Below are 62940 nucleotides of genomic sequence, written 5' to 3' on the forward strand. Positions count from 1 at the left end.
CTCCCAAAGCTAAAGAAGCTCAGGCTCCCAAAGCCAAAGAAGCTCAGGCTCCCAAAGCTAAAGAAGTTCCAACTCCCAAAGCTAAAGAAGCTCCGGCTCCCAGAGTTAAAGAAACTCAGACTCCCAAAGCCAAAGAAGCTCAGACTACCAAAGCTAAAGAAGCTCAGCCTCCCAAAGCTAAAGAAGCTCCGACTACCAAAGCCAAAGAAGCTCAGGCTCCCAAAGCCAAAGAAGCTCCCACTCCCAAAGCCAAAGCAGCTCAGGCTCCCAAAGCTAAAGAAGCTCCGACTCCCAAAGCTAAAGCAGTTCAGTCTCCCAAAGCTAAAGAAGCTCTGACTCCCAAAGCCAAAGAAGCTCCGGCTCCCAAAGCTGAAGAAGCTCCGACTCCCAAAGCTAAAGAAGCTCAGCCTCCCAAAGCTAAAGAAGCTCAGCCTCCCATAGCTAAAGAAGCTCAGCCTCCCAAAGCTAAAGAAGCTCAGGCTCCCAAAGCTAAAGAAGTTCCGACTCCCAAAGCTAAAGAAGCTCAGGCTCCCAAAGCTAAAGAAGCTCAGGCTCCCAAAGCTAAAGAAGTTCCGACTCCCAAAGCTAAAGAAGCTCAGGCTGCCAAAGCTAAAGCAGCTCTGACTCCCAAAGCTAAAGAAGCTCCAGCTCCCAAAGCTAAAGCTCAGGCTCCCAAAGCTAAAGAAGCTCAAGCTCCCAAAGCTAAAGAAGCTCAAGCTCCCAAAGCTAAAGAAGCTCAGCCTCCCAAAGCTAAAGAAGCTCAAGCTCCCAAAACTAAAGAAGCTCCGACTCCCAAAGCTAAAGAAGCTCAGGCTCCCAAAGCTAAAGAAGTTCCGACTCCCAAAGCTAAAGAAGCTCAGGCTCCCAAAGCTAAAGCAGCTCTGACTCCCAAAGCTAAAGAAGCTCCAGCTCCCAAAGCTAAAGAAGGTCCTACTCCCAAAGCTAAAGCTCAGGCTCCCAAAGCTAAAGAAGCTCAAGCTCCCAAAGCTAAAGAAGCTCAGCCTCCCAAATCTAAAGAAGCTCAAGCTCTCAAAGCTAAAGAAGCTCCGGCTCCCAAAGCCAAAGAAGCTCCGGCTCCCAAAGCTAAAGAAGCTCCGGCTCCCAAAGCCAAAGAAGCTCCGGCTCCCAAAGCTAAAGAAGCTCAGGCTCCCAAAACTAAAGAATCTCTGGCTCCCAAAGCTAAAGAAGCTCAGGCTCCCAAAGCTAAAGCATCTCCGACTCCCAAAGCTAAAGAAGCTCAGCCTCCCAAAGCCAAAGAAGCTCCGGGCCCCAAAGCTAAAAAAGCTCTGACTCCCAAAGCTAAAGCAGCTCCTGCGCCCAGTGTGTGAATCCTGACAAAATATCCCTCTGGCTGTTAACAGGCTTCACCTCAGTGAGACCGTAACTGGCTGGAGCTAAAAAGAGGGCAAAGAAATCAGGGAGAAGGAGACATTCTGGCACTTATTTTGGAACAAGGGAGAGCAGATAGATTTTGTTAGAATTTAATCCTTCTGTTAGCGAAATGGGGATCGACATAGCTGAGTTCAAATGGGGCTGGGAACATAGTGTTAAATTTTAGGATTATATCAAGTTTGTTGAATTTCATTAATTAATTAAACAAATAGTCATTGATAGCCTAGTGTGTGTTAGGAGCTACAATTGTATGTTATTATCTGGTGCACGCATTATAATTCAATTGGGTGAGTTTGGTCAGATGACAAGGCCTAATTTGAAATACAGTGTAGATAAGGGGTGTCTTCTGAGCCTTGCATGTAGTGTGGCCTTTGGATAAACCCAATTGAAATAACATCAAGATCCATTTCTTTGAATCTGGGGACAACATCCAAGAAACGTTCATGAAAGGCCTTGAGTGCCTAAACTACTCATCATTTTAGAGCCAGTGGAGATTAATGGGCAGTGGCAAATATTGGGAAAGTGGCCTCACACAAGTACAGGCAGGGCTTTTCTAATTCTCTGTTGATTTCCTCCTTGAGAGGGACAGCTATTTTTCTGGTTGCCCACCAGCCTGCCTGAAAGACCACTGGGGTGACTTAAGGAAAGACAGTGTTTGGGGGAGTGTTAGCTACATGCTCCAGCCCTCAGCCTTGGGCTACCCCCATTTCGAGTCCCTTTCCGATCAACAGAGGATGAAGAACAAAATGGATTTCAAGAACAGACATGGGGCCACCAAGGTATGGCTGGTGCTTCTCTTGGGAGGACTAATTGGGTTAAAAATAGAACTGGACTGGGGTGAGAACTCTTGAGGATGCCTTGGACCCCTTCTCTTCTTCTTGTGTTCTCTGCAGGCTCTGCTCCCCCAAGGCAAGGAGGGAGCCAGGGTGGAGCCCAGGAGTGGTAGGTTAGATCCACCTCCAGGCTGAGCTAAATTTGTCCCTCAGTTCTCCTGTGAAATCTCACCCACCTCACCAAGATCAACCTTTGCCAGGGGCTTTCTGTTCCTAACTCATAATAAAGAGTGTGCACTTGCCTGCTGTGTCTTTGTGTAGTATGTATCTTGGGCCAGGCTTGCTCAGGATGGCAGCTTAAATCTGCACCTTCCCTCCGTCCCACTGGGGTGAAGGAACATTCAATCTCATTCACTATTGGAAGGCCCCTCCTCCTTTGATGAGTTACCCAAGAATTGGGGGCACCTCTGCGGGGCCTTCAATCCATCGTGCTTGTCCCTGCTACCCTCACCATCTTAAGTCCAAGTGGTCCTTTGAAGGTGAGCATGTCTATTGTTCCAGGGCTGGTGGGGCACGAGGGGTGAGGAGGGGAGGGTGCTTCTGCCTAGGCCGGGAGCCCTAATGCCTGTGGTCCAGCCTCCCTCTGTGTACCAAGAAGCTATTTTCCTGAGACCTTGTCCCCTCAAGTCCCCCGATGTCCCATGAGCAGAAATTTCCCTCCTGCATTTCTCCCTTCCAAGGCACTGTCCCCTTCCTCCTGTGTATAATCCTGTCATTCTCAGGATTCTGGAAAGCAGCCAGGCTGTGGACTGTCTGCTTATAAGACAAATGTTCTACGAGGCGGAGGGGAGTGGAGGCCAGCTACCTGCTTGGTGTAGGGACAGAGAACAAAAGTGACCCTGCCACCAGCATTCTCCCTTCCCTCAGTCATGATTTCTGGGAGAGCCTTGGTTACTTTGGAAGGGAGTCCTGGAGAGGAAGGGGCCCATCAGGGATGTCAAACCCAAAGCTAGGTTTTCTGCATTAGGGGCTGGTCTTGTAATTCTCATGTGTACTGATAGCTCCTTGGAATTTGGGGAAGATGGGACACAGATGAAACTTGGGAGTTACAGTATATTTTAATGTGGTTCTCAATGTGTGGTTTCTGGACCAGCAGCATCAGGATCACAGGGAACTTGTTACAAATGCAAATTCTCAGGCCACACCTCAGACCTGCTGACCCCTTCTAGAAGTGGGGCCTAGCAGGTGATTCTGATGCATGCTAAAGTTTGAGAACCTTTGTTTTAATCCATTGTGCAATGTGAACAAACCACCCTAGATTTCATTATGGTTGGTTCACCTAGGGTTTCATAATATACTCTGATGTCTATTGGAATGTCTGTAAGTCTGTGCATAGTTTTTATATAGCTCAATGTGATTACCCAGTATTTCAGTGCTGGCTTTTTTCACAGCAACCTGCCTGAATCTTTGGTCAGAATCACTGGAGTTGACTGGAAATTCTCTCTTTGTTCTGGGCTGGGCGCACGCAGATAAAAGATAGTGTTTGTGGGAAGAGCCTGAGGTTTGGCACCAGAGGGAACTGGGTTCAAATACCTGCTCTGCTATTCACTAGCTGTGTGACCTTGACCAAGTTTCTGAATATCTCCAAGCCCCCAAAAGTGTTGGCTTCTTTCCCCTACCCTTGGGGTTCTTCTCTGTGATGCTGGGGTAATGAGTATAATGGATTCTGAGGTGCCTACTCATACCACTGAGTGCCTACTTTGTGAGACTTTTTGGCCATTATCCTGTTGATGACCGTCACAGCTCTGTAAGGTATAGGTATAATAGATACCCTTGTTAATAGTTCTTCAAGGAGAATATGCTACTCCATTTTACAGCTGTAGCAACTCAACCACCTACACAAAGTCATTCAGTTGGGAGTTGGTGAAGCCTGGGTTCAAACCCCAATTTGCCTGGCACCAAATTCCGTGTTCTTTCTACTGTAGCACAGTGCCTTGACCTTTTACTCTTACCAATTAATAGCACTTAACAGGGTCTGCCAATACCTTGACCCATAGAGTTAACAATAACAGAGGGATTCTGGGTCTAGAGGCAGTCTGGTGGAGAGGGAAGTAGGTGGAGATGGCAAGAGTTAGGCTTGGTTGCTGTGGATAGTGTTGCTGCCAGAAAATGAGGTGGTGAAGGAGAGGATTGAGGCCATGGCTCCTAGGGGTGTTGGCCTGGTGAAACCTGCAGAGTCAGAGATGCAGGAGACAGAGCAGCATGCAGTGGTCGACATGTCCCCCACCTCTATCCCCACCAAGAGCCTTGCCATCAACACTTCCACTTCCACTTCCATTCATCTCACTCAACTGCAAGCAGTGTCTCCACCCTGAACCTTTCCTGTGAGGTCCTCTGCAGACAGCTCATAGGGATGGGGAGAAGCACCTTTCAGGTGTCACAGGAGGAACTGATGATAAGTGTGCTTTTGTATCCCTATGGGGGCCAGACAGCTGTGCATGATCAAGGCCAGGTGACTGGACTAATGAACAATGTAAAATAAATGAATTTTTGATAAAAGAAAAAAGTTTCAAATGAGGAGAGTGCCCTGATATCTGGTAGAAGTGAAGGCTTTGTCCTCTCATGGGATCAACTCTCACTTATGTGTAGAATGAAAGAAAGAATCAGGCCAACACCCCTAGGAGCCATGTCCCCAATCCTCTCCTTCCGCCACTTTTTTTTTTCTAGCACCAACACTAGAAACCAAGAAACAAAAAAAAGAACCAAGGAGATTCAAAACCCACTCTCTTGGGAAATCATTTTCTTGAGGCCCTTCCGATTATCAAAGTAAACAGCATTCACCAAAACAGAACTATGAAAGGTAATGAAAAACATCCATAACGCCCAAACCTGGAGGTGACGACTGTTTATACTTTGATGTATTTTACTTTACACACACACACACACACACACATATACATATATACCAAGACAGGAACCAGTACATATTCTTTTGTGGGCTACTCAGCTATAGAAGTAGTGGCTCCAATCTGGATCCTCTTGTGATTGACTCTGTACCCAACATGTGGGAGGCTACAGGGATAGGGAGAAGCATTTTCTGGGTGGTAGAGGAGCAGTTATATGGAGAGATAGAGAGAGAGAGGTAGAGAGCGAGATCTACTTACCAAAACAGAATGGTACACATTTCTTTTTAACATTCATTAAGACACTAGTACAGTCTCATATTCTTATTGAGACTGATTTTTAAATAGCTTTGTACATTCTGTCATGTCAATGTTTCACAATAAACTTAACCAGTTCTATCTTATTGGGCTTATTGGGCATTTAACTTGTTTCCAAATTTTTATTTTCATTCTCAAAATTATGTTATCGTGTAGTTTTCTGTACCATGGCCAAGAGTGAATATTATCATTAAAAATATCGTAGCAAGTTTGAAAGGCATCTGGTTTTAATTTATATAAGTTGAGCATCCCTAATTTGAAAATCTGAAATCCAACTAAAATCCTAAACTTTTTGAGTGCTGACATGACACTCAAAGGAAATGCTTTTTGGAGCATTTCAGATTTTCAGATTAGGGATGCTCAATCAGTAAGTATAGTGCAAATATTCCAGAATCTGAAAAAAATCTGAAATCCAATATACTTCTGGTCCCAAGCATTTCAGATAAGGGATACTCAACCTGTATTTCTATGTTTACTAGGGAGATGGAACATTTTTTCAAATTGCTTATCTATATATCTTTCTTTTGTCATGATTTAGCTGTTCATGTCCTTATTCCAGCTTACTCATGGAATATTCATCTTGTTTGCTCTTTATTTGATAGTAAGAATATGAACTTAACCATTTGTCATACTTAAAAGTATTTTCCCTTGTTTGTAGTTTAAATTTTTGCCTGGTGGCATTTTAATGGTCAAAAGCATTAAATTCTTATATATTGAAATGTTTCCCACTGTCATTTCTTCTTTTTATTTTATTCCTAGGAAGGTCTTCTTTATTTTGAGATAAGATAAACAGCCATCTATATTTGATTCAACATCTTTATAGGTTTTTAAAAAACATTTAAATTTTTAAAAATTTAATTCTAATTATCCTTGAATTTATTTTGGTGTTGTGAGGTAGGTATCTATATTTTTCCTCAAGATAATTATCCTAGCATTTTAGTATCTCTGCATCATTTTTCAATGTTCTATTCTTTCCCCATTCATCTGAAAAGAACATCTTTTTCAAATACCAAATATATATATTAATATATACACACACTGTATATACATACATAATACATATGTATATACACATACTAGTATATTATGTGTGTATACTGTCTTGTCCTTTGAAATGTTGGTCTATTCTTACACCCACCTAACACTTGATTCTAGCTTTATAACATATTTTAATAAATTCGGTGCAAATAATCACTCATTATTCATCTTTTTCTAAACTTTCTTGGTAGTCACCACCTGTTGTGTATTTTCTCAGTTGAAGCTTTATAATCAAATTCTATATTCCTTTGAGTCATAGATATACTTCCTTCAATTGGATTCTGTGAGACTTAACCTATAACTTCACAATTCATTCTTTTTCTAACCTAGTTTGAGTAGATTTTGATTCCTGAAGGTTTTATCTCAGCCCTGTTCTCTATCCAATTCCTCTTTCAATGATCTTGTGTAAATATCTGATATCTATCATCTTTAGAAAGTTCAAATTGATATATCATAAAAAGCTAATATTTATTGCTTACTATGTACTTGGTGGCATTATCTTATTTGCTTTAAAACTTTACAAGATAGATAGTAGTATCATCTCCATTTCAGCAATGGAGAAAACCTAGGCTTAGAGAGGTTAAGTAACTTGTCCAAGGTCACAAAGCTACTGTGTGGTAAGAGCCAAGAATCAAATTCTGTTCTGACAAACCTGCCATAGTATGCTATATAGCATTTTAAAGAAGGAAAAGTGAACAATGAATAGTCTATCTGCTTTAAAATTGAAAATTATATAATAACAACCATAGATACAGACTTGTTTGTGGAATTGAAATTGGCACACGTATGTTGTACTGAAGGAAGGTTGTAATGACAGAATGCTTAAAGGCACTGGCTCAGACTGCTTGCATTTGAATCCTAGTTTACTGGCTGTCTGACCTGGCTCAAATCACTGGATGATAATTAGATTATATGTGATAAGTTGTTAATCAGTAACTAGTGATTAATGGTAGATAATATAATCCACATATGGCACTCTCCACAACGCCCTGAACCTATCAATCCAAGATGTACATTTTTTCAAATTTTAACATCTTTGAAATCAGTAGGCCTCTCATGACCGGTTTAATTGGCAGTATTTATCTTACAATTGATGGCATCTTAGATTTGATGAAATAAAGTATTAAATGCTTGATAAATGTTTAGCTATTACACAAGATGGCCATTCATTCATTCAGCAAATGTGTATTCCATGTGAATTATGTGCCAGGCATTCTTCCAGGGACTGGGACAGAGTAGTAAACACAGCAACAATTTCTGCTTTCATGGGAAATATACATGAAACACAGATTAACGAGTGAAATAGATACTATTCAGATGGTGATATGTAATAAGTGAACAGGATCAGTGGGATGGAAAGTGGTGTCAGGTGCTATTTTAAATAGGGTGGTTAGGGAATGCTTCACTGACAAGGTGATTGGGGTGAGAGTACAAGCCATGAACACAGCTGGGGATTGCTCTTTCCAGGTGGAAGGCAGAGCAAATACAAGCGTCTTGTAGTGAGTGCTTTAGGAGTAGCAAGAGAGTTAGTATGGCTGGAGTAGAGTGAGCACAGGAAAGTAACAGATGAGGTGGGGGTGGAAGGTGTTGCAGATTATGACTGGAAACTTTAAATATGTGGGTAAGGATTTCTTGAAACCCTTTCCAAAAGGCTTTAGATTTGGGAGTAGGAACTGTATATTGAGTTTCAAAACCACCTCGCAAGGATTGCTGAGTGTCATGGCTACACTGCACTTAAAGCCAAGTGATGACCGGGGGTGGCGGGGTAGGGATGGCATTAATTTAAGCAAAGTGCGGAGAAAGACAGTTCCATTTAGTCTCTTAAACACACTAACGCACAGTCAAAATGATTCATGGTACAGAAGAGTTTGAGGGCAGAATGATAATGATACGTGATCAGAATAACTAGATGAGGCTACCCCGAAAAAAGTTACATTCAGGGCTTACCATTACTGATGAGGTACAGTGCAAACTGGCCTTGGTTTTGATCTTTCAAAAGTCATGCGGCGAGAGTCCTCTGCATTCTTTTGCAGCTGGCGCACCAAGTTCTGATTGGCAGATTCATAGGGTATTACCTCCTTCCCCAGGTATGGAGAATTAGGGTTGGGCAGGACCAAGATGGAGGCAACAGCACCCACTTTTGTCCCTAGGAGACCCGGAATCCCTCACTATCTACCTCACACCTCTACGTAATTATAGCTAACACTCAACAACTGGCCCTTAAGAAAATTCATGATACAGCTTTCTAAACACAATTTAGAAACTAATTACAATACAAAGCACATCCAAGGTTCCCTTTTAAAAAGCAAACTCCCCTCTGGGAGGCTGAGGCAGGAGGATCACTTGAGCTCAGGAGTTCGAGACCAGCCTGAGCAAGAGTGAGACCCTGTCTCTATTATTAAAAAAAATAAGAATAAAAAAATAAAAAGTAAACTCTCATTGGCCAGGCCTGGTGGCTGACACCTGTAATCCTAGCACTCTGGGAGGCCAAGGCAGGAGGATTGCTTAAGTTCAGGAGTTCAAGATCAGCCTGAGCAAGAGTGAGACCCCCATCTGGGAAAAAAAAAAAAACCTGGCTGGCGTGCCCGTAGTCCCAGCTACCTGGGAGGCTGAGGCAGGAGGATTGCTTGAGCCCAGGAGTTTGAAGTTGCTGTGAACTATGATGATGCCACTGCACTGTAGCCTGGGTGACAGTGAGACTCTGTCTCAAAAACAAAACAAAACAAAACAAAAACAAACAAAGAAAAAAAACCCTGCCATTGAGTATAATTAAAGAATCATAGTCTTTGGGTGGGTCTTTTGTGATCATCTTTGCAAATGAGGACCTGAGACATGAAGTGTCCATTTGAAGTGACCGATAAATAGACTTTGTTATTTTCATCCAATGTTTCATTTAATGGAATCTATGTAGCTGTAATAAAGAATGAAAAAAAAAAGGCATGCTGCCACAACATTCGTCTGCCCCTCAAGTGCACTGGACAAAACTCAAGTGATTTTAAGAATATTGAAGACCATTTATAAGGTGACTACATACGGGACAGAAGAGTACAAAAGTCAGATTTCTGTAACCATTTAATGTAAGGCGTGGTTTTTTTTAATCTATTGTTTCTTAGAAGGGCAGGATGTGTAGTGGTTAAGAACATGGTTTTTGGAGACAGAAAGAACTGTGCTCCAATGTTCGTTTTGACATTTACTCCCATGCGACTTTAGTTAAGTAACCAATTCAAGCCTCACTTACCTCATCTGTAAAGTGGTAATGATACCCTCAACCTCAGAATTATTACATGAAATAATGTGTGTAAAGTGCACAGCACTGGAACTGCTCAATAAAACTATAGCTGCTTTGTTCTACTAAAAATGCATTGTATACTAACATCTCTCCTGTTCATTATGCATGCCTCTTGAAATAAAGGGACCCAAATTTACATTGGCATCGTGATACATACAGACAGTAAAAACCAAGGAAAAGAAAAACATTTCCTTAGAATTCTAAAGGCAGTTCTAGCATTCAGAGTAAACACATTGAACTTAAAAAGACCCTCCAAGTTGACTTTTTAGATACACATGAACCCTCATAGCAACATATATAGAACCACTCTTCTTGCTATCAGTAATCTTAAAGTGCCTTGTGAAGTGCAGAGTTGTGACATGTATACAATGAAGGAGCTGAGACAAGAAAGAGAGGTTCTACTGAGACCCTCTCACCAGTCTTGCAAATGCAAGGTAAGGCCGTTTTTGGACTTAATTAAAAGCTATTAAATGTCTAACAACCAGAAAATGAAACCCTATTATTCAGGAATTATGGAGGGAACCAATGTTCAGTTCCTTCCACCAGAAATTCCCCTTATGTAAAAAGGAGTATGTTTATGTATGTGTTGTCATTTAATCCAATCATACAACAACTGAGCATCTGACTGAGTTGTATGGAATTTAAAGGAATTTTCAGAAAGTGGAGATAGCTCCTTCCCTGGCCTTACATATCCCTGAGGTATATCTTGCTCAGAATGGAATGAACTTCAACAATAAGTATAGTTTGTCAATGCAGACGGACATATGCTGAAAGTATATTTATAATAAGCTGCTTACATTTGTTAGATTTCCATATTTCGTTTTCAATGTTTTCTTGGAATTTTTATAACTATGTAGGTCTCCCTGTTTGAAGTATCTATACTAAAGCTTCTAATGCTTTCCTAATGATGGGACTTAAGTTGCAGACCCATGAGATCATATGGCTTCTGTTGACAATTCAAGAGACTAGAATTTAAGGAACTTAGGTTATACAAATCAATCTAAGCTCTTAAGGCTGACGATATGGAATAAAAATGAAGTTATCAATAGGGGCATGGAATGTATGATCTTTATTATTTTTTAATCCATCAATCTAAAATCACATATATCAGATCAAACAGGAATACCACAGTATGCTTTATTTTGCAGGTATTAATTCGGTCTCTAAATTGATATATCCAAAACTTTAGGTAGCAGCAAGCATCAGTTCTTCCAAAATAGCTTAGGTGAAATGCAATTCTTTATATTCATGAGTTCAAAGTCCTACTGTCTGATCCACTGTTGTACTGACATAAAAATGAACTCAGTAAGCAAAGGTAATTGAGCACTTAGTTCGTAGATTTTGAGTTTCCTGTATTTTATTGGAGTTGAAGCAGCTTTTTCCTCTGTTAATATTTTGTATTTTAATTCTCAAAGAATTAAAGACACGTTTGCTAGTTATCTTAGAGCCATGATATCTAATGAAAAATTAGTGATATTAATCTCCTACCCAAAAGGTAGAAAACTTTTAAATGAACCTATGATTTTGTATGTATCTGAACTTCCAAATTCATATACCTAGCAAGGTCACATGCTGATTTAACTAATCTGGCTCCTAGACAACCATCTCAAAAATATGTATTGGAATGAAGCCACTGTTCTTTATGGTGCCATCATTTTGATCAAATGCCTTTTACTAAATAAAAATAAGCAGTTGTTTTCAAAGGAGAACATTTTAAAAGAAAACATTCTTTACATACTTAGCAAATAGAGGACAGCTTGAATCTGCAATTCAGAGCCACAGAATTCTAAAGGATATGCAATTGAACAATCTGACTTTCTACTCCAGTTTGGAATATATGTTTTGGGGACAGACATATAAAGATAGTAAAGAAAGATGTTGAATTTTCTTTCTTTTTAACAAAATTTTGTAATTCCAGTTATTGGCAAAGAGTTCTGGCATCAGTTAACGGCAGCAATACGATGATGAGCATCTGCATTGTGCTGAGAGGTAGATTGGGACTTAATCCTTGGATTTAATGACAAACTAACTTTATTTAAAGTTCAGGCTTAATTTTTTAATCCAAGGAAAATTTATGAAATAAAGGCAGATCTTTGGGAACTTTTGTTTTTAGTTATATGTGGGTAAAATAGCTTGATAAAGTAAACATCTGCCTTATGCTAATGATAGGTGTGCAAAGCAGCCATTTGGGCCCTAGACAACCACAACACTGTGTTTCCGAATAGAAGGGCAATTCAACCAATCAAGCAGACACAGGGATGAGTGGTCTCTAGTACCTTACACCAGAAGCCAGAGCCATTAGAGGTCCTTACAGGAATATAAGTCTATATCAAGATCAACAAATTTACAGAATAATCTCGGTCCAGCTAGGCAGCCATCTGACTGATGACACATCAGGGCCCACTAGCCATTAGAGTTAGCACTTGCTGCTGCGAGAAAAAAGAAATCAATACATTAAAAATATCAACTAGAACTTACTCATATAGGGAATGGGAAAGTGCAGGAGGCACACGTACTATACAGAAGCTTTTTTTTTAGTGCAGGATGAATTAACTTTCTGAACAAGTTAAGGCTCTGAGAGAAAAAACACTCTAAATCATAACCTTAAAAAACCATAACCCATTCTAAATCAACACCTTAAAAAAAACACATACTTCATCCTTCAGCATAAATGTCAAGTCTGAGATAGATAATCAATATATTCCAAATTCCAGAAAGAAAAAAAAAGACATCTTGTTAAAATATAGTAGCCACTAACAGTATGGGAGAAAACATTCAAACTTTTGCTATTAAATACAATATCATGAAGCCACTTCTTTCTTTTTTTAACTAACAGAAAAACAAATTTAAATAATGCTGATCAGGAGGTGGGTAAAGGAAGTCTTATTATGAATCAAATTTTATGTTTTCCACCAATGAAAATGAATTCATTATGTTCTTGAATTTATTTCCTGAAGCAAGGTACATTATCTAACAGCTTTGATTTTGCAAATAACATCGAAGTAGTAAAATACAAGTAACTGCAACATATAAAATTATACTTCAGTAGAAATGCTCTCATAATTGGATCCAGAGGCTTAAAATCATTATTTACTTAAATTCTAAGCCAAATTTTTCTTTCAATTACACTTTGACAAAGGAGGAAAAAATAGAAAAAAAGTAATTGGTTCTAATACATTTTTTCTTACATAAGTGCTACTCATGCCCAAGTTAGCTAGCAACTCACTGAGGTTAGTCTGCATATCTTAAACAATCTATTGCACAGCATTTCCTGGCTTTTAGCCAATGGAAACATAACTTCTGATAGCAAAAAAAACAAAAATCACTAGATTTAATTGATTACACAGACTGATAACCAGTACGACTTTTCCTTCTTCCAATCATATAAGAGATAAAGACAACAATTATAAGGAAGCCCAAGGCCACACCCACTGCAACAGGAATAAGAAAGTTGAGGTCAGAGTCAGCAGAACATTCTTCAGCTGTTAGAAAAGAACAGACAGAGAGCAAGGAAATTAGTAAATGCAATTAAGTAGAAACAAGCAAATAAGAAACAAGCATTTTGAAAGTATATATAGGTTAGTCTTTTGTAGCATTACTTCTATTTTCTTATTTTCTCAATATCCACCCAAATATTCCTAAACAACTGATCATCCTCCATCTCTCATTACCACTTCATCTAAAATCACACTGAATTTCTCAATACGAAAAGTTAAGGAAAAAATGGGGAAGGCCCAAAATACAGAATGGGAAGATTTTAGGTTTGATTTTCTAATGGCATGGGGAAAGGAGCTATCTATCATCTACACTTAAAACCACTGCCTGTGTATTTCCCCACTCCCTTTGTCCTTTGCCATATCTATCATTAAAGTATAGATAACAATTCTATATAAGTAATAAAATTTAAGTTAAAAAAGACTTAGGGGGCTGGGCACAGTGGCTCGCGCCTGTAATCCTAGCACTCTGGGAGGCTGAGGAGGGAGGATTGCTTGAGCTCAGGAGTTTGAGACCAGCCTGAGCAAGAGCAAGACCCCATCTCTACTAAAAATAGGAAAATTAGCCAGGCGTGGTGGCGTGTGCCTGTAGTCCCAGCTACTGGGGAGGCTGAGGCAGGAGGATCACTTGATCCCAGGAGTTCGAGGTTCCAGGGAGTTATGAGGCTAGGATGACACCACTGCACTCTACCCAGGGTGACAGAGCAAGACTCTGTCTCACAAAAAAACCAACCAAACAAAAAGACTTAGGATCAAGAAAATGCAGTTTAATTTTTTTCACACAGGCATTAGGTAGCTATCAGGTTATAATTATTTTTAGCTGAGCGGTGACCTGAATGAATAATAACAAAATCTAATACACTGCAGTCCATTCCACTGGACCACCAGGAAGGCAATGTGTGCAATGTTGATTTTGAGCTCTTGATTTGGACAGAACTGAGTTTGAATTTTTACTCCTTCAAGTACTAGCTAAAGGAACTTGGTCAAGTTATTTAAACTGGGCCTCATTTTCCTCATCTGTAGAAGGCAGACAATAATACCTATAATACTTGAAGATTAAACACAATTATATTTCTAAAGCATCTGACACATGTCAAATGGTCAACAACTGTTCATTCCCTTTTCCTTTCCTCCCATGTTTGTGATCCCATCTGAGAAGGTTTAGGTTTTGAAGCAGCAGAGATCAAAATAGGAGTGTTTCAGTATATTATTATTAAAAAAGCCAATATTTAGTACTTTAAGAATATTTAAGCATCATATTGGATTAGAGCCTGCCATAAAAATGTACTTAATCATGCCTGTAATCCCAGCACTTCGGGAGGCCAAGCTGGGAGGATCACTTCAGGCCAGAAGTTCAAGAACAGCCTGGGCAATATAGTGAGACCCTGTTGCTAAAAAAATAATAATACTTAAGCAAAACATAATATAGAAGTTCAAAGTGTCCAATTCTGATCTCAATTTCAAGTTTAAACCACCAATTGTTTTACTATTGGGTGACTAGATTTTATTGGGGCAGTTCTTATCAAAATGCTCATAATGGTTTTGTTGCCCACTAGATATGTAACCTCAGTGAAGTCACTCCTCTTTCTATAAAATTATGAGGTTAGAGTAAATAATCTTTAAGGTCCTTTCCAGTATAAATCTAATGCAACTAACAAAATGTGATATTTGGTGTGATTTTTTTATTGAACAATAACTTGCATTTTTCCTCTAATTTTAACTTTTCCTCCTCTTGCACTTTTGTCATTCATAAAAAAGTTGCTACAATTCTGAGTATGTAACATGAATTTCAGTAACCACATTAGCCTATGTTGAAAGGATCGATTATATTTTACTGAAAACCCTCAAACAGAGACCAAGAGTTGGGTAACAAGATACACTGTACTATTAATCAGTAAGTTACAGACACTCTGAACATGCCAGTATATACACAAAATGACTTAATAAAATAATACTTCAATGGGAAAGTCTTCTCATCTATTAAGCTTCCATCTTATTTATCTATATGTTTGATATCTGTGTTGTACTTATACCATGGAATATGCTTCAACAAGGGCTGATTATCTAGCTCATTTTAATGCCAACAGCTTCTCTCTACACCCCATCTATGCACTGCCCCACAGGGGCTGTCTTAAAGAAGGAAGAGCCTAGTTGCTATGCTTCACTGCCTCCCTTCTGAGATTGCTGTTAGCTTACATTTCATAAGTACCAGTCTGATGACAACACTAAATAGATTTTAATGCTCCAGAGATCAACAAGCTGAGGTAGAGAAACACAACACAATCTGTCCTAATTAGTTCATAGAATATTTCTATCTTTCAATGCTAATCAGGCATCCAAAGAAGAGCAAAACAAGGGAAAAAAAGGCAAGTGGTTAAATATGCTTGAGTCTTTTCAGTCTACAGTGCTGAAAAATAAACAATTCTCTTAAAAACACTAATTCTGAAGCCAGTTTAAGTTCTGTTGTAGCCTCTTGGGTTTGTTTTGTACCTAGGGAAAAATCACAAGCCTGAGATACTGATTTCATCCTTAACTTGAACTCAAAGAAATCAGCAAAATTCACATAACCTTAAAAATGCAGATGGTCCTGAGGACATTCTCTACTTCAATCAACTAAAAAACAAGTTTGAAACATATCTGATGGGCATTTATGCCACATCAATATTTATTTAATGAACTTCATGCAAAGGCACGGTGATGAGTTTAAATCAAGATAGTTCTTATACATTGAAACAGAACACCGGTAGTGAAACAATATTTATTAATTTCATTAAGACACAACTATATATTTTATCCTTACAATGGCCACGTTAATAAGTTTAAGGCATCTTAGTTTAGGATCAAAATTTGGCCAAGGCTTCTTAAGGTAGACCTTAAAACACTGCACACCGATGTTCTTCTTAACAAGTTTGTCTCCAGGACCAGTAAATACATTTTTGATTTTAAGCTGATCAAAGAGAACAGTTTTTATTAATAAAGACTGATCTCAAAATGCTAGGGCTGATAAAAGAATTAAAGTTTCAACATATCAATTTTAAGAAGCAAAGTGTTTCAAAAACTGAAAGGCAAGAAAATCTTGTTATTTGCATGTATTTCTATATAATTAATCAGGTTACAGATGCTAAAATTGCTCATATCCAGCATGATGGTGCTTGAGACCAATAAAATAAGCCAGCAACACTAGAATAAGTACTCCTGCCAAGGCTGCTCCCACCGCTATGGGCACAAGGAAGTTGTCGTCATCTGCACTGCAGTCTTGAGCTAGATGTAGAGAAAGGACAATTGAGAACAGAAACAGTGATAAAATTTCAAATCTGTCAATTTTAAGTTAAAATGACAGCACTTCCCAACATGCATGATTTGTTTTTTACACCAAGGTAATAAGTCATTGGCATTCATTATCAGCAAATGAGATGTTCCACAAAAGTGATTTTCCAAATAACCAAATCCTACACTTTTAAGTACCAAATAAAAAATGCAGTCATTTTGGATGAAAGATATATAAAATGATCGATCACATACTTCCCAGATTTCTTAAACAAAAGATAATGAATAAATATAATTAACCTTTCCTTGATGATCAGGCTGTGAGTTTTCAGAGGCAAACTGTTATGATGCTGAAGAACAGTGCCTGAAATACTGCAGATTGTGAAGTAGTAACTCACCAAATGAACAACTATACAAAGCAGATATAAGAACTCAATGCATAACAATGAGGGGCAGGCAACACGAAGTGTCATGGAAGCATTGCAGAGGCATACTCAAACTCAGCCTTATTACTCAAGATACACTCTAAAAGGTGACACTTGAGCTGAGTTTTTAAGGATGAGTAGGAATTAACCATGCAGGTAACGAGGGAAGGGTGTTCCAGGTATAAGAAATAACCACACACACAGATGAAAATATGAGGGGTAAAAAGACATGGCACTTCAAGGGAAATACAAGCAGATTGGCATAGCTAGAACAGATCAAGAGGTACTCCTGGCTGGACAGGAGGCAGAAAAAGTGTACAAGGACACAAGCTCACAAAGGCACTGTATGCTCTTAGGTAGTTTGGCCTTATCCTGATTAAAAAAACAATTTCAGCAGCAGGATTTTATGCAGGATATTTATTTCAGAAGTTATGGCAGATGGAAGACTGGGGGTAGTAAGTTAGGAGGTGCCTCTATCACCAGTCCAAGACTAGGTTAATGAAGTGCAGAAGAGATGCAGAAGAGACAGACTGGAGATCAAATTAGAAGGCGAAATTGACCAAATGGATGTAGGGGGTATTGCGGAGGAGATAATAGAATGGTTGCCAATTCCACACTTGAGTGATTATGTAGATGCTAGTGCCATTCATCATGATAGGGAATACAAGAGGAAGAATATATGCATTTGTTTTGTTTTATTTGTAGTTATTTGGGGGGCATATGAAAAAGGATATGTAGAAGAGAGACATGCTCAGTTTTTGGATATGTTGAGTTTAAGATGCCTGTGTCCCAATGAAATGGTTATATGAACCTAAGCGGGGATTAAAACCATGGACAAGATAGTTGTCAGTAAGGGAAAGTAGAATAAAAAAGAGGACCAGAGACAAAACTCTTGGGAACACCAATATTTGGGGGATAGACAAAGGAGCAGGAAAAGAAGCAGAAAAGGCAGGTAGAAAATGGTACCACAGAAGCCAAGGAAGGAGAGTGTCAATTGGGATGGAAGAATAGTGTAAAATATTAGAAAAGCTTGAAACATGTCCATTGGATTTAGCAACATTTAGGGTGGGGGGTATGAGTCAAATTGCTGTAGGTTTAGGGGTCAATGGGAAGTGATTGGTTAGGACATCAACAACTTGGAATGGAGGGGGAAGAATCGCTTGAGATCAGGAGTTCAAGATCAACCTGAGCAACATAGTGAAACTCCATCTCCACAACAAAATAAGAAAAATTAGCCAGGCGTGGTGGCGCATGCCTGTAGTCCCAGCTATTAACACTTGGGAGGCTGAGGCAAGAGGATCACTTGAGCCCAGGTGTCTGAGGATGCAGTGAGCTATGATCGCACAACTGCCTGGGTGACAGAGCAAGACCCTGTCTCAGAAAAAACAAACAAACAAAAAACACAAAGAACTTGGAATGGGGAACATACAATCCTCATTTTGTTAAGATGAGAATGATTAAGAAAAGAGAGGACAATAAGGAGGTAATTAGAAGGGGACATAGATACAAGAAAGGACAGCTTCAGGGTGGAAGAGACTTAAATGTTTATAGGATAAGGGAAAGAGCCATTATCAATTGACAGGTTGAAGATGTTGAATGGTACAAGGTGTCCTAGGAGGTGGGAGGAATGGGATTCCAGAAGTACTAAGTAGTAAAAGAAAACCTACCCTGAGACTAGAAAGGAGGAAGGAATGGTACAAATGGATATACTTGCAGGAAAGGAAAAAGAGGGCTACGATGTTAACCGCTACTTCTCACTATTTCCCATTTCCTTGCCTCTTATTGTCCTAGTTCTCTAGTTAGCTTGCAATCTACCAGGGATTGATAAATCAGATAATTAGGCTTATTAGAATTGTGTCAAAGATAAGAATGAATAGGCTGCAAGACAATTCTGAGTGTGCTTGCATTCAAGAAATGTATCAGGCTTTTTTTTTTTTTTTGCTAGCCTCTGGGGCAATAACTGGGAACAAGATGCAACCCTGGTATTTATGGACTTTCTGACATCGACTTTGGCTGTCAGCTCAATGATCTTTTTTTACTTGCTTCTTGATTCTGTTAAGGATCCAGATAGATGAGGTTGCCAGATGTGACTTGTGAATAGATGGTGTTAAGAGTCCCCAGCTAGCTCCTCCCCTTCAATTTTCCAAATTACCACCCATCCTATAAACGATTAGGTGACACGTACCATAAAGTCTTATGCCTTGGATTTAATATAACTTGGTCTTTAAAAAATTCATTAGCAGATTCATTTCTTATTCTGGCAATGGACTCATAGTCTTCTTTTTCCCAAATTGGGTATTTGACCCAGTACTGAAATGACTTTCATAAATACTGCCAATAAGGCTTTCATGTAAGACAAATATTCCCAGAGTAGATCAAAAAGGCAATTCCACTAATACAAAGATCTTTCTAGATGCTGTCACTTACTTAAAATGCTCTCAATTAGTATGTGAATATTAATTTATAATAACTATTGATTTTATGAATTCAACCTTTAAAAATTCTTTAGGTAATGGAAAGAAATTTTGGTAAAACAGTAACTTTAATGGATCGCATCCTGAAGCAAAGAAAATCTCATTCTTTAAGTCATTCTGACCTGATCTATTTGCCTAATGTACACTTTATACCATACTTAAAATATTTCTGGGGAAAAGTGTATTTGTGGAAGAGTTTAATAGCCACAGAAACAATACAGATTTTTAAAGATTAAAAAGTTCCATGGCCACTGAAATTTCAATGAAAATTTTCATGTACATTAAAAAATACTATTAATCTTTAATTTTGTTCAGAAATTTTTCAAATATAATTTGCAGCATAAGAATTGGAAAGGTGACATAGATTTACAACAGAATCTAAAAGTTCTCTTAAAAACCAATTGACAGAGCATGAGCAATTTAGTAAAAAACAAACCAATTGAGTCAAAATGTCTTTGGAAGAATCAGCATTAAGAATCACATTCTTATGTGACATCTTATTTATTATACGCCTTTTCAATCTATATTCAAACTGCTCGAAGTTTATCATATGAATTTGAGAAGATACTTGAAGCTACTCAGTATCACTCACGAATGTCTACAGCAGTTTCAAAGACAAGAAATGATAAATATTAATGCAGAAAGTTAGCTACTAGGGTAAAAGAAGATGGGTGGAAGAGAAATGAGCCCAAGACAATTTAACATTATCTACCTAAATAAACAGATGAAATGCTATAATCTTAAAAACATCTGAGTCTTATAAGAATTCCTCCTGAAAAAATACAGGAAACTTAAGATGGTACATCTTACACTGAATGTAAAGTATGTTCTTGATACATAACAAGTAGCTTCTTATCAGATTCCTTCTAAAATACTCAGATGTATACTTATATTCTCTGAAATGGAAACTGTCACTCAAAGAAGTAAGAGTAGCAGGATTTTAAAGCCCCCACCCCCTATATAAAGAAACTGAGACCCTAGAAGATAAGCAACTTGGACAAAGTCAGATGGTACCTAATAGCAGAGTTGGAAGCTGTGATGACTGGCATTCACATGGCTTAACTAGGTAATCCAAAAGAAAGTTACCAGCTATGTTGCTAAGTTTTCTTGTGCGATAAGGTAAAGTGGGTAGGAAACTCTGGAAATTGAAGGTTCAAGAATTTTAGGGTGATCTAAGAGCTAGATTGCACACAATCCTACTTTGGTTCACATCAATAGCTCAATTTGTATGGCTGCAATGTAAAGCCACTATGCACAGATATTAAATATAAGCCTCAACTTAGGAGTTGAGGGAAGTATACAAAGAGATACTCTAAAGCTTTTACTATGAAATAAATATTCTAGACCACTGGTTCCCTAACTGGCTACACATCAGATTCAGCAGGGGAGCTTACACACATACATGCACACACGCACGCATGCGTGCGCGCACACACACACACACACACACTCACACCTCTCATCCCAGACTCACTAAGTTAAATCCTCTAAGGATGGAGCCTGGAATCTGTATTTTTTTCTTTTTTGAGACAGAGTCTCACTGTGTTGCCCGGGCTAGAGTGTCATGGCGTCATCCTAGCTCACAGCAACCTCAAACTCCTGGGCTCAAGCGATCCTCCTGCCTCAGCCTCCCGAGTAGCTGGGACTACAGGCATGCGCCACCATGCCCGGCTAATTTTTTTATGTATATATTTTTAGTTGTCCAATTAATTTCTTTCTAATTTTAGTAGAGACGGGGTCTCGCTCTTGCTCAGGCTGGTCTCGAACTCCTGAGCTCAAACAATCCACCCGCCTCGGCCTCCCAGAGAGCTAGGATTACAGGCGTGAGCCACCGCGCCCGGCCTGGAATCTGTATTTTTATAACACGCTTCCCAGGTGATTCTTATTCTGTAGCCAGCCTAGCATCAGTTGAGGCCTATGTATGGGACTATTCTTCCAGATTGTAATACACAGACAAAACATTTTAGAAATAATTTAGTTGTATTTCTAAGTATTTCTATTAACCAACGGGAAAAAATGTGAGCAAATTTCCTTAAGAAATAAAAGAATCTTTATTGTTTTAGAAGCAATGTTGAGTAAACAGACAGGCAAATATCTAAAGAGAGATACCATACATCAACTAGTGGTTTAAACATTTGAGGAAGAAACATGGAAAGTATTTACATGGACCAGTTTCTTTATACAAATGCTAAAACATAAACAACATCCCAAACCAAATAGAGTGCTACCATCAAGGTGTAAACCCAGTAAAACAAATAAAACTACAAAAGGTATAAAGAACATGCGGCTACAGGAAATAATGGTGTAAATAGCAGTATACAAACTGGCCCATGTAAAATACAAAAATATTCACCGAAGTCAGATTTTCTATAAAACAGTGCTTATTAGAGGTATTTTAATATGAATCAGGCATATAATCTAAACGTAGAAACTTTTAGAAACATTAACAGCATTAAGCCAGTGATGCCCACTTGTGCTTCCAATTTTTATTTTTTTTAAAAAGCTGCTTTTTTTTGACTCATGAGGAGTATCTAAGGCCCAAGGTCTCATAATTCATTCTCATAAGGTTAACAGTTTTACCCTAAAACACAGTTTAAATAAAAAATAATTAAAATCAGATTTATATTTAGTATTTAATAAGTGCTTTCAAGCTGGCAATCCAGCTCAATGTAGCTCTAAGAGAGGAGTTAGTCAGGAATCTGATTCTGAGCCAGTAAGATTTTCAGGCTAACAGCAAATTTAAGTGAGAGAAAATATTTATCACTCTAATATAACTAGAAAGATAGTTATACACATGCTAGCATGCAATTGCCTATATATGTGCGTGTATATGCATGCACGTGTGTATGTGTGTGTGTGTATTGATGTAGTCAACATCGGTATTTTGAAACCCAGATATTTTCTCAATTTCTACTGAATGGGAGGTACATAATCACCCCCCAAAAAACCCCACAGGAATCTTCCATATAGGGCCGCATATTAATAATTTCTTGAAATTTGCTCAGCCATTTCAATACCGAAAAAAAAAGTTCTCCTACAAGCAGAAATACTTGATGTGTTAACTATCAAGCTGAAATGTTTTGCTTTCTCCTATAAACATCAGGTGGCACACAGCAAATGGACAATTGGTGCGTCTCTCAGAGCACAAAACTGAATACGAAGTACATGAATTAACAATGATTTCATTATAATGAACAATAACAATATAAGTTTTGATTAGCACAGAACCATTTAAATGTGAAAGCCAAATTAGTAAATGCTGTGACAATCAATGTATGCTGGAAACAAAAAACAACTTTTTAATGGACTAAGAGAAGACCAAGACTTCTGGGTTAGGTGCAAGTTATTTTATAAGTGTAAGTGCACTTCTTTATCGAGGTTCTAGGACATACTGCCATTTCTTCCTTAAGAAAAAGAAAAGAATAAAACATATACTACCAACAAAGAATACTGGAAGGCTAAAGAGAAATCTGTATTCATTTTAGTCCTGCATGTAGAGGCCAATTTATGGGTACAAAGGACTAATGCCCTCAATTGGCACTGCCTAGCAATTATCTCTAAAGCACCTAAAAAATGGATTGAAATGCCCAGTTGGAATAGGTGTGTATCTTGCAATTTAAAAGATTGAAATACCCAGTTTTTTAAAGTATTAAACAATATGATTAACACTTATTCTGAAATTTAAAAAGCTTTTGTATCTTTTGTCATTACAGTCACATTAAATACAAATGTATTCAAAAAGCATTAGAAAAGCATTCATTGCTAAGAACATCATAATACGAGACCCTGTTCAAATCTACTAGCATCTCTCTCACAGGTCAAATACGCAGCAATGCTGAAGTAGCTACTACCCTGCAAACAAAAATCCCCCCCAAAATATGCAAAAGGAGCAAGTACAAATCCACTGTAGAATGTGTTGTCCGAACTCAACTACATGCAGGAGGAAAAAATCTCTTTTTAAAAATCATTTTTCCTAAACTGTATATTTCTAGGCAGAGTATCTAAAGTGAAAACATTGAAATAATAATTCAAAACAAGAAAATAGAACCTATTATCTGGTGATTTTGTACTTGTCTTTTGCTGTAGAAATAAAAGCTTTATATTCCTTGGTTGGGGAAACCAAAAATCACATGACTAATTTGTAGCTTATAGTTTTGCAGGGTTTTTTAAAGTTCAAAATCCCCCATACCACCCATTCTAAGAGCAGGACTGCAACTAAATATACCTTAAATTGAACAGTATTGCATGTTGGAACTTGTACTTGCTTTATTATTTTGTAACAGAGATCACATATGGATTAGTGTTACAGAGTCTGATATCCAGCATAACTTTTTCTTCTGCCAATTAGGTAAGCAATCACTATAACGATAATCAAGCCTGAAAGACCAGCACCAACTATAATTGGTATTAGAATGGTGTCATCATCCAGCGAACACTCCTGGGCTGTAGATGAGAAAAAGTGTGTAACAAATAATGAGTATAATCAAAAAAGAATGTCCAAAACTAAAAGATGTTGATTCAAAAGTCAGAAACACTCTTACAAGATCAACTTCAAGTAACTAAAACAGGTATAGTTTTATGATAAAGCTACAGAAAATTATGGATGGTTCTAGAATTAAAATCCTAAAACATATTTGTCTTTTCATTTGTGTTTGTGTGTGTATATACAGATATTCATATATATGAATACATATATATCATTTATATCTATGAATAAATACAGTTTGTATTATATGATATATATACATATACACATGTATATATGTTTATATTCCAAGTCCTTTCCAAAACAGGAGTATTGCTTTATCAGAAATGAATAGAGTTAATCTAGCCCATTTCTACATAGACAGATTAGCACCTCAGTGGTAGAGTGAATGTCTTTTGGGAAACGGGGAACAGATCAGGAAAGCATCATGGGATTAGAACAGCCAGGCTGGCTCTGGCGTTCCTTCAGAGTAAGGGGTCAGCAAACTATAGCCCATGGGCCAAACATGGCCCAAGAACTAAAAATGGCTTTTACATTTTTAAGGGGTTGAACAAAAAAAGAATATTTTGTGACACATGAAAGGCACATGAAATTCAAATTTCAGTACCCATAAATAAAATTTTATTGGAACACAGCCACACACATCTGTTTATGTATTGCCTATGGCTGTTTTGTGCTACAATGGCAGAGTTGAATAGTTGTGACAGAGACCATATGGCCCCAAAGCCTAAAACACTTATTGTCTGGACATTTACAAAAAAAGTCTGCAGATCCCTAACTTAGAATATATGATTTTAGTGGCTGCAAAAGTCAAGAGACTGGGACCTCTGACTAATTTGAGTGTGTTTACTACATTTCTTGTCAATCTGGTCAGGACTGGCAGCCCATGGGAGCTATTTTTCCTATTTCTAGAAAGTCACCTCATCCAGTAATATCTAATCAACACTCTCCTACTTTACTGCAATTCTATTTCCTCCCCCTATACAGTCAAATATTACCTATGTGTTGCATTTATAGGTACCCATAGCCAAGAACCTAGTTCCATAAATAGATTACACATTCAATATCAGTATTAAATGTTGCATATCCCTTTGGGTGACATTTTAAATTCAGCGTATGTAAAAATCAAAGTTTCAAATTAGAGAAAGAGCATAGCTCATCTGTATTACAGCTGACTAGATAAACAGACTTGAACTAATATTAACACTGCAAATTATTTTAAACTCTAAACTCAAATTTGGACCTGAAATTAGGGTAATAATGCAGGGAAGCCAGATAAAAAAATCTAAAAATAAACCTATTAAAGGATCAAAATAACTGAAGTACATAAACAAAACAGACAAAAGGAAAAATGAATTCTTGAACATATTTTTAAAGTGTGATTAACCTCTCTAGTCACAAGAATGGTAGGGTGAAGAGCCCAATTTATTGTGGCCTAACCAAGTCAGACTAGGTATTTGGCACCACTGCAAAAGCCGTTGAATGGTTCACAATATATTCAAACACAGCTTCCACATTTTCTTCTAAACCAAAGAATTAATTGTTAAAAAGGACATGGATTACTGGAACAGCTCCACTTAGCACCCAGTTGTGATATACAAACCCCCAATTTTTAGTAATGGGCTTAAAGGACAAATCAATTAAGGAATTTTGTGTTCCTTTTTCTCTTCATGCAAATTTTTATCCTGTAATGCCAAATATATCTTTCATATTCATATGAACACATCATAATGGGCCCTTCACAAGGGTTTCATTAAAAATCTAATAAATACCACAATTAGCCCTGAGTAGAACTTCAAAGAGCTTCATTCATACTAGCACATGCTTTGAAAACTCTCCAGATCATTTTGGTTGGCAAAAACATAGTTCATGATATCTGAGGCTTTGCTGTTTATCTTTTGTCTTAACAAAATCAGACCAAACTGCTTTCGTGCAGCTATGAAAATGTTTTCAGCAAGAAGATGGCCCTGAGAAGGTACACGCAAGATGCTCAAAACTATAGCTCCCAAGTGCCATCCTCTTTCCCACAAATTAAAACCTAGGGGGAACATCTGTACCTTAAGTAAAGCTCACTTACAGCTTATATCAGTTTTTGGCTTTAAGAACTTGGTTGCAAATGGTTTTCAGATCACAAAAACGTCTAGTTTCAGCAAAATGATGAGCCAAATATAAAGCTACACAACTGGCTCAAGGCTATCAGAACTCTACAACAGAGTCGAGAGGTGAATTCATATTTCTCTATTTCAACATTTAAATTTCCATGACTCAAAGGAAAAGCCACCTATCGGTCAACATAAGAACATAAATTTTCAATAAAGTTTGCTTGATTCTTACCTGTAGAATACTTTCCTTTTGTCACATTAAAAGGCTGAACTCTTAGATCAAAGGTATTTATCTGAAATGCTCCAGACACTGAAATAGTCTGCTCTTTGTTGCACATATAAGAACTTCCCAGGGGGGCATCCCAGTAGCTGAGATTATCATTTACAGTGCTGAAAACTTTAAAGAAAAGAAACAAGTTACTAACTTCTTATCTTATCAACACCAAAAATGAGACAGTCCTCAGGATTTTGCAGTGAAGTACGGGAGCTTGGAGGACAGGGCCTACCCACAAAAAGCAATTCTTACCATCACTAGGTTCCCTTATCTTTCTATAGATGTTTCTATAGTCTAAAAATCAGTCACATCTTTAATTATTATCCATTATACTTTGAAAAGATGGGATACTACAAAAGACAGAATACCACAGTTCTAAGTTACTGATTTTAAGTGTGGTCAAGGTATACTTTTAATATAGCATCTTCTGTTCTATTAAATAAGGCACTATTTGGTAACAAGACCATATGGTTTCTATTCCTTCAGTGTAACCCACATTCTTTTCCCCAGGCCAATGCTTCACTTACCAGAGCCATTAACCAAATACATGCTGACATTCACTTCCTTCAGATAGAATCGGTTTTCATTTTTCTGTTTGAAAAAGAGCTTCCAGTTAATCAACATATCACAATTGTCTACAGCTAAAGGTAACATCTATAGAAGAAAAACAATCTAATACTATTACACAGAAGAAACCATGCAGTAGAATAAACTGCAACTAAGTAAAAGAGAACTTGAAATGTGACGGAAACCCTTTCCCCCCGTATTTCGTTTCCAGCTTTTGGCCCACAGGTGTAGTCGTGTGGTTCTTGGACACTCGATGATTCATGCCCTCAATTTTATTCCTCCTGTCACTTGCTGAGCCCTCATCACCTCTAGTCTGGATCACGATAGCCTCTTAACTGGGCTCCCTGACTTTTGGCCCCTGCAGCTCTAATCTTTCCTTTTCACTGCTATTATCTTTCTGAAACATTCATCTGATCAGCCAGTCATTCTAATTATTTGAGCGCTAGTGCTCCAGCGAGCTAGCAAAATCAATCAGACTTGGATCCTGCCCTCCTCACCCTGTTTGCAATCTGCCAGGGAAGCTAAGATAAATACATAAATAAATAACCATATTACAAAAAAGAAGTGAGAAGTTATGAAAATAGGAGATAAATTACTTCCAATTAGGGGAAGAGCAAAAGTAATGCCAGCTTAGGGACGGGGCATTTGAATTGGGTAGGATTCCATTAGGAAACAAGCAGAAAAGGGGTGTCCAAGAGGGCAACTACATGAGTAAAGGTAGTCAGAAAACAAGCATAATCACAAGTTTTTACACTAGCATTTGAGGACTTACTAAGTGCCAAGCACTGTTCTTAAAACTTTACATATGAGGCTCCCCTGAATAATTACAACACCCCTATGCAATAGATGCTATTATTATCCACATTTGGGGATGGGGCAATCAAGCACAGAGATGTTAGGTAACTTCCCCCAAGGCTATATGGTTAGTAGTCAGTGAGCTGGGATTTAAGCCCAAGAAGTCTGACTGCAGAATCTGTGTACTGATTACTACTATGCTCTCCTGCCTCACAAGATGTGCACAGTGGACAGAGTGAGGGAAGCATAAGGTTTATGAAGAAGGAACGAAGGAAACAAAGCTGGAAATGCAGGTTTACACTGCGTGGGGCAAGAGGGACTCGAACTACCTGGCCAGGAACCTGAGATGTTACCTTGCTGGCAAAACAGAACCACTGGAAGGTTTCTCAGGAAGAGATGTGCTTTAGGAGGATTAAGCTAACGCAGAAGAACACTGGGAGAGGTGAGGAACAGGAGCAAGCAGGTAGGCAGCTGTTTGAACAGTTCAGGCAAGAGGTAATGCGGGCTGGACCCAGAGCAAAGGCAGTGGGGAGGGAAAGCTAGGGGAAAGACCAGAGACATGCCAGGAAGAAGCAGAAAGGAGGACCTGAAGACCTCATTGAGTCCCTCCTCTGCTTAGGCTATGTCTCAGCTTGGCATTCAAGGCTCTCCACAATTTGTCCCAACTATTTTTCCATACTTTCACTAAACATGTCACATGCCTCATTCTCCCAGCTGGTCTTGATTATGCTCCTTTATCCAGGGATAACCTGTACTTTTCCACTTACTCCCCTTATCTCCCTATGTACAAATCTGACCCATCCTTGAAGGCCCAGCTCAAAGGCCATAACTTCCATTCAACCTTCCTGACTCTCCTCCAGCCGGAATTAACCTCTCCAACCTCTGTTCTCCCACGGCACTCTGTACTAACCTCTGGTCTGGCACTCATCCCATTTTGCATGCACTTTCCATAGTACTCTACTGCCCACAGAATCAAGTTCAAAAGCCTTGGCAAGGCATTTAGGCCTTCCACAAAAATGGTAATTATTTGTGTATTTCCCTCTTTACCACTAAACTGCAAGCACCTTAAGAATATAGGCTTTCTTCTTTGTATCCCACTCATAGCAGCCTGCATGTAACATACTCAAAATTCTATAAATTTTCCAAAGGAGTATCTATCATGAAAGTGTTGAAGATGACATGGGCCCCGATGAACTCTGGTGACATTGCAGGTGTCTCTTGATTTTTCAAAGTGCCTGTAGCATGGTTAAAATGGCACTATTTTGGATTACATTTTAAAACAGTCTGCCAGGCAAATTAAATATTGTAATTATTAAATATTAAACATTTCCCCATGAGAGTCAGAAGAAACCATGTTCCTTTTAGAAGTCTACCATGGCTAGAAAGATCAAACTCAATCACTCAAAAGGGAATGAACCTAAAATATTACTTTCCTCCTTCTTATTGACCATAACCCCTATGAGATAACTTTAAAAGAGAATGTTCCTGGGGAGGCCTGATCTTCCCATATTGAAGAGGACAAGTTTAATTAGACATTTTCAATACCAATTTGCTGGTCATGTATGTACTAGAACAGAGGGATTATTTCAATGCTGGAAAAAGGAAGATCTTTGTAAACCTTTCTAAAATGCAATTGCCTAACATAATCTCAATGATTCAGCATATATTCTATAGAGAAAAAAGGCTTTAGATTCAAGATACCAAGTTCAGATACGAAATTACAGCATACCTACTTTTTATGTATCAGATGTTGAGACTATTTCCCCATCCTTAAATAATGTGATTTAAAAGTAAAGCTGGTTTTTATACAATTATATGATAGCTCTTAGTTTAAGAACTGTTGGTGGTTTGACATTTTCTCTCATCTATAACTATCCCCTATTCCACCATTCCCATTCGCCACAACATGGACACACACACCCTCCCTCATAAAAATTACAGGAATAATAATTGTATCTGACAAGGTGGAAATAAAGCTTCTCAGTGATTCATTTATGCTAGAAAGAAGCAGAACAGGTATGCTTAACCTACAACTTTCTTTTCTTTCTTTTTTTTTTTTTTTTTTTTTTGAGACAGAGTCTTGCTCTGTTGCCTGGGCTAGAGTGCTGTGGCGTCATCCTAGCTCACAGCAACTTCAAACTCCTGGGCTCAAGCAATCCTGCTGCCTCAGCCTTCCGAGTAGCTGGGACTACAGGCATGCGCCACCATGCCCGGCTAATTTTTTCTATATATTTTTAGTTGTCCAGCTAATTTCTTTCTATTTATAGTAGAGACGGGGTCTCACTCTTGCTCAGGCTGGTCTTGAACTCCTGACCTTGAGCAATCCTTCCGCCTCGGCCTCCCAGAATGCTAGGATTACAGGCATGAGCCACCGCGCCCAGCCTAACCTACAACTTTCTGTTTAGCTTTCAGCTCTTGATACAAAAGCATGAACAACCACAAAAATCTAAATGCTGCCATTATAAACTATCCTGACTTAATGAATTAATGCATGTACTTACACAGAGCCTTGTACAAAGTATTCAACAAATGTTAGCTGTTTTTATTGCTGACACTATTATAAATAGTATAGCCTCTAAAAGGCTTAAAATACTATCATAGAGAAACATGAGCACTGTCTAATCAACAATAGAGAAAAAGATTATCATGGAAATTACTTATATATGGATAGATTACACAGATAGTTTTTCTGATGTGAGTTAATTCTTGCTCCTACCCTAGAGTTTATATAATGGCAGAATGGTCACTGTTACTGAACATTAATATAAGATCCCCGTCCACAGACCACTGCACAGACTCTGAGGGGATGAACAGGGATCAATGGACTACACTTTATAGTTGAGTAGTGTTGAAATGGAAAACTAAGCTAACTACCCTCCTCCCCTAGTCCCCCCCACACACAGCTATTTAGACTTTCAGATGTGTTTCTAAGAGAATGAACCTAACTTTATAAAAATACGTTACTCACCACGGCAAAGACAAAGTCAAGATACTTAATGGTGCTGCTATTCAGCCTAAGTAGAGCAGTGTGAGGATCGCAACTGCCTGTGAAGTCAGTTGAATTGGGCTTAATGTTAAAAACCGAAGAAACCTTCAGAAGAAGAAGAGGGAGGAAAGGTACAGGTTAGCTATAAAAGTTTACAGCAAAGCCTTACACTCTAGTAAGACCAACTTCAGTGTAGAACAAAAAATCCTTTGTCTGGATACTTAAATTCATGGTGTCTTACTTTCAAACAAAGTTGGCATGGGCCCTCAAGCTATGACTCAGATGACTTAAAAAAAAAAAAAAGAGGGAAGCTTCCTCGGTAATGAGCCAAATGAAAACACACATTTTTATAGAGCACAAGAGGCATCTGTCTAGCTTGTTTAAGTCACAGGATTTTGGAAATGGGATTTGTTTATTGGCACTCCCTCTGTAGTCTCAGTGGAACACTGCAACTAGAAGTGCCATCATATACTTGAGCATACCTAGACAATCCGAGTCATCAAAGAGCTAGAGAAACAGACAGTTGCACTGTTCCTGTACACCAACATACAGTGTGTTTCAGATCAAAGTATGAAGTTATATTTTAAACTGACTGAAATAAAGATCAACTGTTTGTACTCTGATCTACTGATGGTAAATAGAATCTAAACCCCAAAGAGTCCTTGAAACTGCTAGATTTTCTGCTGGCTAAGACAACACCTTGAAAGTGGCATTAACTCTTCATGATATATTAATAAAGTAACTCCTAACTAATCAAAGCTCAACAAGTCAACATCAAATCTCCATTTAAAACTGAATCATTCTAGTAATGCTACCCTTGGGCTGAAGGTTAGGATACACAGTAATTGCAAGGAAATATGAAAAGGATGTAGGGATAAAAATAGGCACCTATACCTTATCCTGAGTGATGTTCAGCTGCAGCCTCATGGTAGCCAGCAGACAAGTACCATTGGTATTGTTAACCGAATACTTCCCGATCTCTGGTTTTTCCACTGGAGTGGGTTTTGCGGTAGGAGATGGAACAGTGGTGTGAATGATGGGTGTTACTGTTGTTGAAGTTTTGTCTTGATCACACAGATGCTCTAAAATAAACCAGAAAGACAAAAGAAACTAAAGTGACTTTTTCTTAATTCATAAGGCTATGGAAGAGAAAACTATTTCTCACAATAGAAGTCCAAGAGGGTTATATTAGGGGAAGAGATTATCTTCTTAGTATATTTTAAACTAAATGAGGCAGAGGTTCTCAAACTGCTGCTTCATATACAATCTCTACAAGTTATGACACAGCAGACAAACTTGGGACATATCCAAATGCTTTATCTTCTCACACATGGCCGCACATTTATGTTTTTCAGAACCTTAAATCCTTTTATCACCAAAGAACTTCACCTGTCCCTGACATAAAATTCAAAGATTTTAAGTCTGAAAACATTTCATCCCTACCTAGCTTGCCTTCTTCATTCTCACATACAACCACTATAAGGAAGGATACTGTTTATTAGAGAAAAGTTTAGAAATCATTGAAGGATTTAAATACAAATAAATCTTATTTTTAGAATTTTTTATTGACACATAATATTTGTACATATTTATGGGGTACATGTGATATTTTGTTACAGGCGCAGAATGTGTAATGATCAACTCAAATTAACCTTTTATTTGCTTTACTCCTACAGCAAATCATAGGCATCTCAACCTCTTCTTAGGAAGTGTTAGTAGTTTGACAGAACTGGTGAATGAGAAATTATTACGTTTCCATAAAGCCATATAAAAGTTACACAATCCACTTACAAAATTCAAGAGTCACATGGAAGCAGAATGTGAAATAATGGACAATACAGACTCGAGTAGCGGGGCAGGGGGTGGATGATGGGAGGTTGTTTGGTGAGTATAATGTGTGTTGCTCCAGTGATGGATGCACTCAAGGCCCTGACTTCACTACAAAGTAATATATCAATGTAGCAAAATTGCACTTGTACCCATGAATATATACAAATACAAAATAAATGGAAAAAAATAAAAATAAAAAACGGACTATGAAAAAAAACAAAATTCAAGATTAGAACATAGAAATCTAATATCTAAGCTTTGGTCTTCGAACTTCTAAAGAGCTGATGATCAAGCAATTTGAGGACCTGTTCAAACAAAGATTAGGTTTTATCAGCTGAAAACATTATGGATAGAGCCTTTTAAAAGACCATTCTACAACATATACATTATAATTTTAAATTGAAAGTTCCACAAGAATAAGAATTGCTATTATTTATAAAAACTTTACAGCCTAGTGGAAGCTATGAATAAGCCTTAATATATATAATTTACATAATATATAAATGTTTTCAGATAAGGATTTCAAACAAAGCTACCTGGTATACTCTAACCTTAAATTAGGATCCAAGTATAGAAATATATACTTTAAGTACTCACCTTCTGTGCTCACTGTGCCATTTTGGACAAAAGCTTGTACAAGAACATCCCAATAGCGCTGGACGACATTGTTGTTTTCTAAAGTTAATAAACTATTGCATCTAAAGATGACATTCAATGGAACTTTGATTGCCAGATGGTCATAAACAGTAACAATTCCTACAAAATGAGATTAACAATGGCTGTTTCCAAGAAGGTAGGAGAAAAGTGATAAGATAAATATATTTATATAGGCTTTCTTGTCCTTCTCTCTGCCTGCTGTACCCCCTGCCCGAAGTGACAAAGGGTATGGCATGCTCAAGAGAATGACAAATGCACTGTGACTGAAACATAAGGAGTAAGGGGGAAAAATACGGGGATTAAGAAGGAAAGACAAGTTGCAAATGGTCACACTTTGAAGCATCTTCTAACGAAGGACAGTGTGGGCTCTTTTTTTGTTAGCAGTAGAGGGCTAGCCTCAGTTTTTAAAGCAGGAAATAACACGCATATAATTTATTTTAAGGAAAATAGCAAATTTGTAGGGGATAGGCAGAGGAGAAAACTTTTTAGGGAATCCACTTGAGAGGGAAACCAGTTAGAAGGCTGATGGCCTGGTTAAGGTGAACGGTGAGGGAGGGTAACCTAAACTAAAATAGTTAGGGACAGTAAGAGGAGAGCAAAGCAGCCAAATTGAGAACACCTATCTAAGGTAAAATTGACAGGACTTAGTGACTATATGTAAAGAATCAGGAAAGATGGGTTAATCACAGATTTTATAATAAATCCTTATTTTTGCACTAATATCCCAAAACAACTTATATTAACTCTAATGAGGTTATAGAACCTCTTCCTGGGTGGAATTTAAAGACTATTCCATTTTCTGTACAGAGTTTTCATTAGCATGCCTATAGTGAAACTTCAAAAGACTATGATTAATCGTATCTACCAAAATGGTTTAGTTTCTTTTGGAGAAGCAGCAAGAAAGGAAAGTATTCAAGGTCCTTAATACAGGCCGCCTTCTGTATCTCTCCATCATGTAGCAAGCAGCCACTTAATGCTGCCTTGGCACCCCCTAATGGCCAAAAGAATTTTTTTAAACCAATGAACTAGAACATTTTCCCCAAACCACTCCTCACCATTAACAAAAACAAATAGATACGTAAACTGGCTGTATATAGACAGACCTTAAAAACAAATGAGTAAAAAAACAAGTTGCAGACATATTGGAGTTATGTTATGAAACTATATACGTTTTTAAACTATGTATGGTTTATGAACATGTACTTATGTAGCAAAAGATAAACACATGGACAGGAAGGCTACACCCAAAATTTATGAGAGTGGTTGCCTCTCAACCGGCAGGGAGGAAAACGGGTCTGGGGAGTGAGGCCAAAGGAAACCTCAAGTGTGTCTGCAAGATTTTGTTTCTTTAAACAAAGAAAGAGATGAAGCAAATATAAAAAAATGGCATTTGTTAATTCTGGGTAATGGATACATGTGGATCTGTTATATTATTCTCTATACTTTTCTGTATTTTAATCATAAAAATATTTTTAAAAAGAAAATAGCAGCTTCAAAGTTACTTCAATTAGCAGATGCCTAAAAATAAATTAGTATCTTGAAACACTGAATTATTTCAAAAACAATTATCCACGGTCCATTTAAGGAAGCCATTTTAAATTTCAAGTAGTTTCAAATATCTTATTACATAAAAACTAGTATTAAAAAAGTAATCCCCTCTTCTTTAAAATAAACTGGGGGTGAGAGAAGTATTAACATTTTAGAGTCCATAGTTTTTCTACCCAAAGATGTCAGATTAAACCCTTCCTCCTGTTACTGCTGTCCCGTTGGTCCAGGCATTTATTACATCAGCCCTTGATTACTATAACAGCCTCTTAAGCTGGCATCTCTGCCTGCAGTCTCCTCATTTCTAAATTAATCCTACAGAATATTCTTTATAAACTACTGTCTCTGCTTTTGTTATATCAGTCTCCTGCTTAAAAAACCTAAGATGGTTCCCCAGTGCCTGCCCCATCAAGCTAAATGCCTTTCCTTGGCTTCCAGGGCCCCCTATAATTCAGGCCCACTGCACTTAGCCAACTTTATTTTCCTTCTGCTACACACACAGCCTCTATTTTAATCAGACAGCTGTGTACACTATGCTTCCCCCTGCTGGAAACATCTTGCTCAAAATCCTCTGCTTACTCAAGTTCTACCATTAGCCAGAGTTTCAGCTCAGGTCCTACTTCTCTACCACGTTTTCTCACTCCTCCAACACACACTGACCTCTCCTTTCTGCTCCTAATCAGGATGACTTGTGGAAACATTTTTAAATCAGACACTCTTAACCACAGGGATCCACAGATGGGCTCAGGGACTATGTATCATATGCAAAGTTTACAGTTTGGTTTTTCTGAGAGAGAGGGTCTGGAACTTTCTTTACATTGTCAGAAAAGACTTATGAACCCTCTACTCCGTCAAACAAAAACACAGACAACAACAACAAAGTTGGACTGAGCTCAATGTTTTCCAATTTTTCCATATAACTTGGGAACACAATTTAGCTTTGTCTCTCCAACTAGTTTTTAAGCTCCTTGAAAGTGAGGGGCAAATCTTACATTAGTTCTGAAAGACAATGCGGGGCACAAGGATAAATACATAAAACAGCCAATAACCACTTGCTTTAGTTATCCTCTCAAACTAAGAGATTAGTAGAAAGAAAACTAGGATCTGATTTCCAAGTCTCAGTCTGCAATACTTCCCAAGTTTTACATGGACTCATTCACTTCTGGATCTTTAAAATATGATCCTGTCATATCCGTAAGCCCAAATGAGTTATTAATCCCCAGATCTAGGCAACTAAAGCCCATCTATCTGTGTTTCTGGGGTCAGAATGAAACGCTATCTGTGAGAAGAGCTAAGCTATTAATACTACAAACACCATGGTAACCCAATCTCAATGGAGGAGGAAGAAAGGAGAGAATTATAACCCTGACAAAATTAAAATCTCCACTATCTATGCCTTTAAAACATTTTAATACGCATTTCAGTTTTGGGGAATTACAAGAATGACCTAATTGCCAATGCTTTGCTAAGTTCATTTTGACCTAAAATTGTCTCAAAATAGCAGCAAATGTTGACTTTAGCCATTTTACATTAGCTCCCCCCTTATCTGTGGTTTCGCTTTCCCCAGTTTCAGCTACCCGTGGTCAACCAGGTCTGAAAATATTCAATGGAAAATTCCAGAAATAAACAATTCATAAGTTTTAAATTGCACGCCATTCTGAGTAGCGCGATGAAATCTCTCCCCATCTATTCCATCCCACCCAGGATGTGAATCATCCCTTTGTCCAGCATATCCATGCTGTCCATACTACCTGCCTGTTAGTCAGGTAGTTAGCAGCCGTCTCAGTTACGAGACTAAAAAAACACAGTATATACTGTATAGAGTTTGGTACTATCCAAGCTTGCAGGCATCTACTGGGGACCTTGAAATGATATACTCCCTATATAAGCAGGGACTACTGTACCTTTAATTAACCATCATTTACTTTTCAGTTAAAGTCCTATCTAAATGGTAAAAAGATTTGAATATGAGGCATGTCTCCTAATCTCAGGTTACTAAACTTGTACACATTTAAAATACCTATTAGCACAGTATTTTCTCATTTGCTCAATATGTTTAGTGCCCACTACTGAATAAAATAGTTGCTTATTTAATAAATAATTTATTATTTAATAAATAATATTTATTTAATAGTGTATGAATTCTATAGCTCAACAGACTTTGCTTCAAATATCAAGCTCACTCACTTACCAGATTAGGGTACTACCTGGTACAGAGGAAAGCACTCAAGCAGTGATGGCAGATATCATCACTGAATCAAACAGGGTCGAATGTGCTATGCATGGGGTTGGGTAAGGGGGGTATAAAGACATGAAGTTTCCATTCTAGTTAGGAAAACAGACATTCATAATGATTTCTTAAATTGTTTACATTTTTATTATTAATAAAAATCAAGAGAGCATAACACAAATGCAATTCTTAAGGTTACCTTTATCTTCGGCATCAGGAAACATTGTTCTATTACTAGTATTGTAGGAAAATGAGATGCTGTCAATTGAATAAGAAGATGATGATGACACCATGGTAAAATTCACCATCCAGGAAATACCAGATCCAAACTGCACTGCTATTTTGGGACCATTCTGATCATCCCCACACATGCTTCCATTATATGTCACGGTGTCAAGGTCTGAAATGGTTACAGTTTTCTAAAAGAAATAGAAGTTTGGGGGTAAGGAACAAGCAGGCAGTAAGGAGCCCCAAGCATTTATGTAGGGTGTGCCACTTCAGCCCAAATCACACATTCCCCAGGGCCAGGTTGCCCTTTGCCTGGTTTGCTGTGTAAACCAGTCTCAGATTTTTCAGCTACATACCAGTTCTCTGGACAAATTCATGTATGTCTAAAAAGAAAAGGAAAACTGACCTAAACTGCTGTTCTTAAACTTATTTTTTTAAAAAATTAGGTTGTAAGTAGGCAGGACCTTAATGAAAACACCAAAGAAGGGAGATTTTATTTATTTATTTATTTTAGAGACAGGGTCTCATTCTGTCGCCCAGGCTGGAGTGCAGTGGTTTGATCATAGCTCACTATAACCTCGAATTCCTGGGCTCAAGTGATCCTCCTGCCTTAGCCTCTCGAGTAGCTAGGCCTACAGGTATGCAACACCATGCTCTAGCTAATTTATTTTTATTTTTTGTAGAGACAGGGTCTTGCTACTTTGCCCAGGCTGGTCTCGAACTCCTGGCCTCAAGCAATCCTCCTGCCTTGGCCTCTCAAATAGCTAGGCCTACAGGTATGCGCCACCATGCCCTGGCTAATTTATTTTTATTTTTTGTAGAGACAGGGTCTTGCTACTTTGCCCAGGCTGGTCTTGAACTCCTGGCCTCAAGCAGTCCTCCTGCCTTGGCCTCCCAGAGTGCTGGGATTACAGGTGTGAGCCACCATGCCCAGCCAGATTTTATTAATAATAGCAAGCTATTTTAAAAAGGGCAAGCTTTGGTGTTAGTACATTTTAAACATATTACAGAAGTAGTTAGACCTGCACACCATATAGTCTTGAGTTCATTTGCCCTTAACCAACTTCAAGAAAAACTCCAAAGACCCTTTCCTCTGCTGCCGCCAAGGTGCTCGGTCCTTCCGAGGAAGCTAAGGCTGCGTTGGGGTGAGGCCCTCACTTCATCCGGCAACTAGCACCGCGCCTGGCAGCGCCAGCCCCGTACTCGCCCGCGCCATGGCCTCCGTCTCCGAGCTCGCCTGCATCTACTCGGCACTCATTCTGCACGATGATGAGGTGACCGTCACGGAGGATAAGATCAATGCCCTTATAAAAGCAGCTGGTGTAAATGTTGAACCTTTCTGGCCTGGCTTGTTTGCAGAGGCCCTGGCCAATGTCAACATCGGGAGCCTCATCTGCAATGTAGGGGCTGGTGGACCTGCTCCAGTAGCTGGTGCTGCACCAGCAGGAAGTCCTGCCCCCTCCACTGCTGCTGCCCCAGCTGAGGAGAAGGAAGTGGAAGCAAAGAAAGAAGAATCTGAGGAGTCTGATGATGACATGGGCTTTGGTCTTTTTGACTAAATCTCTTTTGTAACATGTTCAATAAAAAGTTTGAACTCTTAAAAAAAAAAAACTCCAAAGAATCAATGAATCAGAAGAAATATTCATTCCAACACTAAACAGAATACTTTCAAGTGTGTATGTTTAAAATAAAAAATCACATAGTTTAAGTGTTAAGTTAGTTAACATGAAATTTTATTTGTATACATGTACCTAAAAGATTAAAAGAGAATTAAATTCCTACTATTAAACTCAAAGAAAAATTTAAAAATTTACTTACATAAGTTTTGTTTGTAGTTTCATACTGTATTGTAAAATTCATATGCCATTTTGCATAAAGGCAAGTGGCTTTTCCTGAATCTGTCAAATTAAGTTCCAATGCATAAGACCGGACAACTCCTGGATTTAGTTAAAAAAAAAAAAAAAAGATAAGATTTTAAAATTATACTACAAAAGTATATATAAAAAATAAAAACAAGCTCTATCCAACACTGAAGTTCAACCGGCTCTAAAATGAAACAAAGTATTTTTAATATATATGGGGTATCCTGGTGATTGTTTTTCTTTGTATTTTTAATGGAATCCTATTAATAAAGTTAGCACTATCTCTTCCCAAAAGAATGGTTACCAGACCTAGGATGCTTAGGTAATGGTACGGACTGGTGACATCTGCCTTCTGCCTCCTAATAATCCCTTTCCACATTTATCTGTCCCTTGCAAGTTTTGTTTTAGGCAATTATAGTTTGCCTGTTAGGACTTTTTTTTTTTTTTAAGAGACAGGGTCTTGCTCTGTCACCCTGGCTGGAGTGCAGTGGTACAATCATAGATCACTGCAGCCTCTAACTCCTGGGCTCAGGTGATCCTCCCGCCTCAGCCTCCCGAGCAGCTGGGACTACAAGTGTGAGCCACCGCACCCAGCCAGGACTTTTGTTTTTTCGAGGTAAGTAAGGTAAAGGGAAGCCTGGTAGGGGCATTAAATTTCTGCCTCTCTCAAACCAGCTGGGGAAACATTCTCTGCAAAAATAATGATAGATCTAGTGTTCTATGGTCTTGTTTAAAATCCTGTTGCAGGCTACGTGACCTATGACACACAGATGTCTTTCCAACTATTTTATTCTGATGTGATAAGATGTAGGATAGCTCTTTTGACGCATGCATATCACATGATCAAAGAAGCAGAGTTGCAAAAGACTGTTAGAGCCAGGAGAAAAAGGTTAATTTTTATACATGCAAAGTTTATCACTTTGTTCTACTTTAAAATTAAATTGATTAGAAAGGCTGATGAATCTTTTGACATAGACTCAAAGTTACTTCCTAAATTCTCAACCTGCTACCTCTTGAGGCAGAGAGAACTTACAGAGAAAGAAAAGCCTTGGGACTTTTCAGCTAACTCTTGGGACTTTTCAGCTAACTCAAGTCTAATCTTCTATACTTAAACATAGTAACATTACCTATTAAACTGAAGAGCCCAAGGACTCAAAATACTAATTCAAAGGGGGAAAAATATGCCAGCAAATGCAACAGCAGCATAAATATTGGGCAATCATTTAAGGGTTTTCTTCACTGTCTCACACATTACCCAAAGGGTAAGCTGTTTCCTGCTAAGATAGCTCCATACCCTTTAATGATATCTGAGCAATCCAGTGTCATCTACAGGCAGGGACATGCTATAAACTGTACAGAAAAATGTCCTAAGAGGAATACCAAGAAGGCGTGCCTCAGCAACAGCTTTCAAGTCGTACACAAGAGCCTACTGTCATGCTCTGGAGACCTGGCTGCCTTAGCATGCCCGAACATTATGCTGAAGCTTGTGGTTACTGACAGTGACTAAATGCATTGGCTACGGCTCAAAAAGACCTTTGAGGCCTAAGTAGGTTTTATGACCATTCTTTTATAAGTACAATATGGAAGAGAGCTGTCATACTGATCCAAGGCTACCCTGCAGTGGTGCCGAGAATACCAACTTATAATTTTTCTAATCAACTGGAGGTTTACTTTTTATATGCAGTCTCTCTCAGTCTTGTTTAAAGTCCCTAGCTTTAGCATATTATTCTCCTTGTATTCAAGGCATTCAAAACTATTAAAAACAACCAGGAAAAGCCTCATATGTATTAATCATTTTCTTTCCAGAGATATTAGAGCAGTAGGAAGAAAATCATGTAAAAGAGCAATAGGATCAATGTGTTCTGAGGTATGAGAATTGAAATTTTATGAAAGAGAAGGCACAGGTCGCCCTTCAAATTTATCACTTGAAATAAAATTCAAGATAGTCTACCCAGCAGCCCACAAATGAGAACTGGGAAATGCCCTGAGGGCTCCCGCACACTGGTTCTGCCCGGGAGGAGGGATTCTTTCTACTTCCCTGTCATTATCTCCAACTGCACAGGGATCACTTTTACTCAGATACCTCTCACCTCAAACTCAACAATTCCCAAACTAAAATTCATTTTTCTCCTTCCTCCAAACGAGTTCACTCCTCAGCCTCTCTAGCTCTAAATGAAAGGCAGGATCAATTGCTCAGGCTTGGAAGTTTTGGAAATAGTTTCTACTTCATTCTCTTCAGAAAGTCCTCCTTTTTCCTGAAAATTCTCTCTTAAATCCAACTTTTGCCTTTTATTTCTACTCCCAATTTACCACCCCACCCCTAAATTAGGACAGACAGCTCCTAGCTGCCCCCAGAAGTGCTGCCAGCTTAATAGTCTTAAATATCATTTCCTTTTAGGATACTTTCTTATTCAAAAACTTTTACTGCCTCCAAAATTCCCATATTTAATTTAAATTGCTCTGCCTCTGCCTGACTTTCAAAGTAATCCTTAATCTTGTCCCACCCTATTCCTTCAACTTTTCTCAAACCATTTTCCCAGAACACACCCTTTAATCCGGTTAAACTTGTTTCTACTGGACCCAAATGCTATACTCTATTCAGCCTCTACCCCGGGCTTCTGCTATTCCTAACACTTGAAACCCACTGTCTTCTACTGACCTAAATGTTCGCCTCAAGATGGATTTGCCTCTCTTTTTGGTGGTCCAAAATCTGAAACCTTCCCTCTTTGTTACATTTTCTAGCAGATGTCACCATCTACTATAAAAACTGAAAATGTTGGATACTTGCTTTCCCAGCCTCCCTTGCAGCAAGGAGGAGCACCTGTGCTAGGCTCTGCCTAACAAAGGTATCCACCCAGAGACTCTAAATAGGAGAACTTCAAATGGAAGGGGGCTGTTGGGAGGGTGGGGTGGAATAGCTGCAGCAGGATAAAGCTCCCAGGCAACAAGGCCGTCAGAGTGAGCTGCAGTTTCAGGCTTGGCGGTGGTAGTGCAGTTTAGTGGCAGGACTTGGGGTACTGAATCATGCTTTGGGCTATACAGCCAAGAGTGGCAGTAATTCCCACCTACCCAATATACATTTTTAATAATGCAAACATTTTATTGATATGTAATATACATATAGGAAAGTACGTAGCATAACAAATTAAGTGAAAAGTGCGCGTAACATTGAGTCTACAACTCAAAGCATTTTCACAAACTGAACCCACTTGTATCAAGAAACAGAATGTTACAAGTACAGCTGACCTTTGAACACAGGTTTGTGTGAGTCCATTTATACACAGATCTTCTTCCACCTGTGAGAAAGCAAGACCAATCCGTCCTCTTCCTCCTCCTCCTTACGATTTTCTTAACATTTTTTCTCTAGCTTACTTTATTGTAAGAATACAGTATATAATACATATAACATACAAAATATGTGTTCACCAACTGTTTATGTTGTTGGTAAGGCTTCCAGTCACAGTAGGTTATTAGTAGTTAAGTTTTGGGGGAATCAAAAGTTACATGTGGATTTTCAACTGCGCAGGTGGTTGATGTCCCTAACCACCCGTGTTGTTTAAGGGTCAACTATACTCCCAAAGCCCCCTTGTTTCCCCTTCCACTTTCTATTCCCCTCCCAAGGCTAGCCACTATCCTGACTTCTAACAGTATGGATAAGTTTTACCTGTTTTTCAAGTTGATATCACTGGAATCATTCACAATGCTCTCTTTTTTGTCTGGCTTCTTTCATTCAATATTATGTTTTGTGAGATTCACCCATGTTATGTGTAATTACAATTTATTCATTCTCGATGCTGTATAGCTTTGTATTATCAGGTGAATACTACACTACTTATCTACGCTACCGCTGATGGGCTTTTGGATAGTTTCCAGTTTGGTTCTATTACAAATGCTGTTGTACACATTCTTGCCCACATTGGTAAACGAATGTATGTGTGTCTGTTGGGTATATATCTAGGAATGAAATTGTAGGGTCAAAGGGTATGTATGCCATATGTCCTGATATCTTTTTAATAAATTCCTTTTCTGCTTCAAATTGATCAGATTGTGTCCTGCTTGCAATTAGAACTTGAACTGACATGCTATCCATTTTTTAGCAGCCATTTTCTCCACCAGGCTTTCCTTGACTATAAAAGCCCTTAAGGAGCAGTCATAATACATATCCCCACATTTCAGTATATCTTATAAGATCCTGAATTATTCAGTTATTTTATACGAGTAAACCCTGTCCCCCCCCAGTGTCATAAGTGCCAAAACAGCAGTTTTCAACTTTCACTTCACAACAAACTGGTGTGCCATGGTAAATTATAGTATACAGCATGTAATCTGTTACTAATAAAAAAAGTACCAAAGTCTGTGAGTGAATGATATATATGGATAGATTCAAGATATTATCTTTTGATAATATTTCTGTCACTCATTTGAATTCCAATATGCTCCCTTGATCAGATGATCTTATCTATGCCACAGCCCCTAGCAGTGTGCCTTTTATATGAATGTCATCTATCATGGGTGTCATGGTGGGGGAGACCATGTCTATTACTTTTCCTCTATCTCCTATCATTCCTAGGAGTGCTGAATGCATATTAGATTTTCAATAAATACTGATTGATTATATCAAGATGAAAACACCCTGTAATAAGGACCTGAAATTTTGCTTAATCTAATTACAGGAAGGCCAGACCTTTAGTTCTTCCAAATCTTGAACCTATGAGTCTTCTGGATACTCCCTCGAACCCCATGTCAGGTTTTTCCTCAATAAATTTTGATGTGAATTTCAAGTTAGGAATAATGCTTTTCCCATAAGGTAAGTTTGCAGTTGAAATACTTACACTTTGGTAAAAAGTCTCTAGCAAGCAATTTCCACCCCTGTTGCTGTGTTTCATTTTAGAACAACCAAACCATTTTTGTTTAAAAGGCTTTATAGGCTGGGCGCGGTGGCTCACGCCTGTAATCCTAGCTCTCTGGGAGGCCGAGGCGGGTGGATTGTTTGAGCTCAGGAGTTCGAAACCAGCCTGAGCAAGAGCGAGACCCCGTCTCTACTAAAAATAGAAAGAAATTAATTGGACAACTAAAAATATATAGAAAAAATTAGCCGGGCATGGTGGCGCATGCCTGTAGTCCCAGCTACTCGGGAGGCTGAGGCAGGAGGATCGCTTGAGCCCAGGCGTGTGAGGTTGCTGTGAACTAAGATGATGCCACGGCACTCTAGCCGGGGCAACACAGTGAGACTCTGTCTCAAAAAAAGGCTTTATGGCATTAAAAACCCATAGATGACTATATTCTAGAGTGTATAATTACAGAACTGAGAGTTTATTCTCCAAAAAAAAGGTATGCTTCAAAATCAACTTTCTCAAAGTCAAATATCCGCTCAATCCTGTTCATAAAAAGGTCATTTATAGGTTGTTTTAGAACTCGGACCTTATTTTCCAAGCATAAGACACTGCAAAAAGTGGCTAGGTTTTTATATTTAATAAGTCTATTTGACCCAAAGTGTAGCTGAAAAAAAAGACACATCCACAAACAAAATTGAGGGTGGGGGAAGAATGTAGTACTAGTAATAAAGTAAAACTAATAAAAAAACAAACAAACATGATCTAAGAGGCAATATAATGAGGTGATTAGGAGCCCCCATTCCTGGAGTTGAAGAGCTAGAATTTAAATCAGGCAATTCAACTTACTAGCTGTAAGACTTTGGCCAAGCTACCCTTGCTCAACACTGTAGCGTGTAAGTTCTTTGAAAGAATATAAATGAAAAAAAAAAAACATATAAACGCTTCAGACCTAAGAGAACTTTGCCAAGAAAGTTAGATTCCAAGGGATCTTTCCCAACTTTTGGGTTTATGTTTACTTTCATCATATTAAGTTCTGGACTCTTATCCTCAAACTCATCAATACAGAATGATGTTGAACAAAAGGTCCTTTTAAAAATCAGGACATAGATACATACAGTACCTATTTACTCTTTCTTTTCCACTCAGAGTGAGGGTTTTCCTATAGGTTTAAGTCAGACTAACTGATCCGCATTTACAATTCCTAATAATAGGTACAACTCACTGCATTCAGTTACTTATACTCTTGCTTTTTGGTAAGTCTCCTAAACAGAAAAATAATAATATGATTTTAAGCTAAGAACGTTGAACACATGAAAAGGAGCAGTAAAAGTTAATAAAAAATATGATTTTTAGGCTACAAAATGACTTAATTTTTTTAAGGTGAGAGAGCGGATAAGGAAACAAGATTGAACGCTCCTCAACTAATGGAAAGTGCTTATTGCTGAGCGCTGTTTGGCAGACCTCCACAATTCTTTCGCAATGCACAGCAGGATACCAACAAGTACTTATAAAGTACACTTTTGGATCTAAGGGGATCTCTGATCACTTTAATATGAAATTATGATCGGAATGTTTTTGTAACTACAGGAAGAAGAGCAGCCTTCCTGCACCAGGGGTCACCTAAGTCAGCTCCAGTGCTGCGAAATAATCCTTGGTTACAGGCAAAATCCACCCAAGGGTATAGGGGAAGAAAGCTGTTCCCAGGGGAAATATTTGAATATCTATAATCCTATCACATATGATAACCAATGACTAACAGACTAATGACAAACCTGTCCTTTCAAGTGTCTCTATTATAGTTAGCACAATTTTGACAGAACCTTGAAATCAAAGTTATCAGTTAAATTAAATGTGGTAAGGCTACAGAAAAATCTCAGTGCTTACTTTCTCTCTTTCAGACTGCCTCTAAAAGGAGAGATACTGGTTCTTTGTGAAAACTGAACTGTCCTCACTAAGGACCTCCTATTTTTCCATATTACCCTCCATGACTAGGGAGGTATATCTGAAGGGTACAGCTAAGAGACTAGTGTTACTATATGGGATTATACTTTAGTAAAGTGGTTTATATAATAATTATCTGCACTGCTTAGGACTGATCTTAAAGTTCTCAATCCAAAGACACAAAAGAACATCTTGCAAAACGTCATTTTAGGTTCAAAGAAGAAAAAGGAAAGCAAGTTAGTCTAGTTCACCATCATATCCCCAATGCCCACCAATATCCTCGACAAAAATTTACCAAGGCCCTATGCTAGGTAAGCAGTGGGAAATAACAGTACGTAAGATAGTCTCTGTTCTCAGAGACTAATAATGTATGGCAGACTTGACTGGAACTGGGAGAAAAAAGAGTGGAAAATAGGCTAGTGTACTAACCTAAGAGTTTGGGAATGACAAGATTTATTCCTATTCCCCCAATGGTCACATGGCTGGCCCCCTTCCAATACTCGGGTCTCTGCCCAAATGTCACCCAATAATGGAAGACCCTTTGACCACAAAATGTATAAAAAAGGTCATCTCCCGTCACTCATCCCCATAATCTGTTCATTCCACTTCCTCATTACCTGCTTAATTTTCTTAGCAGTGTTTATCACTATCTGACATCATATTATTTATCTGTGGGGCTATTGTTTTCCCCCACTAAAATGTAAGCTCCATGAAAGCAGGGACTTCATCTGTCTTATCCATTGCTCTGTCCCTTTCACCTAGTATAGTGGTTGGGACACAATTGGCATTCAATAAATACTTGTGGGAGGGAGGGGCTCCTACCAGTGAGGTACACACTAAGAATATTTCTATGAGGTCTTTCCCACCCAGAAAAGCCTCAAACCAAAACAAAACAAAACAAAAAAACCCACACAAAACAGAAGTCAAGCATCAAGCTACTTATAAGAATCAACATTTGGGGGATGGACATGCTTGTAGGTCCGACACCGGCAGGGCAAAGGCAATATATTGTAACCTAAACATTTATACCCCTGTAATATTCTGAAAAAAAAAAAGAGTCAATAACCACAGAAGAAGCCTGAAATGTATGATGTCACAAAGGGAATATAATTAAGCAATGATGTTATGAAAGGATTTTCATCCACTACCTTCTTTATGATGCCTCTGAAATCATACAGTTTTTCTTCAGAAAGTTCTCTGGTCAGTTATAATTCATTCAAATAAATATCAGCATAATTTAATCTCTATGACAAAGACAAATACGTAGCCTCTAAGAATCCTTTTCTATGCTTACTCTAAAGCAGCTATTTTTAAAAAGCTATGGGTGGAGCTGGGATAGAGATAAAGTTACAAAGTGAAACTGGCACAACTAGAGCACCAATGCTAATGAGACTATAAATTCAGGACAGATCCTCCTTCACTGGCACCCTCTACAGCTGCGGTCCCCAACCCTCCCCCCACCCCGGGCTGCGGACTGGGCCGCACAGCAGGAGGCAAGCGGCAGGCAGGCGAGGGAGGAGCAAAGCCCCACCTGCACCCACACAGCCGCTCCCTAGTCAGATCAGCAGCAGTGCGTCAGACCCTCATAGGAGTGCAAACCCGAATGCAAACTGCACATGCGAAGGATCCAGGTTGCATGCTCCCCATGAGAATCCAACGCCTGATGATCTGAGGTGGAGCCAGATCCACCACCCCCACCAACGCTCCCCCTCTCCCATCCCCTTCCATGGAAAAACTTCCTTCCATGAAACTGGTCCCTGCTGTCAAAAAGGTTGGGGACAGCTGCTCTACAGTACTCAGGCACGGTTCTAAGTACATAGTAGGTACTTTACCAATATTTATGGAGTTTTCAAAAACCTATTCTTGGTATCCATTTTGATACAGAAAAGTAACGTGCAAAACCTACCAAGCAACTGCTAGATTCTTAGGATAAAAAGCCATATGGGAGGACTTCGAGCTCCACACTGAACCAAGAGCTGTCAGAAAAAGCAGCTGTATAGAAAGATGGTTTTTCTATTTCATCCTGGAACCTTTTAAAAATCGAATCTAGGTACATTTCTAACTTTTACTCCTCCAAATCCTGCTCTGAACTTCGAGGTGGAGGGACTCAATCTTGGAAATCTTCCAAGAGGATGAATGTAGTTAGTCCCGATCAATAAATGGCAAACTAGCAGATGAGCTGATGGGTTCTTTTATGTGCTTCTTTTTGCCTGTTTATTTTCTGCAATGAGCAAGCATTGCTTTTGTAAAAACAAAACAAAAAAGCTTTCATTAAAAAACAAAAAAAATGTAACGACATGAAAGCCAACAAGTAGGACAACTATTATTTTTCTTCACTTTCTCTAAACAATAACTGTGTTGTATTTGTGCACAGATTCAACTGGCAGGGAAGTACTGTTTAACAGATGCCTTGGTCAGATGTGTTCTAGTCACTGATAAGGTACTTTCCATTGTAAACAACCCTCTCTTAGGGTCAGCTGGCCCTCAGTAAGTGCTTCGCAGTACAGTTAAGGCTTCAAATTAAGTGTTCAAGCAAAGCCTCATGGCCCCCTTTCAGAAGTGCTACAGAAGAGTTTCTTGCACCCTGTGAACAGCTGGACTAGATGAGGAATTTGCAAACCTTTTGGTGTCAGGACCCCTTTACTCTTTTATCCACTAACGATCTCACAGAACTTCGGTTTATGTGAGTCTCATCTATCAGTAGTTACTGTATTAGAAATTAAAACTGAGAAATGAATAAAACAGAAGAACATCAGGAGCCTTCAGAGTAGTGATGTCATCACACATTATGTAGCCTCTGGAAAACTCCACTGTTCACTGGGTGGAAGGATGAAAGTAAAAAGGACAAATACCTTCTTAGTATTATTCTGAAGAGTTTTGATCTCACAGACCCCTGGAAAAGGTCCTTGAGAATCACTGGATTAGATAATCAAGAACCCTTCCAATGCTATGGTTCTGGGGCAGGGTTTCTCAACCTTGGCACTACTGACATTTTTGAGGCAGATAATTCTTTGTTGTGAGGGGCTGTCCTGTGGTTAGTAGGATGTTTAGCAGCATCCTTGACCTCTACCCATGAGATCCCAAAAGCAATCCCCCAGTTGTGACAGCCAAAAATGTCTCCAGATATGGCCAAATGTCCTCTGGTTGAGAACCCACTACTCTAGGGTGTTGATTTTATTCTACTGAAATGTGAATTGCAAAACGTATACCTCTCACTGTCTTCTCAGATCCTTAATATGTCTATTTCCTTCCCACTCCCATCTGGGTCCATTCCCTCTGTTCTTTTATTAGGTCACAAACAGCAACAGCCACTGGGTACCAACAAGCACAGGATGAATAGGGTCAGGAAGAGAGACACTCTGGCCAAAGTTTGCCTTTAGGCTTTAAAGTTCTTAGGAACCCCCTGCCTACTGGGGCAGAGCACAACCGGTCAACATTCATCCAGGCATTTTAGGACTGGGTCACAAATCCAGTCCTTAGCAAGTTACCTACCCCGACCCCTCCAAAAAACTGAGGTAATGGGCCAGTTGTGTGACGGGGAAGAAGAAAACAAGAGACTCTGAAGGCAAGGAGGTAGTACACAAAACTCAGATACATATACCACCCCAAAACCTCACTTCTGGGAAGCCCTCCCAACTGAAGCGTCTGGGGATTTTTTTGTCAGGTCTGGCTGGGAGGAAGTAGCAAAACTGGTAGAAAACTGACATCCTCAACACCTCGAAAGTCAGATATTCACTCCCTTATTTTCCAGAGGTTGGGCCCAAGTTTTCTCTCCTGGAAATAGTCCCAGTCTCCTTAGGTTCCTTCACCCTGAAAACTCTGACTACCAAACTCAAATCCAGCATTATTTCTCATGTCTTGAATCACCCTTTCTCCACAGCCTCGAATTCCCACCTACAAAATCCCCAATCCCGTCCCTGCCCCTCAGGCTCTACTGTCCAATCTGTCCCCCACCCACACACTTTCCCAAAGCTACTCCACACAGGCAGTCTCTTCCCTCCCAATTTTCTTTCTCGCCTCATAGTTTTTCCACCATCTTCAAAACTCTTCCCTGATCCCAGGAAACCAGGACTCTCCTAATTGTCTTTGGCTCCTTAGTGTCTTCCCCAAGTTACTCCTTCCACCCCGACCTCCTCCACTCTTCACTCTTCCCTGCCCACGTCCACCCCCCTTTTATCCGACCCTTCTTACTCTAATGGGCCCTTCTTCCCCACCATCCCTCGGTCAGGCCTTCTCTAGGTCACTGCTCGCCTCACTGGGCCAACAGCCACCGCCCAGTGTCAGCTGCTGAGCCTTTCAACCCCCTCCCCCCACCCGCGACCAGTCTTGCCGGTTGTAGCCTTTGAACCGGCGCCCCGGGCCCAAGCGGAGAGATTAATCAGGAGGGCCTGACAACTCACCCAGGACAAGGCAAAACAGAACGAGCCCCAAGCCTGGAACGGAGGAGAGGCGGAAGCACACCATGATCCCGCAAAACAGGGGGCGGCGGCGGCGGCGGCAGCGGTGGCAACAAGAGCAGCACCAGCAGAGAAAACGATTGCTGGACCTGGGGCGGGAGCACCAGTGACCACCGACCACAACGCTGCAAAAGCCAGGACTCGCCGCTTTAGCGCGAGTCATAAGACTAGGGGCGGGGCTCTTGCTTGCTTACAGCCAATGTCCGCGCTGGAAAGCGGCGAGAGGGGTGGTGATGTAGAGGCTGGTGGGCGGGGCGACCACGCCCTGGCTTTTTGGTTCACAACCATTCTTACGCTCCTAAGAGATACGCGCGGACGGCATTTTCTAAGGCTGAAGAGAAAGAAGGAACTTTCGAGGGCTGTAGTTAGTAGATTATTTTCGTTTTGGCTCCTTGAGGAAGAACAGAATAATTTTGCTGGAGCAAAAACGGTTGCTAGGCATCTCAACGTAATACATACAAAAATAACACATGATTATTCTCCAAACACTGTTATTGCCTATGCAGTTCATGCCATCAGATGGACGAGGGAGCTAGAGGGTAGTATGAAGACACTGACCACCGGAGCAGGACGTGGTCTTGAAGTTCACATAGTTACAACACCCTGTTTCTCCGAAGGGGAAAATGAGCTCAGCAACAAGAAGTGTCCTTTTTAAATATAGAAAGAAAAAAATGAGCAAGAAATAAAAGAGAATGACAAAGAGGAAAAAGTAAAGACCATCCATATTCCTACTGCCCAGAGAGAGACACTGTTAACATCATTTTATATACATATTACACACAATACATATATACACATATATATTCTTCCAGATGTTTTTCCTATGTATATACACACAAATATTCTGTAATGACTTCATACTAAACATACTGTTTGGTATACTTGACAGGTGAACAGACAAAACCTAAAATATTCAAAAGATGAAAGCATTCAAAACACGTAAAAATCTCAGGTTGGAACAAAGCATTTAGTCTCAAATGTTAGTTTCCAAAAGAATCATCTGGGGATTTTTAAAAACATACAGATTCCTCTACCTCATTCCCCCAGAGATTTTGAAATAGTAGGGCTGTGGCAGTCCTATGAATCTTGTTTTCTGTAAGAAATACCCCAAAAGGTTCTGATTCTGTGGGCCATGGATCACATTTTGAGAAACGCTAAAAGAGAGCTTCAAAATCATCTAGTCCAGGAGATCTTAATCTGAGGTCGATGAATGAGTTTAAGCAGGGGGTGCGGGCAGTGTCAGTGAATCCTCAGAAATTACATGCAACATTTATGTATGTGTATTTTTATGGGGAAGTTCATAGTTTTCACTAGTTCTCCACCCTAATCCCCACCCCCAACTCAAATATTAAGAACCACTGATCTGCCCCTACTATCATTTGCTTTAATGTGATAAATTCCTGAAAGTGAGAACATTCGTCAATGAATGTCTTCCATCGTGGGTGAAATGAAGTCATGAACAAGTAACTTGGCCAGCACACAAGACTAATATACACTACATTATTAGTCACTGCCCTTAGCAAAACGTCATTTGACTGCCCCATCATCAATAAGACTTGGCAGCAGCTATGTCCTGGGTATAGTAGTCTTCAGAGAACTCATGATTGAGAAGAATCCTCCAAAGTTGCCCCACCAATCCTTACTATTATAATAGACTCTGACCTTTCTCCCTCAACTGTAAATTGCTTAACCTTAATGTTCATCAAAGCCCTAAGTTCTAGAAGAACAGACAAGAGCATCGTGAAAAGAATATTGGCTTGACAGTCAGAGGAGTTGAGTGTGAGACATCACTTACTGGCAAGTGTAACCTTGGACAAGTCACTGTATCTCTTTGAGCTTCTATTCTTTATCTGTAAAATGAAACGGTGAGGCTAGAGGTGTTTCTCAATCCTGGCTGCAGAGGGGAATCACTTGCGGAGCTTTAAAAGTAGAGCTGCTCCTTGGTCCCACGCCTTGAGATTCTGATTCGGTTGGTCTGGAGCCAGGCCTGGGCATGGTGCTTTTCTCAAAACTCCCCAAAGCAATGTTAATGGGCCACAGATGATCTATAAGGTGTCTGAGTTGGCCCCAGCTTTACAATTCTAGGATTCTATATGAGTTAAATAGTCATTTATTTAAAGTGTAAGAAAACATAGGAGGTCGAGGCGGGAGGATTGTTCGAGGTCAGGAGTTCAAGATCAGCCTGAGCAAGAGTGAGACCCCGTCTCTACTAAAAATAGAAAGAAATTATCTGGACAACTAAAAATATATAGAAAAAATTAGCCGGGCATGGTGGCGCATGCCTGTAGTCCCAGCTACTTGGGAGGCTGAGGCAGGAGTATTGTTTGAGCCCAGGAGTTTGAGGTTGCTGTGAGCTAGGCTGATGCCACGGCACTCTTGCCCAGGTGACATAGCAAGACTCTGTCTCCAAAAAAATAAAAAAACAAAAAAATACAGTGTAAGAAAACAAAGTGTCCCAATTTGTCAAATATCTGGTTTAATAAATTGCTGCCCTTTATTTCTTGCAGGTGTCATCAACTTTAAAAAAAAGAAACACAGTGAAATATGAGCAGCCTTATAAGTGAAATCCCCCCATCACAACCTTTTCCTCAGACAAAAACAAATGCTTGTTCCTTGGACTGGGACAGGCACCTTCATGAAACAGAATAATGTTTTGGAAGTTATAGGTACGTGCTGGTTATTTTGTCAGAATAGATAGGCTAAAAATTCTCAGATCTTTGCTCTGAGCTTCCATACTCATGATTCTTTAATGCTTTCCCCCCAAAACACTGTGAGAACGACCCCTTTTTGTATACAGTTCCCCATTATCCTACCCCAGGTTGAAGGAGCTTTTTCTAGGCTTTCTGTGGTGGAGGCAAATGTATAGATGGGACTGGGGTTGACGTTTGAAGAACTGTGTGAGATGCCCTCTGATCTAAGCTTCACATGGGTTGACTTGATTGTCGATACTGCTGTATCCAGAGCACTTTTACGTGCTCTCCTGACCATACCTCCTACTGCCCCCCAGTGTACATAACTCCTCAGCACCCGCTCCCACCCCTACCACCATACGTAGATTAAGATTCTTTCGAGAAGCTTTTAGGCACATGACTTTTTGGCCAAAGAGCAGGAAATCACAGGCAAACACTTCCCTAAATGTCAACACACTGAATGATGTAAGAAATAATGACCCTATCATATTTGGTAAATGACAGACACTGACATGTGGGAACGGGGTGGGGGAGGAAGTGAACCTAAAAGTGCAGAAGTTTAGAATGGAAAAATGATAAATACTTATGAAATAAACGAATAAGTGACCCTGAGGTATTAGTGTCATCTACTTGCCACCATAAGATCTTCATTTTTTGATTTACATTCTCTCTTTCTCTGCCTCATTTTTCCTTTGCCTATTCACCCTCCTTTTAGTTTCTCCTACACTCCCTCTTTTTCCTTTCTCCTTCTAACATTTCCCCCTTTTCTGGGTAATGCCTCCAAACTGTGACAGTATGGTCATCGTGCAGCCGCTACAGAGAGGTCACGGTGGGCTAAGGCACTTTCACAGGAACAATGTCATGTTAGAAAGAAAGATGTTTCGTATGAAAACACTTAAATTCACTTAAAGAAAGCAGCTAAATGTTTGGTTGTTTACAGGATTCCTTAACACTGTGAACTGAAGCAGTGTGTTCTGTTTCTTACCCTCGAACTAGAGCTCTCTGGGTAAATGGAGATGTGCCATTTTGAGCTGTTAGTTTTCCCAGCAGAATTCTTCTCAAACTTCCATGCAGAAAGATCAGATCTAATCTGCTAAAATGAAATGGTTTTCAACTTTGAGCATGCATCACAATCACCTGGAGGGTTTATTAAAACACAGATCACTGGTCCCCATTGTGGAGTTTGAGAAGGTCTGCGGTAGAACACGAGAATCTACATTTCTAGCAACTTCCCAGGTGATCCTGATACTGCTAGTCTGGAGACCACACTCTGAGTAATAAGGTCCTAAACTCTTATCAGTAGTTCTTTGTCCTCTGGGGAATGGGATTAAGAGGTTAGGGAGAAAGGATTTTTATTAACTTCTGCAGTACTTAAATTTGTAAAACAGGGCTAGGCATGGTGGTGCACACCTATAATCCCAGCACTCTGGGAGGCCAAGGTGGGAGGATTACTTGAGGCCAGGAGTTCGAGACCAGCCTGGGCAATGTAGCCAGACCCTATATCTCTACAAAAAATTAAGAAAAATTAGCTGGGTGTGGTGGCACACAACTGTAGTCCCAACTACTTGAGAGGCTGAGACAGGAGGACCACTTGAGCCCAGGAGGCTGCAGTGAGCCTCTGCACTCCACTTCACTCTAGCCTGGGCAACAGAGCAAGACCCTGTCTCAAAAAAAATTTGTACAACAAATGGATTGTTTTTGTAATAATAATTCTTAAATGAATGTAGATCATTACAAAATCGAATAATTTAAAAACAGATAAAATCAAAAGGAAACACCCTTTCCCCAGTCTCACTCCCCAAAGTAACAACTGTTAAGAGCCTCTTGTTTTATGCTCTCAGGAAAAAAACTGTGCATGTACCAGCATATATGTTTATATTCTTTTTTTTAATTATACAAATGTGAACATGCTCTTCATATTATTTAGTGACTTGATTTTCTCACTTGGTGCCGTATCTTGAAGATATTTCTTATAAGTCATACAGTTTTACCTCATTCTTTTAAATGGAAGCATAATGTTTAACTGTGTGACCTTACCATAATTTATAAAAATAAAAATATTCTTCAGCCCCTCTTCCCGGAACAAATCCCTACATCTATCTGCAGCATCACCATGTGGTTAGCATAGGGATTGCATCACAGAACATCATTTTTATAGGGAATTTTAATAAACCATTTGGACTTACGTCATTGTTTTGGAAATTGGAAATGTGCCACAAGATAAGCATTGCTGGTGTGGCCAGAACAAAATAACTTCTAGCAGTTGTGATGCTGAACTAGTTTTTTGAAACCCATTCAGCCATCAGATTATTATTCAACCTTAGGAAAGTCACTTCGTCGCCTCTGTACATCTGATCCCTCTCTTCACATACAAATTAAGATACACATCTCCCCAATTTGGAGGAGACAGGGACGTAATCAGCTGATGGCAAGAAGTTGCTTCTTAGAAGAGGGCCAAGTTAAAACACTAGTTGGTCTCTTGTGTTTACGTGTTTTATCATTTACAGAGGGGCACCATAGTATAGTATAATGGTTAAGAGCCCAGGTAGGCTCTGGCATTAAACTACTTGGATTTGATTCTTGCCTCTGCCACTTACTAGCTGTGTGACCTCTGGGCCTCCATTTCCTCATCCATAAAATGGAGATGATAATAGTAGTACCTTCCACATAGGGTTGCAGTAAGGATTAAACGAGTTACATGGAAAATGCTGACATGTAGTAAGCACTCAATAAATATTACCAATTGCTGTTATTAGTACTAATAATTGTGGTGTTCCCTTCTCTCCCTGGTGGTGTGACATAAACCTCAGGGAGTTCTCAATGGTGCTCACTGAACAAGGGAGCCAATTGACCTGAAAGCCGTTCCTACCCTTCATATTTTATAATTTTTTATATAAATATAATACATGTTCAATGAATAACATGTATAAAACATTGCTAAGCACAAAGAAGAAAAAATAACCTGTAGTCCTACTTCTGGCTAGCACATTCCTTCTTCTACCTCCTTCCCACCAGGCTGGCTCCTGCTCCTCCTTCAGGTGACATGACTTTCTCCAAAGAAATCCCCCTTAAACAGCTAAGGCTGAATTTGAGGGATTTGCCTATATGCTGCCCTAATATCCTGGACTGCCTTCATGTAATTGTCTGTTCATTGACCCAGATCCTGTAGTAGCTGTGAACTTCTTTAGGACAGAAAAAGTGGCCATTTTTTTTCACCAATCTCTTCTCATAGGAAGTGCTCAGTGAATGTTTATTGAACTAATGAATGAGCAGAAGACATAACAATAGGTTCTGGCTTTTGGAGATCATATGACCTAAGTACTGAGCTGGTGGAATGATCTTCTCAGCCTATTTCCCAGGTTTTTTCCCATGTGTGTCACATCAGGAAAAGTGGCAGGATATATGCCTTTTTTCCACTTGACTAGCCAGTTGACGTGGGAAAACTTCTGACTTCCACCTCGACCACTTTTTCCTGGCTTATGTGTCTGCCTTTATCTCTCTCTTTCTTTCTTTTTGAGCCTTTCTTCGTTCTTTGTGTATGTGTGTGTTTCTCCTATGCTGTTTCTCTCTCTCTCTCTCTCTCTCTCTCTCTCACACACACACACACACACACACACACACACACACACACACACACACTTGTAGGCCAGCTTTACTTATCTTTCCACTGTAATCTCCATATTCTCTTTCAATTCAATAAATCATGAAGGAGAATGAACCTAGGACATTATGATCTGCCAAACTGTGAAATGATGCATTGCTTAGGAAAAATGTCATATTTTTCTCTTCCTTTGCAGTAGGGGTTTGGAGGAGAGAGTTCAGATTCAGAAATTCTTACCTCCCCCTTTATGACACTATTGATGATGACAATAACCTACTTTGCTTAATGTGACTGAAAATGCTGCAGCCAGCTCTTTGGCATAAGATGGCAGCCACTTGTTTCAGACTCTTGTTATGGAATGATGGACATTTTAAAATCAGAAGAGTCCTTGTCTGCTTCAACCCCTTCATTCTGCCCATAGAGATCAAGTTACTTGTCCAAGTAGGCAGCAGAGTTGGGAATAGAACTCTTACCTTTGTATTTCTTGTCTAGTGCTCTATTCTCAGTTGGCTCAAACACTGTGCTCTAAAAGGCCCCCCTTCATTAAAGTTTCATGTCAGTGAGAAAGGCCATGAAAACACTGAAGGCCCTGTTCGGTTCTGGTACAGAATTTATTAGATGGAGACCTTAGCACTCTTATGAATTGAAATGTGTAAGTTTCCTAGCAACTTCACTCTTCCAGATGTTATTTATTCCCTTTTCCGGCTGACTGTTGACATAAGTATTTGCTGGCTTTACAATGAGTTTTAAGGAAGGCAGTCCATCCAGCCAATCCCTTCATTAGGGATTTAATAAAAGTCAACAAAAATAAGTACATCATGTTGCACATCTTAAATGTATACAATCTTTATTTGTCAATTATGCCTCAATAAAACTGCAAAAAGAATATCTTTCTTCTTTTGAGAAATCTACTAATATATTATGATATCATACTGTGTTTTAAGGTACACATCATCAACTAATTTCCCCATGTCAATTTCCCGTTTATAGGATTTATTTTACCCTCTAATTCAGGGGTTCTTAGTCTCGGGTCCAAGAGTAGAATTTAGGGCTTTATAAACATATGGGGGGAAAATCTCCATCTTTATACTCACAACCTCTAACTGAAACTTAGCAGTTCCTTTAGTTATTAAAGTACACAATAAACCACAATAATATTTTCAGTAATTGTGATTTGCTAACAGCAGAAATTGCAGATATAGTTTTTTACATAATAGACCTGAGGCAGAGATCTTAAAATATTGTTCATATTCATCACTATGATGGAATTTTGAGAGTTATTAGATACCCTATTAAGTATTGTCATTGAATATATTAATAAAAAAGCATCTCTCTCACTCTTTCTCTCTCTCTCTTTCTCACACACACACACAAGAAAAATAAATACAGCTCACTTGATTCCATTCCTTTCTAGACCTTATTTTCCAGTCCTTTCTCCTCAGACACAGTGAAGACACCATGAGACCCACAGGGTGGCTTCCAGGGACAGGGACACCCACTTCAAGTCATCCAGATAAAACCCAACTGATGGATCTCACAGGCCCTACTGAGGCTTCACCACAGCTTCAGCATAATACCACATCTCGCACAGCACTTGTACCTAACAGCCACTCACTCTCCTTAGCATAAAAATCAGGGGAGCTGGTTTCTGATCCCGCTTTGACTACTACTCACTCTGCCACCTGTTCAGCCCACTTGATCTCTTTGGAACACACTTTTCTTCACTGTCTAAGAATTTGAACTACATCGGTGTTTCTCAAAGTGTGTTCCATGGACTTCTTGGGTTCAGGAGCGGTATTTCGGAGGGGGTGAGGAACAGATCAGGTGGGCAGGACACCCCACATTTCACCCAACAACAATCAGAATGGCTCCAGTTTTCTCTCTTTTAGATAATGGGTTTTTGTGTGAAATTTCATTTGAATGAAGAGTTCTGTGGCTAAAAAATTATAAGAAACACTGTATTAGGAAATCACCTGTTGGCCTATAGAGACATAAAAGATTTCAGGAGTTTTTCAGGGCTTTGCCTTGAAGGAATATGCGAATGTGTTAGTTCACAGATCAAAAGCTGCCTCGCCTCAGGAGGGTATCTCATTGATTGGGAACATTTTGCATGGCTACGCCCATCTCTCAGATCTGCAGGCCTGCCTGATGCCTCCATAGGACAAGGCTTGGTGTGTGGTCACAGGTAGAGAACTGATCAAAGAATGCCCACCTGACAGTCACCTGAAGATAGAGACAATTGGCCTAAGGGACAGTTCCTGCTTCACTCCTGATCACTTTTCTCAATCCACAAGAAACTAGATAAAGAAATATAGAGGCTCTATATTTCTGTTTAGCCTTTCTGCTAAGTGATAATTTTATCTTAGGACTTAGAAGTTTATCTTAGAAAAGTTTTGTAACTGTTTGCTAATGTACATAGAGTTAATTAAGGGATCTCTAGAAGCTTTGGGGGAGACTTAAAACCTAAACGAACTGTTATTATGTAAATCTGTTACCACTGGCAACCAATTGCTGCACCAATAAATACTGATGCAGGACTTCACTCGTGGCCTCACACACAGGAATGCTGGAGGTCCCCTGACTCCCCCATCTTTAAAACTATACTTTCGTCTCTGTGTCTCTTTATTATTTCTCTATTTTTTATTTCTATTATTTCCATATCTCTTGTGATGACTCTGCCAAAGGACCCATTTTTTCTGGGAGCGTAGCTAACTCCCCACAGTCACCAAGCTCATTTCCAGCTGTAACAGTCTAAAATCCTAGGTTCTCTCTGGATTTCTAATATGGGCTTGTTTTACAAGGAAAGATTCTGGTGTATTTGGCTCTGACAACAGCAGCTCACATGAGAACACCTGAAGAACACATCCATGGCAGGCCTCTAGGAAGCTGATGACACCCAAAGAGTAATAATAACTAGGACTTACTATATGCCAGGGACTGTCGTAAGCCTTTTACATATATTACTTCATGTAATCCTCACAACAACTCTATGAGATGGGTATTATCATCTCTGTTTTACAGATGAGGGAATAGAAGCCCAGAAAGGTTAAATAACTTGCCAATGGGTTGGTCTGAGTGCAGTGGTGTTTACAACTAATTGATCACAACCAGTTATGGATTCCTTTGTTCCTTCTCCACTCCCACTGCTCCACTTGACCAGCCTTAAAAAAAAAAATAACTTGCCAATGGTAACATGTCTAGTAAGTGGTAGAGCCAAGCCAGATTTCAAACCCTGGTAGTCTAGTTCTAGTGTCTCTGTTCCTAACCACGACACTATTTTGCAAATTCTCTAGGACCATAATGTGTTTCTCTCTCTCTCTCTCTCTCTCTCTCTCTCTCTCTCTCTCTCTCTCTCTCTCTCCTCTTTTTTTGAGACAAGGTCTTAACTCTGTCAGCCAGGCTGGAGTACAGTGGCACAATCATAGCTCACTGTACCCTCAAACTCCTGGGCTTAATAATCTTCCTGCCTCAATTCCCAAGTATAGATGCTATTTCTAATCCCTGAAAATCCATCTGCCAATTAAACATACACATTCAAATAGTTCACTGACAGCTCAAATTTAATATATCCTAAACTAAACTCATCATTTCTCTTCTTTCCCAAGCCAAGTGTCCCTCCCAATTTTTTTTGGTCTGCATCACTCTCCCAGTCACCCAGACTAGAAATTTTGACATTACCTTTAATCTAGTTCCTCCATACCCTAAACTAGCCACTCATCAATTTCTGTTGATTTTTTTCTTTTTTATTATTTCTCTTGAGTGCATCCTTAGCACTCTATTTCCACCTTAGACCAGGCCTTCTAGCTGATCTCCTCGATTCTGATCCATTTATACACCAAAGTCACATTTATCTTTCTCAAATATTGCTTTTACCACATCTTCCTCCTACTCAAAATCTTTCAATAGCTCTCCCTTTTTTACTATATTAAGATGTTTCTGCTTGGCTTTTAAGGCCTTCGCAATCTGGTTCTTTTCTACCAAGCCAATCTTATTTTCACATTACACGTTGCCTGCTCTAACTTGGCTTGTCTCCTTATTGCTGCATAAGTTTTCATTCACATTACATCTGTGGCAGGCATGGCTTGTTGCCTACCAGTCATTCCCCCTACTTCCTTAGTAACCAGAAGCTTGATTATGTTACAGGTGACAATATGCTAAGCCCCAAGAGGTGAATCACAGTTTTTCTTTTTCTTTCTTTCTTTCTTTCTTTCTTTCTTTCTTTCTTTTTTTTTTTTTAGAGACAGGATCTTGCTCTGTCACCCAGGCTGGAGTGCAGTGGCCTGATTGCAGCTGACTGTAACCTTGAACTCCTGGGCTCAAGTGATCCCTCTGACTCAGCCTCTCAAGTAGCTGGGACTACAGGCATGCACCACCATGCCAGCCTAATTTTTCGAATTTTTTTTGTAGAGACAGGGTCTTGCTATGTCGCCCAGGCTGGTCTTGAACTCCTGGCCTCAAGCGATCCTCCTGCCTCAGCCTCCCCAGTTGTTGGAACTACAGGTGTGAGCCACTGTGCCCAGCCCACAATTGTTTTAAGCCAGTCACACAAACTTTTTCAAGTGATGGATATAGAGGTGACTAGGTAACTTAGCTGTGGCTAATGAGACATGAGGAAGACTCTGAGGGAGATTCTGGGAAAGATTTTTCCTCTCTGAAAAAGAGATAAATGTAGAAAAGAGCTACATCAATCTCTTGTTTAACATACTAGAGTTAGGTTGTGATGCTTGGTGTGTGGCAGCCATCTTGGAACCATGAGGGGAGACATCACTATTGCATTGAGGATGTCACAGCAAAAAGACAAAAATATTGATGATATTGTTGAGTTGCTACACAAACCCTAGGACTGCCCACCTCCCAATTTCTTGTGAAGTGATGCTATGAACTGAATGTTTGTGTCTTCGCAAAATTTTTATGTTGAAGCCCAATCCACAGTGATGGTATTTGGAGGTGGGGCTTTTGGGAGGTAATTAGCTTTGGACAAGGTCCTGAGGGTAGAGCCCACAGGATGGGATTAGCATCCTTATAAGAAGAGGTAGAGACCATAGCTCTCTTTCTCTCCACCATGTGAGGACGAAGCAAGAAGGCAGCTGTCTGCAAACCAGGAAGGGTGCCCTCACCAGGCACCAAATGTGCTGGCACCTTGATCTTAGACTTCCAGCCTCCAGAGCTCTGAGAAATAGATTGTTGCTTAAACCACACAGTCTATGGTATTTTGTTATAGGAGCCAAAGCAGACTAAGATGAGTGGGATAATAAAGGTCCGTATAAGTTTAAGTTATTATTAGTTGGGGAATTTTGTTACTTGCATTTGAAGTCATATGAACTAATGTAATACTCTGCATTCATAAAGCTACCCATTTGTTCCACCATCAATTTAAATCCTGAAACGTTTTCAAAATGCTGTTCAAACCCTACCTACTGGCAAATCTTTCCGTGATGACTGTAGACCTCACCAACCTTATCTGCTGAACTTCTGAACTAGCATTTAACAGTTGTCTTGCGGCTTAGTACTTCATTACAATGAGCTTTTTTTTTTTTTTCGGCAGAGTCTCTCGCTCTGTTGCCCAGGCTAGAGTGCCACGGCATCAGCCTAGCTCACAGCAACCTCAAACTCCTGGGCTCAAGCGATCCTCCTGCCTCAGCCTCCCGAGTAGCTGGGACTACAGGCATGCACCACCATGCCCGGCTTATTTTTTCTATATATTTTTAGTTGTCTGGCTAATTTCTTTCTATTTTTAGCACAGACGGGGTCTCGCTCTTGCTCAGGCTGATCTTGAACTCCTGACCTCGAGTGATCCTCCTGCCTCGGCGTCCCAGAGTGCTAAGATTACAGGCATGAGCCACCACGCCCGGCCGTTACAATGAATTTTTATATAACTTTTCACTCTGGCTTCTCCCAGGTTCATTTAACTCTCCAACAAGACTAAGTTCCTTGAGGACCATGCCTTCTAATAATACTACTGTAGTTTATTTATCCTAGCATTGTGCTGCACAGATAGTACTTCCTCGACTTTCCTTGTCTGAGGAATAATGGTGGCAGTTGCTGTTGGAACTTTGAGTGCCTCCTCTCACAATAAAGTCACCTTTTACTCTAGGATAAGTAATTCAAAGTCCAAAGTAAACAGGTGACATTTTATGAGCTCAAAGGGTTTAAGAGATTTGGCAAGCTGTTAAATAGTATCGAACCCTCAAATCTACACTGGTAACATATAAATCAGTGTTTCTCAAAAATGGTTGCACAATACACCTGGGGAATATTTTTAAATGCACAGATGCCAGGATGGCACCCCGAGAGATTCTGACTTAATTAATACAAGGGGTGGTCTAGATATCAGAATTTTAAGAGGCCTCCAGATGATTCCAAAGTACAGCCAGTGTTGAGACCCAGTGCTATAGATCATCATGTTGAATTCCTAAGAAAGGGCTCTTAAACTCTGGTGTCCATGAAACATCACCTGTAGTTTACATAAAATGATGATTTC

General features: G+C 39.4%; 2 protein-coding genes and 1 pseudogene across 6 annotated transcripts in view; 2 read left to right on the plus strand and 1 right to left on the minus strand.

Annotated features, from left to right (window-relative positions):
• Positions 1–1328, plus strand: part of LOC105825163 (nascent polypeptide-associated complex subunit alpha, muscle-specific form-like) — a 10517-nt gene extending 9189 nt beyond the window's left edge. The window contains 1 exon segment of the mRNA XM_012662859.1: positions 24–1328. Within this exon segment, the coding sequence (XP_012518313.1) occupies positions 24–1328 (1305 nt within the window).
• Positions 1329–10763: 9435 nt separating this feature from the next.
• On the minus strand, positions 10764–50372 carry LAMP2 (lysosomal-associated membrane protein 2). 4 transcript variants are annotated; one of them, XM_012662868.1, is made up of 9 exons: positions 50112–50372; positions 38892–39010; positions 37045–37264; positions 33011–33169; positions 31478–31665; positions 30566–30688; positions 26763–26826; positions 26194–26358; positions 10764–13195 (listed from the first exon to the last, which is right to left on the minus strand). In XM_012662868.1, the coding sequence occupies exons 1-9, from the start codon at positions 50329–50331 to the stop codon at positions 13053–13055; spliced, it is 1401 nt and encodes a 466-aa protein (XP_012518322.1). In that variant the 5' UTR covers positions 50332–50372; the 3' UTR covers positions 10764–13052. The 4 variants fall into 4 exon arrangements, with proteins under 4 accessions (XP_012518322.1, XP_012518323.1, XP_012518324.1 ...); XM_012662869.1 differs by lacking the exon at positions 10764–13195 and adding an exon at positions 15952–16468; XM_012662870.1 differs by lacking the exon at positions 10764–13195 and adding an exon at positions 21404–23816.
• On the plus strand, positions 38161–38684 carry LOC105825170 (annotated as a pseudogene). Its single transcript, XR_001138250.1, has one exon. The product of XR_001138250.1 is annotated as a 60S acidic ribosomal protein P1 pseudogene (transcript).
• Positions 50373–62940: the final 12568 nt, after the last annotated feature.

The sequence above is a fragment of the Propithecus coquereli genome, unplaced genomic scaffold (assembly GCF_000956105.1).
Source record: "Propithecus coquereli isolate 6110/MARCELLA unplaced genomic scaffold, Pcoq_1.0 Scaffold786, whole genome shotgun sequence".
Classification (NCBI taxonomy): Eukaryota; Metazoa; Chordata; class Mammalia; order Primates; family Indriidae; genus Propithecus; species Propithecus coquereli.

What these genes read in the sequence shown, in the direction of transcription:
- LAMP2 (XM_012662868.1), bottom strand. Translation starts at nt 50,331, where the DNA reads ATGACTCGCGCTAAAGCGGCGAGTCCTGGCTTTTGCAGCGTTGTGGTC. An exon ending in AAACTACAAACAAAACTTAT is followed by an intron (nt 37,265 to 38,891) that starts GTAAGTAAATTT and finishes TATTTCTTTTAG; the next exon opens with AAAACTGTAACCATTTCAGA. An exon ending in TGAACATCACTCAGGATAAG is followed by an intron (nt 30,689 to 31,477) that starts GTATAGGTGCCT and finishes CTTCTTCTGAAG; the next exon opens with GTTTCTTCGGTTTTTAACAT.